This window comes from Mustelus asterias, chromosome 6 (genome assembly GCF_964213995.1).
Source record: "Mustelus asterias chromosome 6, sMusAst1.hap1.1, whole genome shotgun sequence".
Classification (NCBI taxonomy): domain Eukaryota; kingdom Metazoa; phylum Chordata; class Chondrichthyes; order Carcharhiniformes; family Triakidae; genus Mustelus; species Mustelus asterias.
In genome coordinates, this window is record NC_135806.1 from 89431129 (window position 1) to 89503217 (window position 72089).

A 72089-nucleotide genomic window follows, 5' to 3' on the forward strand; every position below is an offset into this window, starting at 1 on the left:
GTTAAGTACAGGTAAAAGAGGTGTGAATAGTCTCAAGCTGGGACAGTTAGTGAGATTTTGCAAGCCCAGGCAAGTCGTGGGGGTTACAGATAGTGTGACATGAACCCAAGATCCCGGTTGAGGCCATCCTCATGTGTGCAGAACTTGTGCTGAATGCCAACGTTGTCTACCTGATACGCTGCAGGATAGGATATCCCAAGGCATGGTACATTGGCGAGACCATACAGACACTATGACAACAGATGAATGGACACCGCTCGACAATCACCAGACAGGAGTGTTCCCTTCCTGTCGGGGAACACTTCAGCAGTCAAGGACATTCAGCCTCTGATCTTCGGGTAAGCGTTCTCCAAGGTGGCCTTCACGACACACGACAACGCAGAGTCGCAGAGCAAAAACTGATAGCCAAGTTCCGCGCACATGAGGACTTGGTCAGAGCAGGAGCCATACCAAGCTGTGATACAACCAGAAAGAATGCTTTCTATGGTGCATCTGTAAAAGTTGGTGAGAGTCGCAGCTGACATGCCAAATTTCCTTCGTCTTCTGAGAAAGTAGAGGCGATGGTGGGCTTTCTTAACTATAGTGTCGGCATGGGGAGACCAGGACAGGTTGTTGGTGATCTGGACACCTAAAAACTTGAAGCTCTCGACCCTTTCTACTTCGTCCCTGTTGATGTAGAGCGGGACATGTTCTCCTTTACGCTTCCTGAAGTCGATGACAATCTCCTTCATTTTGTTGACATTGAGGGAGAGATTATTGTCCGCCCCTTTTAGGATTTCAACACCTCTCTGGAACAGTTCCCTTGTGCAAAGCAGCCTTCAGGACATTCCTTTTCAACCCCGTACCCATGGCAGAGTGTAATCACTGTTGGGAGACGATCGCGGTCAGAAGCAGATTTCACTCCGATCGCTTCAACTGTGATCACCCAATGACCCTATAATTCAGGTCTTAACTATTGGTGTATTTAAATTCTGAAATCCTTTTCAGACTTGCACCTTCTGAGTAATAGTGACCCTCCTATTTTTCCTACCAAAACATATTACCCTATGACTATGCCCTTTAAAAAGATCTATGGGCAGTGAAGTATATTTTACCCTTATGACAACATGCATTTAACCTTTTTTGTGTTTATTTTCAGCTTTCACGATTACTTCAAATTTTCCTTCACTCCAACTAAAAGCAGCATTGTCCTTGCTTGCCCCCAATACCCCCAGACCAGTTGCAGTGCAGTCAGGCATGACAGATTTGTGAAGAATGCTGCCTTTAGACAGTGAGTCAAGTAGTCAATATTGACATTTTAGTCAATCCATCTAAGCACGCAGACTTTAAGTGAGCAGCAAGTTAGCTGTGGGCCTCAGGCCATTAAAGTATGACATTGTTATTTTAGAGTAATCGCATTAGAAACTGGGGGAAAGAACAAAAAGAAGTGCGAAAGGTTGCACCAAATGCATCTGATTTGTCCTAATCCTTGCCAATACTTCCTTTGCCTCAGACAATTGGTGTTCTGATCCCTACAGATCACCACTGTTTAGTCCAGACTTTCTTATATAGAGAGAAATGCCTGGCATTGACCTGTGCTGAGCTAGCTGCCATTAATGGGGGCCATAAAATGATGTGGAGATGCCGGCGTTGGACTGGGGTAAGCACAGTAAGAAGTCTCACAACACCAGGTTAAAGTCCAACAGGTTTATTTGGTAGCAAATACCACGAGCTTTCGGAGCACTGCTCCTTCGTCAGATGGAGTGGATATCTGCTCTCAAACAGTGCACAGACACAGAAATCAAGTTACAGAATACTAATTAGAATGCGAATCTCTACAGCCAGCCAGGTCTTAAAGGTACAGACAATGTGGGTGGAGGGAGCATTCAACACAGGTTAAAGAGATGTGTATTGTCTCCAGACAGAACAGCTAGTGAGATTCTGCAAGATCAGGGGGAAAGCTGTGAGGGTTACTGATAATGTGACATAAATCCAACATCCCGGTTTAGGCCGTCCTCATGTGTGCGGAACTTGGCTATCAGTTTCTGCTCAGCGACTCTGCGCTATCGTGTGTCGTGAAGGCCACCTTGGAGAACGCTTACCTGAAGATCCAAGGCTGAATGCCCGTGACTGCTGAAGTGCTCCCCCACAGGAAGAGAACAGTCTTGCCTGGTGATTGTCGAGCGGTGTTCATTCATCCGTTGTCGTAGCGTCTGCATGGTTTCCCCAATGTACCATGCCTTGGGACATCCTTTCCTGCAGTGTATCAGGTAGACGACACACGACAGCGCAGAGTCGCTGAGCAGAAACTGATAGCCAAGTTCCGCACACATGAGGACGGCCTAAACCGGGATGTTGGATTTATGTCACATTATCAGTAACCCCCACAGCTTTGCTCCTGATCTTGCAGAATCTCACTAGCTGTTCTGTCTGGAGACAATACACATCTCTTTAACCTGTGTTGAATGCTCCCTCCACCCACATTGTCTGTACCTTTAAGACCTGGCTGGCTGTAGAGATTCGCATTCTAATTAGTATTCTGTAACTTGATTTCTGTGTCTGTGCACTGTTTGAGAGCAGATATCCACTCCATCTGACGAAGGAGCAGTGCTCCGAAAGCTTATGGTATTTGCTACCAAATAAACCTGTTGGACTTTAACCCGGCCATAAAATGAACATGCTTCCATGTTCCGTTAACCTCTAAGGTAATTGATTTTTCAGCAAACTGCAACCTGCCCATCGGTGACTCCAGTGATTAACACCTCCGCAGCGATTCAGTAAAGGCTGTGGTTTCACAACGAGCCCTGATGGGCTAAAAATCCAGTGAAAGGGATAAAGCAATACTCGGCTGTCAGCAGCTTCACCCTATTCCCCATCATTATTCCACTCGTCGCCTTGTGATTGAATCCAACACCGGACTCCATTTCCACTGAACAAATCATTTCAGCAGCACACAAAACCACTTCAAAGTGATGCAGAGTCTACTACTGGTTTGACAGCAGAAGACAGCCTGGAATAATGCTACCTCCAATTGCATTCCTGTTACTTGTTCCCTTTGAGAATGAAAGCAGGATGCAGGCAAATTGGACATCCCATGGGGACAAAAAAAAAGACAGCCTGTCAAGAAACCATTTTGAGGGAAAAGTCACAGTGCTGTGTTTCATTGGGGAAAGCAGTATTCACTAAGTTCTTGCAGGTAAATTAGACAAGGAAATCCTGTCAACAGCGTCTGAATCTCATCAAAAGCCGCACCTAAAGCAAGAGCTCAACCATTTCCACTCAGCTACAACACATGGACACCGATGTAAAGTGGGGGGGAAGGACAATGTGGGGCGGCACGGTGGCACAATGGTTAACACTGCTGCCTCACAATGCCAGGGACCCGGGTTCGATTCCTGGCTTGGGTCACTGTCTGTGTGGAGTCTGCACGTTCTCCCTGTATCTGCGTGGGTTTCCTACGGGTGCTCCGGTTTCCTCCCACAGTCCGAAAGACGTGCTGGTTAGATGCATTGACCATGCTAAATTTTCCCTCAGTGTACCCGAACAGGTGCCAGAGTGTGACAACCAGGGGATTTTCACAGTAACTTCATTGCAGTGTTAATGTAAGCCTACTTGTGACACTGCTAAAGAAAGAAATAATCCACCACTTTTCCTTGACATTTGCACTGAAGGAAATGGCTGGACAAGTCAGGAAATCAGCTCAATAGCTATCACCTTTAAATTCTGGGTGGATGACATTACATTTCAAATATATTAAAAACTCAAGGAGATCTGAAGCTGTTTTCACACTGCAAAGTTCACCGGAGTTTTACTAGCATGTTGTCAGTCCTGCTACTGAGACCAACATGGGTACCAAGAACCCCATGAGGGTGAATGGCGCCACCCCAGAAGGGGGCCCAACAGCAGCCAATTGGATGCTGCCCTCCCAATGAGGCAGCTCATCAGCGCCAGCAATAGAGGTGGCCACTGCTAAGATTACAAGGAATAGGAAATGGCCCGTCCATGTTGAAGTTGCCCTCAAGGGGCTGATGGGGATTTTTTTCCCCCATGTGCCAGAGACAAGTAGGCAGAACGTAGCTCAGGGGCAGGGAGTGAACCCTTCCAGCGGTGGCGATAGAGCAGCAGGGGAGGCTGCTGCCAGCTGTCCCCCACCACAGGACATGTAGCTCTCAAAAGGCTACCTCAATGTACTTGGTGGCCTCCCCATAAATCTAGCAAGAGGCCATTCTGATGCCAATAAAATACTATCGGAGGCATAAAATGGCTGTTAATAATTCAGCTAATTGGATTAATTGGCTTCCTGTCTCCAGTCAGTGGGAGGCCGACACATTGCTGTTACCACCTCTTGAATATCCTGTTGCTGGCATCAATGCCTCCCAACACCTCCTGCTGCCATTTTGCCAGTCCTCCCATGTCCCAGATCATCTCCAGAGGTTAATTCCTGGCCATTAACTCTGTGTCCCTCTCCAGAGATGTTGCCCCCTGACCTGCCCAGTGTTTCCAACAATTTCTATATTTACTAGATGTTTTCAGTCCTAATTCTGTCCAGGGGCTTTTTTTAAAGATGTATTTTTAATGGGACGTAGGCATCACTGACATTTATTGCCCATCCCTAATTGCCCCTGAGGGGCAGTTATGAGTCAATCACATTGTTGTGGATCTGAAGTCACATGTAGGTCAGACCAGGTAAGGATGACAGTTTTCTTTCCCTAAAGGACATTAATATATTGGCAGCTTCTCATGCTGGCTTCCAGCTCTAATCAATCCTTCCAAAGTAGAAAAGGTGTGATTCATTTCATTTGTTGCCCTGGTGAGAATAAAATAACAGGGAATTAAAACAAAATGTAAAGGAATAAAAGCACCCAGTCCTGCAAAAAGTAATGAGAGTGGAACCAAAGACGTAACGAGATAGAATTTGGGGGAGTCAATGAGCCATGGCATCACCAAATGGTGTAGAACAACATTGTATACTATGGACTAGATTGTTCTCACTCTGTACATTTTAAACTAGATTATCCTGGGTGGCCAACTATCCCCTATGCCAAGGAATTGCCCCTTTTTTATTGTCTCATGTCCCTGAAGATATCTTTTTGTCCAATATTTCAGGATAGCCTGTGAGAAACTGATCCTGGAAGTCTCCAGTTTGAGTCTGAATGGTTTGGGTGGGGCTGCAAGCCGGTAGGTGATAATGTTGTGTGACTCAACTAGATTAGGTTCTTGTTGATTTTAAACCCATCCCCCTTGCTGTTATGGTCTCAAGACCCATTCCTCTCACCCCGTCCATGGAAGGATCCCTTATTTTGTATTTCATAAGAGTTTCCCTGTCAAACGCTATGTACATGATGGACCAAATTGTCTTCAAACTCTCCAAGGAGCAACGCCGGGGAGGGGGACAGCCACTAATGTAAATACAGAGATAGGGTGGCATGGTAGCACAGTGGTTAGTACTGCTGCCTAACAGCGCCAGGGACCCAGGTTCAATTCCTGGCTTGAGTCACAGTCTGTATAGAGTCTGCACGTTCTCCCCGTGTCTGCGTGGGTTTCCTCCGGATGCTCCAGTTTCCTCCCATGCACCTAACCAGCATGTCCGAAAGACATGCTGGTTAGGTGCATTGGCCATGCTAAATTCTCCCTCGGTGTACCCGAATAGGTGCCCAAGTGTGGCGACTAGGGGATTTTCACAGTAACTTCACTGCAGAGTAAATGTAAGCCAGCTTGTGACACTAGTATATAAACTTAAACTTTAAACTTTAAGAGAATTGTCGGTGATTTGTTCAATGAGAGTCTGTTCAAATGTGCAATCCGGAGGGAGCCCTCTGTGACTGGCAGCAATGTCACTGAGGAAGTTCAGAGTGAGAACTACAACTCCCGGAATGCAACGACTCGTGAGGCCGAGAGACTCTCGGTTGTAAATTATTAAATCTCAGATCTTCGCCTATTTCTGATTTAATGGCAAAAGAATCAAGTTTTTTGGGGGATGGGGGGTGGTGAACATGGTTTGCACATTTCAGACCCGCTGTGTTTGTGAAATGTACAAAGTCCTCCCCGCTCTGTCAGTGTGACTTTTACACTGAGATACTGGTCGCTCCCAGCCTGGCATTTCCTGCTCGTCTTTCGGTGTAAGTTTGCGCTTCTTTCCTGTTTGCAGCGCTGACCTTTTTGTAAAGGGCTCAGTCCCGGGGAAAACGTCCCATTCGTCCAGTGCCCGAACAGCAAATAAACAAACAAAAATAATTTTCAAAGGGAAATGACACTCCTTCCATTTCGGCCAGTCGTTTATTTGTTGTTCAGGAGGGCACGGGAATGGCATCATCTCTCGGGCTGAGAACAGTCCTTTTGCTGATTCGATTTACACTGCAAGAAGTTTATCCATTTTCTCGGGCGGGGAAAGAGGGTAAAGTTTTGGGGAGTTGCAGAGTTGTTTCCAGAACAGAAACATCTGGAAGGCGGAAGCACGGTTTCTCCAGCCACAGATAGAGACAGTGCAGAGAGGATAGAGACATCCGCAGTGTTTTGTCTTTATATAAGTATGGAGATAAACTGGGCACGCAAAATGCATCTACCTGACTCCCACAATACAGGATACGGGCAGTATTTCAATAAAGAGACAGGTTTTATTATGAACAAGGTGTTTGTTTATATATATATGTGTGTGTGTGTGTGTATTACAAACATTTTTTTCCACGATGAATCGGATGGCGAATCGGTTTCTCAGTTTTTCATCCCACTCCATTTCACACATTGATTTTGTTTAGCTTACTAGCAGGCAGCTGCAAAAGGGCAATAAACCCACTCCTCTGATCCCCCACCCTACACATGGGAGTGAATAGAGCAGACTTCGAGACGAGTGATTTACTGAACGCAATATAGTCCAAATGTTGGGGTCTGCAATAAAAACAGAAAAATCTGAGCAGGGCAGACAGCATCTGTGAAGGAATTAAAGCAGGATTAGGATTTCAGATAAGACCTTTCATCAGAACTGGGAGATGTTACAGATGAACAGCTTATAAAGAGGAACAGAGCGAATGAACTGGAAGTGAGGCGAATAAACACATCTATTAAAACACAAAACTGTGAAATAATCAGAACAGGGAATGATTAAATTGCAATCACGATAAGATAAAAGAAGGCACAATGAGAGAATTTACAGATATAAAATATATATAGCAGATCCAGAGGGGGTGAGAAACTTAGGAAATGCAGAAGGTTCCAGTGGCCTAGGGACATAGGGGGAAAAAAGGCATATAAATACCAAAGGGGCACACCATCCTGTTAGCTGTATACTGCAAGGTCATCCCCATACACCAATCCACATCCTCCCAATACACACATCCTACATTACCAGTCCCTACTGGACAAGAAAATATGGAAGCTGGGGTTAAAGTCATAATTTGTTAATTTTAAGGCCAGATATCAGCAAAAAGAATAAGGTTCTCTCTCAAGCTTCATTGCAACAGTGTTGAAATGCAAGTTCAGAGTAATAGTGTCAGATAGTTAAAGTGGCAAGTCACCAGTGGCTCTACTCTTGCAGAAGGAAGAGATATTTAGCAAAGTTGCTTTGGTTTGTTTCCCCGTGTCTGCGTGGGTTTCTTCCGGTTGCTCCAGTTTCCTCCCACAGTCCAAAGATGTGCAGGTTAGTTGGTGGATTGGCCCCTTAGTGTCCCGAGATGTGTAGGCTCGACGGATTAGCCATAGGAAATGTGTGCGGTTACAGGAATAGGGCGCAGGTAGGGCTTGGGTAAGATACTCTGTTAGAGAGTCAGTGAGATTTGATGGGCTGAATGGCCTCTTCTGCACTGTAGGCATTCTATGATTCTATGAATATGGATGAGTCTACATTATGAGCAGTGAAAATAGTGTACTAGGTTGAAAGAAATGCAAGTAAATATCTGTCTCAGAAGAATATTTGAAGTCATTTGCTATTATGACATGAATGGTAAACCATAGGTGATAAAATATTAAGAAAATAGCTCAAAGCTATGACACCAGATAGTTAGGAAATCTCTGTTCTCCCAAACTTTCTGCCTCACAGCACCTGGTTCCTGGGTTCGAATCCCGGCTTGGGTCACTGTCATTAACTTGGGTCAATGTGTGGATCTGCACATTTGTGGGTTTCCTCCAGGTGCTCTGGTTTCCTCCCACAATCCGAAAGACATGCTGGTTAGGTGCATTGGCCATGCTAAATTCTCCCTCAGTGTACCCGAACAGGCACTGACCGGAGTGTGGCGACTTGAGGATTTTCACAGTAACTTCAATGCAGTCTTAATGTAAGCCAACTTGTGACACTAATAAATGAACTTTAAACTTTCTGTTGGGAAGGTAGACTTTTAAAATTATACAAGGCCAAAACTGAGGAGTGGTAATCGCCTCTCCATTGTCACCCCACTCCTTTTTTTGCGCAAAGATGAAGCTCCGCATTTCTGGCCCAGAAGTCCGAACCTGGTCTCTTCAGAAATGCGAAGTGTACCTGTTCTCGGAGTCCTTCTTTAAAGTGCAGGATCATCCCTGTTTCTGTGGGTCTTGCTGCCATATTAGTGAGTGTATGAGTGAGGTAAGTGGGTAGGGTGGTGAGGTAGGGTCGGGGATAGTTGGAGGGTCAGCGGGATAGTCACGTTAGACACTTTTTTTCTGTTTAATATTTCCTGGAAAACTTTTCAGGTAAGTAAGTCAGAACCCTCAAGTCGTTGACTCTAACTAGTGAATTTCCCATTGGAAGTTGAAACTTCCCAAGCAATTTCCACATAGTCCTTGTGCTGGAACATCAGAGAGGTTCCTTAGTGCATTCTCTGGGTGTGTATCTGACGTGGAGATGCCGGCACTGGACTGGGGTAAACACAGTAAGAGTTTTAACAACACCAGGTTAAAGTCCAACAGGTTTATTTGGTAGTACTTGATTTTGTGTCTCTGTGCCCAGTTTGAGAGCAGATTTCCACTCCATCTGACGAAGGAGCAGCGCTCCGAAAGCTAATGGTATTTGCTACCAAATAAACGTGTTGGACTATAACCTGGTGTTGTTAAAACTCTTACTGTATATCTGACCACCCAGAGAGCAGATCAGGGTCTATGCGTTAACTATAAAGAGAACATTCATTTGCAAATTGTTTCTTACTTCCTTTATTGTATAGCTCTGACAAAAGATCTCACTTGAAATGTCCTATATTTCTGTTTCTCATATTTTCAACTTTTAATTCATATTTCTAACATGTGTTTTACTTTTTACAAATAATTATTACTGCTCATCAATGAAAAATAGCAGCCTTTGTTTTTTTACAAATCCCACATGCCTCACATTAATTCCTTAAATGTCGCTGTCTACACTTTCCATATTGAATGTAATTTACTCAATATATATACTTTGCCAGTTTAGGCTAAACAAGGATGGCAGAGGCTGAAAACAATCCTGCGAAAGAAATGGTCAAAAAGTTCCATGAGAATGCAGCTAAAGGAGATGCAGCAAAAATGTCAACGATGTTAAATTATTCCAGCTTTCTTGTGGATGAAGTGGATGAGAAAGGCTGGACTGCTTTGATGTACGCCAGCAGGAATGGACATTTTGAGGTTTCCCAGCTACTGCTTGAAAAGGGGTAAAGGAGCAGTCTTTAATGAATAGTTTCAGTAATCTGTCAGAACTATAGCTGTAGTTAGGCTTGTTGGTTCACATCAGATAACATGAATCAAGTTTTCAGGAACTCTAGAATTCATGATACTCAGATTCATTTGTAGTATAAAAGTGAGCTGGCTGTGGAAGCAAAACCCTTGTTCTGAAAATTGCTGAGTTATATTAACCATATTGCACAGTTCTATAGTTTGCAAACAATTGAGCTCCTTACAATCTTTCTGAGTTTAAACAGTTAAAAAAAATGTATTTTTAGAAAGTTGCTAAGATAATTGAATTATGGCAATCAGCATGTAGTCATTTGTTAGTTTGTAATTCAGATCAGGAACTGATTATAAGGTTTTGCCTGGAATCTTGGCCTCCCAGCCTTTTTCTACAGCCTGGTGCTTTTTTTACTTGCAATTTTCTCTATTTTCTTAGAAGCTTTGACATCATAATAGATATGTTTCCAGCCATGTCAGGTACCATGCAGTAGCTTATCTAGGTTGCAGTTATTCACAAGCGAAGTTTGACAGTAAGTCTTATTCAGCCTTGGGGACACTGCTGCACTGTCTTCAGTTGAGTCCGTGAATGCAAACTTCTACATTATAGAGATTAGAATGTGGGAACGCTGTGCAATTACGCTGCTGCCATGTGCATTGATGCCTCTTTTAATACTCTTGCTGCTCTGGCTCTGACCATGTAACTCAGCCTGGACAGAGGAGGGAAGCTATGGGAATCATTCTTTATAAGACTATATTATTTACCGGGAAATTTGTTCAGTCGTACCCATTATTGCTTACGCTGATTAGTTTATAGAATGCCCTTGCTGTTTTGACCAAATCAGCGTAACATAGTCCAGGTTAAAACATTTTGACAATGGCCAGCAAAGGTCTACTATATCTCCGGTTTTGATGCTGGCAGCATCATTTTAGTTGAAAGCTAGTTTGTAACCTTTTGAAAAAACATAGATGGAAAACTAAGGTCAGAGTCCTGAGTGAATGAAGTCTAATTCAGTACACTGTGTGCTTTTTGCTTTTCTCCAGGTGCAATAGGTCTATTTCAAATAATTCAGGACAAACAGCACTGGATATTGCAAAGTTCTGGGGGCATAAGCTTGTCGCTGATTTGTTGGCAAATCCCAAACCTGGTGCTAGATCAAGAATGTGGTATGAAGGCCCAGAAGAAAATGAAAATTATTTCGGCAGAACTTTGCTCAATAGACTAAGTGAAAAAAGAAGCAACTCTAACTGGCTAAAAGACAAGCAGATTCAACCAACCACTGTCTACATCTTGTTTTCCAATTTAAATCCATTGGTTACTTCAGCGAAATGTGAAAACTCTGGAAAAATTAACATCCACCTCTGCAGATTGCATTATGAGGACATAGAGCAGATCTCGGCCGAATCAGAAGTCACTTCTATTTTCCTCGGAGCGGAGCTGCAGGGAAATAATTCTGGATCTTGTGTTAAATCAGCAGGAGGCAGTGCTTTCACCGAGGATGATGGGCTTGTTGCTTGGTTTGCGATAAATGCAGATTTTGTTGCTACAGAAAAATTGAGGGTTAAATACCCAGACTGTTCCTTTCTCCAACCACTCATCCCACATCTATTGAACTTAAATGAAGAGGAAGCCGGTGAGTATTAAAGCATGTCAGTAATGAATTGCTGCCCGGATCTATGGATGTAAATAGGAAAAATATTCAGCCACTGCAGATTGCTTTGCTTGCGTTTTAACTTCCATTTGGTCTGTAAATTTACAGTAAAAACTTCAGTTAGAAATAGGGAATAAGGAAAGGGCATGAACTCAACCCTTTTCAAGCTCCCAAAAATAGATTCTGCAAAGTTTCTTCCTGATCCCCTCCCCCCCAAAGAAAATTTGAAACTTGAGTTCTGTGTAATATATTCCTTGGAATGATATTTCACTGGGCCCAAAATGTTCCATAACTCAGTTGATTATCTTTTCTCTTTTATTCTTATAGCCTTCAATTTCACTCCAAAACAGATCTTCCTTGAAGGCGTTTATGAAATCAACATTAACTATTGTAACTGGAAGTCTAATCCACCATTTATAGAATCATAAAATGGCTGCTGCACAGAAGGAGACCATTTGACCTCTCCACGTCCATGCTGTTTCTCTGCACAAGCAAGTCAGCACACCCGCTCCCCCCTCTCCTTACTTTTTCCCAGGAGCCCTAAAAACCTTTTACTGTTGGATAATTATCCTATTCCTTTTTGAAAGATACAGTTGAATCTGCCTCCTTCACAATCTCAGGTAGTACATTCCAGATCCTAACCACTACTGCATCAAAACAGTTTTCTCCCTGTTGCCTGTGGGTCTTTTGCCAATTGCTTTAAATTGGTATCCTTTGGTTCGCGACCATTCTAACAATGGAAACAGTTTCTCCCTATCAGCTCAGTTCAGATCTGACATGGTTTTGAACACTTCTCCCTTATACAAAACTTGGGAGGGGACTCGCCTCATCTGGAAACTTTTAAAGATATGTTCGCTTTATTCCCATATCCTCCAGTTCTGCACTCACAGTCCATATGCAATGATTTTTCAATCTGTGTAACCCCTTTCAACATTTGAAAAACCTGGTCCATATTTCCTTTCTACTAATGAAAACCAATTCAGTTCCACGACACTTGATTGTTATGGGATAAAGATGACTTCAGTAAGAGGGATCATGAACACTCATGGAAACATTTTACATTTATAGTTTGAAGTTGTCCATTAACATTGCGGATTTTATAGCCTTATTCAATCCACTGTCCTTGTAAATTATTAATGATATTATACTTAGAACATATAAATTTTGAAGGCCCTCTTTTGAAGATTAGTTTTATGGCTTAAGTTCAGTCTTATCCAATTTTTGATTCGTAACAGTCTCCTTTACTAGGAATCTGCTCAGTGTTCAGTATTTCAGTCCATTACATGTTCTTTAGGTTTGCCAAACTCCCTCTGCTTAAATGTATTTTGGCACCCTTAGATTTTAAATGTGTAGCGCACTGAGGTTGTTAGTGGTAGAATCAATAATTGAAGAGTGTTTTAGAATTAAAAACAAGTACAATTGTTACCGCAGGGGCTACTGCATGCTCTCACAATTTCCCAGCTCTCCCATAGTACTGTGGTAATTATAATTAGCCCCCAAACATGAATAGCATGGAAAAGAATATTAGGCATAGTGCAAAATGGGTGACCAAATCACTGTGAGAGTTTTATTTCTGAATTCCAAATCTTAAGATAAAGGCAAAATATTGCAGATGGTGGAATCTGAAACAAAAACAGAAAATGCTGGAAAAACTCAGCAGGTCTGACAGCATCTGTGAAGAGAGAATAGAGCGAAGGGTCATCCAGACTCGAACATTAGCTCTGTTCTCTCTCCACAGATGCTGCCAGTCCTGCTGAGTTTTTCCAGCACTTTCTGTTTTTGTTGCCTTTGGTCTTTAAATTTAAAAAGTGAGATTGAGTGTTGGTTTAGTGTTTGAGGTCAGGATCGTCTGCACTCACATAAAATGGCTGCTGCACAGAAGCCATTGACAGAATACTGAGAGGCCTAAATATAATGGACATGGAGCGCTTGTTTCCACTCGTGAGAGAGACTAGAACTCGAGGGCACAACCTCAGACTGAAGGGATGCTCCTTTAAAACTGAGATAAGGAGGAATTTCTTCAGCCAGATGGTGGTGAATCTGTGGAACTCGTTGCCGCAGAGGGCTGTGGAGGTCAGGTCATTGAGTGTCTTTAAGACAGAGATAGATAGGTTCTTGATCAATAAGGGGATCAAGGCTTACGGGGAGAAGGCAGGAGAATAGGGATGAGAATCATATCAGCCAAGATTGAATGGTGGAGCAGACTCGATGGGCCGAATGGCTGAGTCTGAGGTTGTGCCCTCGAGTTCTAGTCTCTCTCACGAGTGGAAACATCCGCTCCATGTCCATTATATTTAGGCCTCTCAGTATTCTGTCAATGGCTTCTGTGCAGCAGCCATTTTATGTGAGTGCAGACGATCCTGACCTCAAACACTAAATCAACACTCAATCTCACTTTTTAAATTTAAAGACCAAAGGCAACAAAAACAGAAAGTGCTGGAAAAACTCAGCAGGACTGGCAGCATCTGTGGAGAGAGAACAGAGCTAACGTTCGAGTCTGGATGACACTTCGCTCTATTCTCTCTTCACAGATGCTGTCAGACCTGCTGAGTTTTTCCAGCATTTTCTGTTTTTGTTTCAGATTCCACCATCTGCAATATTTTCTGCACCAACCATGCTGCCGGCCTGAACTAAAACCTCCTATCCTACCGGGACCATATCCCTCTATTCCCATCCTATTCACATATTTGTCAAGGACGCCCGTTAAAAGTATCTGCTTCCACTACCTCCCCCTGCAGCGAGTTCCAGGCACCCACCACCCTCTGTGTAAAAAACATGCCTCGTACATCTCCTTTAAACCTTGCCCCTCACATCTTAAACCTATTAACCCGAGTGCTTGACTATTCCACCCTGGGAAAAAGCTTCTGACTATCCACTCTGTCCATGCCCCTCGTAACCTTATAGACTTTTATCAGGTCTCCCCTCAACCTCCATCATTCCAGTGAGAACAAACTAAGTTTCTCCAACCTCTCCTCATAGCTAATGCCCTCTATTCCAGGCAACATCCTGGTAAATCTTTTCTGTATCCTCTCTAAAGCCTCCACATCCTTCTGGTAGTGTGGCGACCAGAATTCAACACTAAGTGCGGCCTAACTAAGGTTCTATAAAGCTGCAACATGACTTGGCAATTTTTAAACTCAATGCCCTGGCCAATGAAGGCAAGCATGCCGCATGCCTTCTTGACAACCTTCTCTATTGCGTTGCCACTTTCAGTGACCTGTGTACCTGTATACCCAGATCCCTCTGCTTATCAATACTCTTAAGGGTTCTGCCATTTACTGTATATTTCCCATCTGTATTAGACTTCCAAAATTCATTACCTCACATTTGTCTGGATTAAACTCCATCTGCCATCTCTCCACCCAAGTCTCCAACCGATCTATATCCTGCTGTATCCTCTGACGGTCGTTATCGCTATCTGCAATTCCACCAATCTGCGGATAGTGGCTCCAACATTTTCTGTGTTTACTTCAGATTTCCACCTGTAATATTTTGCATTTTTTGCAAACTTAGTGTGTTTCAAACTGTCCATTTCTTGATATAAGTTGTATGTAACTATTTTTTATTTAGGTGTGGTGGCACAGGCCAGGTCTGTCCTTGCCTGGCACAGTAGGTACATGTTCTGTCCTACCTGTGGAAGCAGTACAGAAGTTCAAGATGGCGGTTACAAGAGGACTTGCTTGAAGAAAAACTGTCCGAGCCTCCAGGGTGTTCACAATACTTGCTATCCACGTGTAGGTAGGGGAAATGGAGGGGAAATGTTTTCTTCTAATTATTTAGTTTGCTCAAAGATTGTACAATCTTGATTTGGTTTACTGTCAGTTTATAAAGTTAATTTTTCACTTTAATAAACAATGAAATTGGTCATTCCCATAGCAGCACATTGGGCAAAAAGTGCTAGACAGTGCAGAACACTGGAATAAAGGTTTTGTCCGCTTCTTCTCACTCAACAAAGTTCCCAATCTCAGCAATGCGGTGGGAGGGTCAAAAACAAAGACATGTGGACTTCCTATACCCGGGTCAGAGCAGCAGTGACAGAGACCTGCTAGCAGAACAGCCAGAGTTATTGCTTAGCCAAGACATATTAGGGTTTGACAGGGGAATTAGTGAGGTGACTTCAGAGCAATAACATAAAATAATAATCTTAGTTATTATTCTCATTCATGCTGATCATGAATAACAAGAGTGAGGTATAATTTAATGATTAATGTTTCATTATGTCTTCAATTTGGCAGCAGTACTCAAAATCTTACAGACAGTGGAGCAATCAGTATACTGTTTGCAAGTTATGCTTGTTTGTCCAAGAAGTCATCACCATGTTGGGAATGGGATAGATTGTGGGAATTCTGTGGGCTCCAGTTGTTAGATTGTTACCGACGCAGTTACTCCTTCCTGAATTGGTCTTGGAAGTCACAGCACAACAGAACTGGAACATGATTCAGTGGCTTCACACTACACATGCTGATGCTGTATTTCCAATATTACAAGTACAAAGTCAGCACAATATTCCTATCACACTGAGAGCTTAACATGCATGCAGGAGTACAGTTTTTTCTAATGAAATTAAATTCATGTAAAGGAGAGACAGATGAGGTTATGATCTGAATGGTACACATACAATTGTAAGTTTTATTCAATACATTTTTTTGTGCCAAAGACTTTCTCATTTAAAATGAGCCAGAGATCACCCAAATTGTTTTTTTTAAATAAATAAACATGATTGTACAATTTTACCTCGTCTGCTAAATGTGTAACTAGCTGCGCAGTGTGCAGGATGTTACATTGTGAGGGCCAGTATACCTCTGCGCACTCCTCTCCCACCAGCAACAGGTGTTGCAAAATCACAAATGCACTGTCCATAAACTTCTGTCCATTAAAATGTACGGTTGGAAATTGTGGGCTGTTTGCTGCAATTTATTGACAAGTGCTGGGTCGCAGGTGATATATCTGCCACCATTGAACATTAGTGAAATAGGCCTCATAGAGGCACAATATGAATCTTCCTTTCATTACATTCCAATCTGGTGGATCCACTCAAGTAGTGAGATCACAGGAAGATATAGTTGGGTTCATGGAGTGGACAAATAAGCAGCAGATAAAGTTTAATGTGAAGGACTGTGAACCATATTAAGGATAAAAGAACAGTAAAAGAGTACAATAGTTTTAAATGGTCAGAGCCTTAGCAAAATTTACAGATAGAGATGCCAGGGTGATGCTACATAATTTTTTTAAGATTACAGTGCAAGTAGAAAAGGTCGTTTACAAGAAAAAGCTACTGGAATTGTTGATTTAATATGCAGGAGTGACTTTGAATTTTCTCTAGACATCAGTTATGTTATAGGTCAAATATTTCATACAATTCTGCACATCCCGTTTTACATGGGCATACCTTTGTAAGCCACTGGTACAGAATTTAACAGTAATAATAATAACAGTAATCTCGCCTGACAGCATCGCCTATTTTCGGGAAGACCCACCAAATTAAGTGCCAATCAGGCACTTAACTGGGCAGTGGCGGGCCTTTCCTGGGGTGGAAATCCTGCCGCTGACATCTGATGACCAGTAAGATGTCAACAGCTGTGCATTGTTTGGTAGCGCCAAGGAGAAGCATTGGATGCTGCCAGTAATGCACCCACCCAAGGCCCAGGATCATGGAGGGACCAAGACCATAGGGGAGGGAGTCATGGGGGAGGTTTGGGAGGGTGGGTCAGAAAGGAGGGCAAAAGAGTGGCTTTAGGAGCCTCCCACCCCTTTCCAATGCAAAATTCCTCGATCAGACGTGAGTACCTGATAAAAAGGGACCAACCCCTACCAGCAGCAGTAGCATGAGGCCTGAAGTGGACATCAGTCGCCCATTTAAGGACCTCAATTGGCAGTGGGGCAGGAAGGCCATCCACGAGCCTTCCCACACCCCAGACTTAATCAGGACAGGATGGGAAGATGACTTCCCTCACCTGATTAAATGCTTCCCTTTCACCCAGAGAGGGCATTAAATTCTGGTCTCTCTTTTCCACTTATGTTTGTTGAGTGCACCAAAATATGTGTAAGAGACAATTTCTGGTCTGAGTCTTTATGTGCAAATCAAGGGAAATGTAGCACATCTTCACATCTATCAGTTCTCACACTAACAAGTGGAATCACTATTATTTGAGCAAGCATTGGAGATATTTTGCACACAGCAAGATCCCCAAAATAGCAATGTGATGGGTGGCATTTGAGAGAGGAATGTTGCAACATCCCCACATTACTCCATGGTTGAAGGAAAGTGAGTCTAGAGAATAAAGGCTACATTGTTGCAGACTGGTCTCTGACTCATGCTGTCTGAGTGGGGCTGGGGGGGGGGGGGGGGGACGGGGGTCAATGCTGGAAAGATGGGAATTCTGAATTTACCTCAGGGACAACTCCCTGGCATTCCTCAGATAATGGATCGACAGATTTCAGCAACCACGTGAACAGCTGGAGGCTGATGGCTCTTCCATTTAACTCATCTAAAGGTCATAACCGCTTTGTCCTGCACTAGACTATCAATCTAACTTATGGACACAAATCTTAGAGTACAGCTTGAGTCCTACCTTCTCAAACTGAGGCAAGAGTCCTACCAAAGTACCAAGCTTTATGCAGCTCATCCATCTTATGCTTCACTTAATCCCTTCTGTCACATTTTCAGTCACTTCCATTTATGGAATAAAGGATGGAGTGTACAGCTGACTGTGCAGAGTATTCTCGTGTATCATCTGGGATGTACACGTTTAGAAGGGGCATCTTTTAAAAGCGTTTATCAGGTTAAGGCATATGTGGACTTTATAAAACTATTCTGATATTTTTACGTCCTGCAGATCCAGTTGTAATAATGCTGGTCATTCATCCTGATGGCAATAGTTGCCTTCTGGGAAGACAGAAGCGATACCCTCCAGGAATGTTTTCCTGTCTGGCAGGATTTATTGAACCAGGTGAGAGAAGGTTTCATGTCGTATGAAAAAATCAATTTTACTGTTTTATTTTGAGATGTCTTTATGAAAGCAATATGGTTTAACAAGCTTGGAAAAAGTGATGCATTTGACTGCTTGGTGCAGGTCTGCTGCTTTGTGACAGATTTCTCAGAAAGAGCCAGATCAAGGAAAATAATAGAAAATAGGCCCCTTAACTCAGCACAGACAGTTATAATTCACCCTTTCAATGGTCACGGGTTTTCAATCAATGTTACTATGACATTGGAAGGAATTATTTATTTTTAACAGGTATTAAAGTAATGCAAGTCAGAAAATATACACAGATATACACCAATACTAGCCATGCGCAAGTTAATAAGGCCATAAAAATGCAAACCAAGAATTGAGATATTGGATGAGACTTTCTGGCCGTGTGCTTCCTGATAGTGGGAGGCAGCGCGCTGTTCGTTAGCGGCGGGATTCTCTGGTCCCACCATGGTCAATGGATTTCCCATTGACGTCACCCCATGCTGCTGCAAAACTCACGGGCGGGGGCGCGCTGCTGGTACGACTGGAGAATTCCGCTGGTGAGAACAGCACATGTGTAAGTTTGACAAATTTTGTTTGAGATCAGAGGGGAGGAATCATGGTTTAGAGAAACCATGAAGGAAGAGGTTTATACATGACGAATGCAGGATAACGTGGATAAATGTGAGGTTACCCACTTGGTAGCAATAATAGGAAGACGGGTTATTTGAATGGGTGTAAATTGAGAGAGGTGGATACTCAGTGAGACCTTGGTGTCCTCATGCATCAGTCGCTGAAACTAAGCATGCAGGTACAGCAGGCAGTAAAGAAGGCAAATGGTATGTTAGCCTTCATAGCAAGACAATTTCAGTATAGGAATAGGAATGTTTTACTGCAATTGTGCAGAGCGTTGGTGAGGCCACATCTGGAGTATTGTGTGCAGTTTTGGTGTTCTTATCTGAGGAAGGATGTCCTTGCTATAGAATGAGTGCAGCGAGGGTTTACCAGACTGATTCCTGGGATGGCAGATCTGTCAGATGAGCAGAATCTAAATCGGTTAGGATTATATTCACTGGAGTTTAGAAGAGAGAGAGGGGATCTCATAGAAACTTATAAAATTCTAGCAGGGTTAGAAAGGGTAGATTCAGAAAGAATGTTCCCAATGGTGGGGGAGTCCAGAACTCGGGATCATAGATTGAGGAAAACCATAGATTGAGGGTAAATCTTTTAGAACTGAGGCGAGGAGAAATTTCTTCACTCAGAGGAAGGTGAATGTGTGGAATTCACTACCACAGAAAACAGTTGAGGCCAAAATGTCTGATTTCAAGACGACATTAGATATAGCTCTTGGGGCTAAAGGGATCAGGGATATGGGGAAAAGGGGGGATCAGGATATTGAATTCGATGATCAGCCATGATCAAAATAAATGGCGGAGCAGGCTTGAAGGGCCGAATGGCCTACTCCTGCTTCTAGTTTCTATGTTTCAATGTTTCTAGACCTCAATAATAGTTAGAATAGGATTCAGCTTGTTTTTGCCACTTGAAGTGAAGTAATTGAATAAAAGCTACAGCCGCTCTGTTTCTGGTAAGTGTCCAAAAACTGATGCCCGTAGATTCAACTTTAATTTCCCCAGGACTCTAACCTGATAGCAACAGAACATTTATTTTCTGTAACAAGAGCCTGTGTATGACATTAAACATTTAAAAAAGCATCAATAACAAATCTGGTGTTCACATAAATTTACTTTTCAAAAGATTACATTTCTACTCCTGTCCAAGACAGAACTTTTCAACAGCGTTCATTTTATGGTGGAAAATAGGTGATGAAATAATTCAGTCAATGAGGTCCAAAACTGGGATCCTGGTTAACTGAAAAGAACAGTTAAAAGCCTTTGGTAGAGCAGAGCCAGCTAAATTGATTGGGCAGATAGATCTCAGGGCAAACTGAGGTAGAATAAGGAGGGGAAATACACACTTTCAAAAGAGTAGAAGAGCAGGGGGATTTAGACACTGAGAGCCACTATGTCATTTTTGAAAATGGTGGAAGTCCCAGCCTCAAACAGAGTACTGACCATTTTCACGGGGGTGGGAAAGGGGCAAGGCAGGATTTGCACATGCGCGTTTTACATTCGCAACTGCTATATAAAACAGCCACATCTGATTTTTATTAGCCAGCAAAGGAAACATGGTGTATGCAGATTAGAGCTGGGAGATACGGGTTTAAACTTTGCAGATTCCTTTGGAGAAATGAGGTATTCTTTTGGAGAGATGGGGGTACCCCTTCGGCTGTGGTCCTTTGTAGAAGGTCAGGTGTCCTTTGGGAGACATAAAGTGCCCTATGAGATGGCGAAAGGTGCACATGAATGTGTGCAAAAAGCAAATAAACCGATTGGAACTGTTGAGAGGAATTGTGAAGAGCGACTTTCAGGAGGAACTGTTAAACTGTCAAGGCATTTAAAACACCTGCGCTTTAAATCTTTGGGAAAAAAAATGTTAGATGTTAAAAAAATAATTGTTTGCTATTTCATTCTGTAAGTTGACAGAAGCCTGAGAGTTATGACTGAATTTTTGCTTCTTGTCTGATTTCACAACCTTCCATTGAACTATTAATTTAAATGCTTTTTGAAAAGGGATTAAATATTTGCACAAAATGTTTGTTCTTCTAAGGGATTTTGTAATTATAAGAATGTAAATGTGGTGAATTTCGTTTATAAATGTGAATGTTTCATTTAAAATAAAGTCCGCGATAGATTCTTAGAACTTGGACATTGCCACCTTGCCCCTTGAGCAGTGCCAGGGAGCCAGGTTGGCAATGCCCAGGGGGCACCCCCCTTACCCCCAATCTATTGGGGATCCTCTATGGCCTCCCTTCACTCCAGCAGGGTTGAGCTGGAGCTCTTGTAAACCCCACTGGAGTGAAACGCTCCTGGTGGGAGGGGGAGAGGCTAGCGGGCCCGCTAATGGAAAGCAAATCCCCATTTTAACAGAGACGCACGGAGGCTGTGGCGCCCAGCAGGCGGCCTGCTAAACAGCCTCCGCTGATGTCTCCCAGCCTGCTGTGCTGCTAGAGCAGCACAGCGCACTGGGAGAATCACCTCCAATATCATTGTAAAGATCACTGAAGGTGGCAGGACAAGTAGAGAGAGTTCCAATATCCTGGGCCTTATTAATAGCTGCTTGGGTACAAGAGCAAGGAGATTCTGCTGAAATTATACAAGACACTAGTTAGATCTCAGTGGGAGTATGAATTTGATTTGATTTATTATTAGCATACAGTGAAAAGTACTATTCCTTGCGCACTATACAGACAAAGCATACCATTCATAGAGAAAGAAACGAGAGAGTGCAGAATGTAGTGTTACAGTCATAGCTAGGGTGTAGAGAAAGATTAACTTAATGCAAGGTAAGTCCATTCAAAAGTCTGACAGCAGCAGGGAAGAAGCTGTTCTTGAGTCGGTTGGTACGTGATCTCAGACTTTTGTATCTTTTTCCTGACAGAAGAAGGTGGAAGAGAGAATGTCCAGGGTGCGTGGGGTCCTTAGTTATGCTGGCTGCTTTGCTGAGGCAGCGGGAAGTGTAGACAGAGTCAATGGATGGGAGGCTGGTTCACGTGATGGATTGGGTTATATTCATGACCTTTTGTAGTTCTTAGCGGTTTTGGGCAGGGCAGGAGCCATACCAAGCTGTGTTACAACCAGAAAGAATGCTTTCTATGGTGGATCCGTAAAAGTTGGTGAGAGTCGTAGCTGACATGCCAAATTTCCGAGACATTTCTGAGAAAGTAGAGGCGTTGGTGGGCTTTCTTAACTATAGTGTTGGCATGGGGGGACCAGGACAGGTTGTTGGTGATCTGGACACCTAAAAACTTGAAGCTCTCGACCCTTTCTACTTCATCCCCATTGATGTAGACAGGGGCATGTTCTCCTTTACGCTTCCTGAAGTTGATGACAATCTCCTTAGTTTTGTTGACATTGAGGGAGAGATTATTGTTGCCGCACCAATTCACCAGATTCTCTATCTCATTCCTGTACTTTGTCTCGTCATTGTTTGAGATCTGACCCACTACGGTGGTGTCGTCAGCAAACCTGAAAATTGAATTGGAGGGGAATTTGGCCACACAGTCATAGGTGTATAAGGAGTATAGTTGGGGGCTGAGAACACATAATTGTGGGGCACCGGTGTTGAGGGTGATTGTGGAGGAGGTGTTGTTGCCTATCCTTACTGATTGTGGTCTGTGAATTAGGAAATTCAGGATCCAATCGCAGAGTTTGGAGATGAGTTTCGTGGGAATAATGGTGTCGAAGGCTGAGCTGTAGTCAATAAATAGGAGTCTGACATAGGTGTCCTTGTTATCTAGGTGTTCCAGGGTTGAGTGCAGGGCCAGGGAAATGGCATCTGCTGTGGACCTGTTGTGGTGATAGGCAAACTGTAGTGGATCCAGGTAGTCCGGGAGGCTGGAATTGATTCGTGCCATGACTAACTTTTCGAAGCACTACATAATGATGGATGTTAGAGCCACCGGACAATAGTTATTAAGGCACGCTGCTTGGTTTTTCTTAGGTACTGGGATGATGGTCGTCTTCTTGAAGCAGATAGGGACCTCAGATTGTTGTAAAGAGAGGTTGAAGATGTCTGCGAAAACCCCTGCCAGCTGATCCACGCAGGATCTGAGTGCTTGTCCAGGTACCCCATCTGGGCCAATCGCTTTCCAGAAAGCTCCTCTGACATCTGCATTGGTGACCCCTGATACAGGTTCATCCAGGGCTTCCAGGGTGGAGGGCAAGCTCTCATTGACCTCTTGCTCAAAACGGGTGTAGAATGCATTGAGCTCATCAGGGAGGGGTGCATTGGAGCCGGCGATTTTACATGCCTTCATCTTGTAGCCTGTTATGTCTTGCAGACCTTGCCATAGTCGGCAGGGGTCTGTGTGGCTAGCCTGGGACTCTAGCTTGGTCCGGTACTGTCTTTTGGCATCTTTCATGGATCTCCTTAGATCTCATCTGGCTTTCTTGTATAGGTCAGTGTCGCCTGAGTTGAATGCCTCAGACCTGGACTTCAGCAAGCAGTGGATATCCCTGTTCATCCGTGGTTTCCGGTTGGGGAACAGACGGATTTGCTTCTTTGGCACACAATCTTCTACACACTTACTCATGAAGTCAGTTACTATAGTGGTGTACTCGTTCAGGCTGGTCGCAGAGTTTTTAAATACTGACCAGTCCACTGACTCTAAGCAGCCCCGTAGGAGATCATCCGATTCCTCAGACCAACATTGCACGACTTTCTTTGATGGATTCTCCCGCTTCAGTTTTTGCTTGTAAGCCGGGAGCAGGAGCAAAGCCTTGTGGTCTGATTTGCCAAAGTGTGAGCAGGCGATACAGCGGTAGGCATGTTTGATATTTGTGCAGCAGTGGTCTAGGATGTTTGGGCCTCTGGTCGAACAGGAGACGTGTTGGTGGTATCTTGGAAGGACACTCTTGAGCTTGGCCTGATTGAAGTCCCCAGCCACGATGAACAAGTCTCGGAATGTTTCGTCACAAGGCTATTCGTCGTGGTGTATATTTCGTCCAGCGCGATCTCCACGTCCGCATGGGGTGGGATGTAAACTGTCATCAGGATAACGGAGGTGAACTCCTGCGGAAGGTAGTGGGGCGGCATTTTAGCATCAGCCATTCTCGGTCTGGTGAGCAGAAAGTCGCCAGTGTTGCTCCGTCTCGGCACCACGGGGTGTTGATTAGGAAACAGACCCCACCTCCCCTAGCCTTGCCTGAGGCCGCCGCATGGTCCATTCGATGGATTGAGAAGCCCTCTGGTTGTAGGGCACAGTCCGGTGAAGCAGGAGTGAGCCACATCTCCGTGAAACAGAGCACACAGCAGTCCCTCAGTTCTCTTTGGAAAGTGAGTCTGGCTCTAAGTTCGTCCAGCTTTTTCTCCAGAGATTGGACATTTGCAAGCAGCAAGCTGGGGTGGGGTGGGGGGGGGACCTTGGGACCACATTGTTTCACCCTCACCTGCCGGCCTGCACATTTTCCTCGCTTCCTGGATTGTCTGCTTTTTTTCTAGCCTGGGAGACGGTGAGAGTGGTTTGCAGTGTTAAGGGTATGGTTGTGTCCAATGAGGTTCTTTGCTCGGGTCTGTGTGTGGATGGGGGATTTGTTGCCTTGCTTGCAGTTCCTGCGTCAATCGATGGGTCTGTGCGGTCGGGCGTTCTGGTTCGCTGTCAGGCTGCATTTTGGCTTCCCCGGTCGTTGGATATCCAGACCACGCTCCAGCATGGATGGGTCGAAGGCCGGTAAGTGGATGGTGTCCCTGGGGTCGCAGATGAGTCCGTGTATTGGGGCCCACTGGGTCACTGCCAGGTCGGGGTCTTCCTTCAGAGATCAGAGGATCTCTAGATCTGCAAGTAAATTTAAAAGAGCAGTGTTAGTGATTGTTAGGCTGTGAGAGTTTATTTTTAGGAGTGTGGGGCAATTGTAGAGGGGGGGAGTGGAGGGAGTGCTTGGAGTCTGCAGGACGTCGCAGCTGTCTGGGTCAGAAGGTTTGGGGGCTGGGGGGGAGAGGGCTCCAGCCCCAGGGATGCAGATCTGGTTGTTGGGGACCAGCAGAGTGAAGGTCCTGGCTCCCGCGGTGTTTTCCTGGGCTCTAGGAGTCTTCCAAATGTAGGCCCAGGCCTCTAGGGCATTTTCCTGGTCTCTGGAAGCCGGTGCAGTGAAATCCCCGGCTCTGGGGCTGCAGCGCCGGCTGCTGCTCACACATGGGTGGCTGGTCCGGGTCAATTTCAGGTCAGTCAGGTATCCAGGATCCTCAGGATTGCCAAATCTGCGAGAAATTGAATTAAAGCATTGTTAGAGAGTTTAAAAGAAGTTTTAGAAGCATAGAACGAGAGTAAAAGATAGAATTAGAAGATATGCTGGGCACAGCTTGCAAGAAGTTGCCTCGCTCCAGTGCCATCTTGTTTCTAACTGTTTCTAACGATTGTGTACACTTCTCGGTGCCACATCGGAGGTAAGATGTGAATGCATTTTAGAGAGTGCAGAAGAGATTTACAAGAATGGTTCCAGGGATGCAAAACTTCACTTATGAGGATAAATTGGAGAGATTGGGAATGTTCTCTTGGACGGAAGAAGACTAAGAGGAGATTTGATAGAGATGTTCAAAAACATGAATGAGTTGGACAGAGTAGTTCGAGAGAAACTGTTCCCCCTCAGAAAAGGATGAAGAAAGACAGGACACAGATTTAAAAAGTGATTTGCAAAAGAAGCAAATGTGATGTGAGAGAAAACTTCACACAGCGTGTGGGTCAGGCCTGGAATGCCCTACCTGGAAGTGTGGTGGAGGCCGGTTCAGTCAAGGCATCCAAGCTGATTATTTTGAATAGAAACAATTTTAAAGGACGCTGGGAAAAGGCATGAGAACAGCACTAACATCATAATGCTCATTTGGAGAGCTGGTGCAGACACGATGGGCCAAATGGCCTCCTTCTGCACCGTAAGGATTCTGTGATCTCCTTTCGATTTGTCATCCTGAATATTAACAGGGGAATAATTGGGGAAATGGCAAGCTTTGTGATACCTTTATGAAGCACTTCACTTTTGTTAACAGGGGAGACAATAGAGGATGCTGTTCGCAGAGAGGTCGCAGAAGAAACTTCAGTCAAGGTTGGGCATGTTCAATATGTTTCCAGTCAGCCCTGGCCAATGCCATCCTCTCTCATGATTGGTTGCCAAGCTATTGCAATAACAACAGAAATTATTGTGGACAAAGAGGAAATTATAGATGCCCGCTGGTTCAGTAGGCAGCAGGTAGGGCAAACTATTAAGACTCTTAGACTACAACCAGTTTATCTGATGCTGTTTTTTGTTCCTAGCTGTGTGAAATAATGATCTGAGAAAGTATAAATTAGTCTATCAAACCAACCTCTTCCACAACCTGTGCACACTGACCCTTTCACCCTTAAATATCACGAGGTAAGAGGTTAATCTGAAATGGAACTTCAGTAGAGATAAAGATATCTAACATTTCTTCTCAAGCTCAAGGCAAACCAATTAAATTATAGGTCAATTGGTGCAACTTGACAGTCTTGAATGTGCTGGATTCAGCCCACTCATAGCCACAAATGACTTGTGTTAACTCAATAAATGCCCGTGACCAGTTTACCTATTGAAAGATGGTTGGGTTTCAAGCTTGAGGAGACCTTTTCCTCTTTCAACATTGCAAATTGGAGCAGGTTAATTTTCCATACCTGGGCTTATCAGCTAAACAAAAGTGAGCGGTTGGATTTTACTAACTCTGTCAGCAGTGTAAGGGCTAATTGTTAAACAGAAGGTGCTGGAAATACTCAGCAGGTTGGGCGCTATTGATGGAGAGAGAAAGAAAATTAATTGCCAGTATTCCACAGCCACTCCTGTCCAGTGGAACATTATGGTCCCACCAAAGTAAATAGCAATGTAAATGATCTGCCAAATCTGCCTGGAGGAGAGACACCCCAGTGGGGTTGTAAGTTCCTCGCCAATGTTTCTAATGTTTCAGTTCTGTGACCTTTCTTCAACACTGGAAAGCATTAGAAATGTAATTGGTTTTAAGCAAGTGAAAGGTTGGGGGGGCGTGGGGGGGAGGCGCAGAACTAGCGAGGCTCTGGGACAAGTAAAGAAACAAGTTGTGTTCAGAGGAGGTGTGAACGGCAGACTGAAACAGCTGCTCCAAAAGCAAAAGCAAAATATACTAGACTAAAACCAAAAAGAAATAAGAAACAAATGAAGGAAGAAATTATGATCTGAAATTGTTCAACTCATTGTTGAGTCCTGAAGACTGTAAAGTATTGAATTGAAAGGTGATGTACTGTTCCCCGAACTTACATTGAATCAAAGAATCACAGAATGGTTACAGCACAAAATGAGGCCATTCTGCCTGTCATGATGGTGCTGGCTTTCTGAAGGAGCCATTCACCTAGTGCCGCTCCCCTGCCTTTTCCCCGTAGCCTTGCACATTCTTCCTTTTTAGGTAACCTTGATTGAGGTTCATTGGAACACTGCAAGAGGCCATGGACAGACAGGTCAGTATCAAAGCAAGGCAGAGAATTATAATAATAGGTGCCGGGAAGCTTCGTCGACCGAATGGAGGTGTTCCTGGAATACTGTGAACGGTTTGTTATCCTTATCTAAGGAAAGATATGCTGACATTGGAGGCAGTCCAGAGAAGATTTACTTGGTTAATCCCTGATATGGGGGTTTTCTTAGGAGGAGAGGTTGAGTAGGTTCGATGTGTATTTATTAGAGTTTAGAAGAATGAGAGGTAACCTTATTGAGACATATAGGATTGTCAGAGGGGATGCCGAGTGGTTGTTTCCTCTTGTGGGATAGTCCAGGACCAAGGGGCATAATCTCAGCATAAGGAGTCGCCCAGAGATGAGGAGAAATTTCTTCTCTCAGAGGGTCGTGAATTTGTGGAATCAGAGGGCTGAAGAGGCTAGGTTATTAAGTATATTCAAGACTGAGATAGACAGATTTGTGATTGGTAAGAGAATCAAGGATTATGGGGATAAAATGGGAAAATGGAGTTGAGGATTATCATTAGTTATGATCTTATTGAATGGTGGAGCATACATGATGGGCTGTATGGCCTACTTCTGTTCCTATGTCTTATATTCTGCAAAGCAGTCATTCAATCTGCGTTTGGTCTCCCCATGCAGAGCATTGTGAACAGTGAATAGGTATGCTAAATTGAACTTGTTGCACTCCGTTCTCTCAGGATCAACCCTAGCATTATCATCAAACCTGTTGACTAGCGTGGTGCTGTTGTTCTCTGGTAAACTGACATTTACCAAGCAGAAGCTGATTGCCAACTGTCCAACACTTCCTCTTACACTTTCTGGACCATGACCCAATTACTGAATATCAAGCCGTTGTTTCTTGGTCTGTCACTAACCTCATCTCTATTGGAAATCTCCCCCAAAACCCCACCCCCCCCCCCCCCCCACCACCCCCCTCCCCCCCCCCCCCCCCCCCCCCCCCACCATACCCCACCACCACCCCCACAGCCTTCAATCTCATATTTCCCCACCTCCCCACCACCACCCCACTACTCCAAACAGCTCATGTCTATCTCCTTTCCAAGGTGCACAAACAGGACTGCCCTGGTAGACCTATCATTTCAATCTATTCATGCCCCACTGAACTGATTTCTTCCCCCTGTCCAGTCTCTTCCTACCTACTTCCGTGACTCTTCTGATGCCCTTAAACAGTTTCCAATTTCCTGGCCCAAACCATCCTCTTCACCATGAATTTCCAATCGCTCTACACCTCCATCCCCTACCAGAACAGACCGCTGCATCTCCACTTCTTCATTGAATGGAGGCCCAATCATTTTCTATCCACTATCAGTGTCCTCTGTCTGGCTGAACTTGTTCTCGCATTAACAACTTCTCCTTCACCTCTACTCATCCTCCAAGTAAAAGGTGTTGCTGTAAGTAGCCACCTAGGTCTTATCTATGCCTGTCTTATGGTGGGATATGCAAAACATTTCTTATTCCAGTCCTGATGGGGCCCCCCTCCCTCACAGTCAGCAAGTACCAGAAAAAGAGGTATTGGTGCAGTTTCCTGCAAAATTTCATCAACTTTGCTTCCAGCTTCCACCCTCCTCTCGCCTTTCCATAGTCCATCTCCAACTCTTTCCTTCCCTTCCTTGACTTCCCTGGGAAGAATCCTCTGTTCTTGCTGGTAGTGAGCTTGGAGGTGGGAAGGACATTTACTTTGGCAGGTTGGTGGCATATCTGAACCCCACTCCCACCAGAATTATGTTCTGGGATGAAAGGCCCACAGTCGACCTTCCTGCCGCCAATTGAAGCGACCACTTAAGGGCATCATCCTGCCGCCACTGGGATCATCCCAGTTGTAGGTGGGCCTGTTACCAAATGGCACGCAGGGCAGGTAAACCTGTGCGTGCCACTTGTCACTGGAGTTGGGGGGAGTCCTTTGATCAAAGGCAGTCTGTGGTTAGTTGAGGGACTGAGCATCAGGAAGGGGTGTCCCGTTGAGAGCCACCCCCCTGCCCTTGCTCTGGCACATTCCTCTCCTCCCGTTTCCCTTTCCCTGTAACTCCCACGCTGCAAACCCTGCTACCTGCACCCACATTATTGGCCTGTAGACTGGGTCCTCTGCATCCCTGGCACTTGGGCTGCGTGTTCTTCTGGCTGCAGGCAGGGCTAACACCCTGGGGTGTTGATTCCTGTGGAAGGCCCGCCAGTGGCCTCACCATTGTTGACTGGTGTGTGGTTTGGTGGAACTTCCCAGAAAGAAGCAGCACAGGTCTTTCATTGGCTCTCCATCTGGCAAGGGAGACCCCCCCACACCAGTAACATTCCACCCTCTGTCTCCATTTATGGGGATAGGGTATCGATGAGTATTCACCATATGTCCACTGACTTGCACAGCTATCTCGATTACACCCTGCTACTTATAAGGACACTAGTTCATTCTGCTAGTTTCTCTGCAATGACCATCCAGACAAACAGAAAATTCCAATACCTCTTCCTTTTTCCTCAACTGAGGATTTCACTCCACTGTGGTTAACAGGAATCACAACCACAGCCATACAATCTGCTCTCACCCTTTCCTCTCCATCCCGAAACCATGATAGGGTTGCCCTTATTCTCAAATTCCATTCCACCAGCCTCCATATTCAACGGATCACCTTCATAGAAATCATAGAAACCCTACAGTGCAGAAGGAGGCCATTCGGCCCATCGAGTCTGCACCGACCACAATCCCATCCAGGCCCTACCCCCACATATTTACCCACTAATCCCTCTAACCTACGCATCCCAGGACTCTAAGGGGCAATTTTTAACCTGGCCAATCAACCTAACCCGCACATCTTTGGACCTTCTACCATTTCCGTTATCTATAGTGTGCTGCCGCTACCAAAAACATTTTCCCCTCTCAGCATTCCGAGGGATTTTTCCCTCCATGACACCTGGCCCAATCCTCAATTAGCTCCAGCAGCCCACCCCCTTCTCATGGCACCTCCCCATGCAAGCTCAAGAGATGAAACACTTTCCCTCCCCTCTCTTCACCATCCAAGGCCCCAAAAATGCCTTCAGTAATTTACATTTACCTCTTTCAATTTAGTATACTGTATTCACTGTATTCAGTGCTGTCTGCTGTCGGGGAGACCAAATGTAAACTGTGTGACTGCTTTCCAGAACACGTCAATTCAGCCTGTGTCCAGCCACCTGCCATTTTCATTCTCTATCTTGTTCTCATGCTGACCTTTCTGACCTTGGCCTGCTACATTGTGCCACTGCAGCTCAACTTAAACTTGAGGACCAGCATCTCATATTTCAATCGGCAGTTTACAGCCTCCTGGATTCAACACTGAGTTCAACAATTTCAGACCATAATTTCTGCTCCTATTTTGTTTCCTACTTTGCTTGTGTAAAAACAAATTAGTTTGCTGTTTTCTTGACTTAGTTGCAGAGCAGAGCTTAAACTCTAATTGTGACACAGCCTTACTAATTGGCAAGATGAGAGGTCACACGACACCAAGTTATAGTCCAACCGGTTTTTCTGAAATCGCAAGCTCTCGGAGCGCCGCTCCTTCGTCACGTGATCATAACAAAACACTTCACCTGACGAAACATAGAAACATAGAAAAGCTACAGCACAAACAGGCCCTTCGGACCACAAGTTGCGCCGAACAATTTCCTTACCTTCTAGGCTCATCTGACCTCCATGAACTTATCCAAAAGTCTCTTAAAAGACTCAATCAAATCCGCTTCCACCACCACTACCGGCAGCCGATTCAACACACCCACCACCCTCTGAGTGAAAAACTTACCCCTAACACCTCCTCTATACCTACTCCCCAGCACCCTAAACCTGTGGCCTCTCGTGACAACCATTTCAGCCCTGGGTAAATTCCTCTAAGAATCCACTCTATCAGTACCTCTCAACACCTTATACACCTCTATCAGGTCACCTCTCATCCTTTGCCTCTCCAAGGAGAATAGACCTAGCTCTCTCAACTTATCCTCATAAGGCATACCACTTAATCCCGGCAACATCCTCATAAATCTCCTCTGCATCCGTTCTATGGCTTCCACATCCTTTCTGTAATGAGGCGACCAGAACTGGGCACAGTACTCCAGGTGGGGTCTGAACGAAGGAGCAGCGCTCCGGAAGCTTGTGATTTCAAATAAACCTGTTGGACTCTAACTTGGTGTGATGTGACCTCTCATCTTGTCCATCCCAGTCCAACATCGGCATCTCCACATCATTACTAATTGACTGTTTTCCTTTGAAGTCGACAGAAATCCTTATCTCAAGTAAACTGACTGTGTGATTAAACTGTTGAGATCAGCCTTGCTTGTTGCAAAAGTGGACGAAACCACAGCGGATACAGAATGATGTGGAGATGCCGGTGTTGGACTGGGTGGGCACAGTATGAAGCCTCACAACACCAGGTTAAAGTCCAACAGGTTTATTTGGAATCACGAGCTTTCGGAGCGCTGACTCACCTGAGGAAGAAGCAACGCTCCGAAAGCTCATGATTCCAAATGAAACCTGTTGGACTTTAATCTGGTGTTGTGAGACTTCTTACGGTACAGAATGAAATTGCAAAGCAACTTCAGTTGTTAAAAGTTAAATTAAATTGATGCAGTTATAGCTATTAAATATTCAAGTTGTTATCTGAAAATCAAGTGACTATTTCAGGAGGAAATTAATTCATTTTAAAAACTAAAGTGTTTTCTTTTGTTTGTTGATATCACAGATCACTGGAATCCTGACACAACATGGTGATCATCCAGTCAGCATCCCACCACCACAAACTATTGCACATGGACTAATTAAAAGGTGGCTTAAAAAGAATGCAAATCTCTGAATTCACCACTGTGATGACATTATCTTGTTGACCTGTCATTACAAATCAGCCGATCTGTCAATCCTGGTGAGAAGATCACAGCAAACTTACCGAAAAGAGACCATGATTGAAATGCTTGTCCGAAGAGTAATTCTGAAATGAGCACTCACTAACCTATCAAAATAATTCTCATGAACACTTGCTCATTTGTACATTTAAAATTAGCGTAGGATTTGCTGACAAACTTGCAACATTAATTCAAAGTGACTTTGATTTGGAAATTTATGATTTGCTACTCCTAATGATGTGAGGGCGATTTGCACTGTTCTCAATTAGAGCAGCTTCCCAAAGCCCGCCAGAATTTTTTGACACCTTTCCCAGACATCTGGATGTGTTTCTTTACAGTTGTCAGAGCTTTGCACCTCTTCTATTTTCAAAGCTGTTTTGCTTCAAGTACGAGATCATAACAAAACAGCTTAAAGATGTTGATCTCTTACAAGTTAGAAACAAGTCTTAATTCAACCCTGCAGAGAAATATGCAATAAAAATTTCTATTTGCATCCATGAAAGACGTAAGGGATCATTTTCGCTTTTATCGCCAGGCCAATGGCAGTCAGTAACATCATGGAAAAGAAAATCAGGAGAAGTGTGAAAAGAACAGGGTTGCTGTTACTCATTATTCGCCTAGCAACAATAGGTGAACATTGCATCATATTCCTTATAAGGGATGCTGTGATGCTGTTGAAACAACCAGGCCTGTTGCAAGAACAAATAGCCTCATCATGGTACATGGCCAGAAGTGCCATTTGGATGACCATCCTGGCAAGGAAGAAAAATCATGGGCCTGGTACTTCTCCTGTTTCCAGATCCTTTATTCCACCCCCACCTCCACTTTAACCCTCCCCTCTCGATCATGCATAATATTTTTCCCCTTTTCAGATTCATCAATCAATTCACCAATCACAGAAACTACCCAGTAAAATGCTAACGCCCATTGTTGCCAGCTGGTTACAAATATTGTCCGATATAAATGCAGAGTGGGTCACTAATATTCAGAGCAGCAGCAACACAATACAGTGTTAGATTGTGTGCATCCTATACATGTGAACCCACTATAACTATTAAATAAACCTGTGAGTACAAATTTTACTTTAACAGCATTTTGCAATATTGCTAATTTGACAGGAAAATATCCCATTAATTATTTATAACACTGTGCAGACAATAATATTGATCCATGACTGCCTCAGCCCTCATTGACACGTTCTGCCGATTGCACCATATGGACATGGTGACAATAAATTCACACTTGGGTAAAGATTCAATACTTGCAACCCAGATAAACTGCACAAGACCTTTTCCATTCTGTAGAAGGAGAAGCAGACTTTCTTCTGTCACTCGCATGACACTCCCATCCTCAACCTCCCCATTTTCAACCCCACCCCCCGCCCATAACCTCTCTTCAACACAACCTTCCCTTCCTCCCCCAACACATGCACAGCAACCAATTGATACTAAAATTACAGGGATTTCACTCACTATTTTTAAACCGAGAGCACTCTCGTGACTGTTGCTGCAGTGCTGCTGCTGACCTTCAGGCAGCTTCTTGGTTTTCTGGTAGGTTTTTCAGAAAAATAACTCAGAACCACGAAGCTATCTGAAGGTCGGAAGCAGCAGCACAACAACTCAGTGGCACTGACATTTCTGACTGATTTTTTTAAATTGCAACTGTTTAAAGTTTATTAATTTATTAGTCACAAATAAGGCTTACATTAACACTGCAATGAAGTTACTGTGAAATTCTCTTAGTCGCCACACTTCAGCGCCTGTTTGGGTCAATGCACCTAACCAGCACGTCTTTCGGACAGTGGGAGGAAACCGGAGCACCCAGAGGAAACCCACCCAGACTCAGGGAGAACATACAAACTCCACACAGACAGTGACCCAAGCCGGGAATCAAACCCGGGTCCCTGGCGCTGTGAGGCAGCAGTGCTAACCACTGTGCCACCGTGCAGCCCATGTCAGCCTGACCGTCCTTTTTTTTAAAAAAAACGGTCCTTTAAGTCTGCAGTTCTGGTTGTCCAGTATGGATGACTTGAGAAATCCATTTAAAACACCATTTAAACCCCCTCTAATTCTCAGGCTCCAGTGTTTGGCACCGTTCACAAACCCCTCTCTTGGGCCCTGATCCAACCTCCAAAGTAGCTGTTCCTTGAACAAGCTCCACATTACAATTGTGTCCATCCCCTGCAGTTTCCTTCCCCAACCTATGCCACCTAAATCTCGCCTAATCGCATCATAATTTCCTTTCCCCCAGCTATAACTCTTGCCCTTCGGTATATACCTATCCCTTTCCATTGTTAAGGTAAACATAATCGAATTGTGGTCACTATCACCAAAGTGCTCACCTACCTCCAAATCTAACACCTGGCCTGGTTCATTACCCAGTACCAAATCCAATGTGGCCTCGCCTCTTGTTGGTCTATCTACATACTGCGTCAGGAAACCCTCCTGTACACATTGGACAAAAACTGAAAGAGCAGGACAAATCCAATCCAGCCAATTACAACCCTCTGTCTACTCGTAATCAGCAACCAGGTATTGAAGATGTCATTGGCATTGGTATCAAGCAGAATCTGTTTACCAATAACCTGCTTAATGATACTCAGTAATCAAACTGCATTTCCAAAAAGGTTTCGCAAAAACAGTCCTGTAATTCTTAAATTGAAACTTATTTAAATAAGGTATTTTTCATTGTTGATCTATACTCTGCATACAATATTATATTGACCATAAATATGTGAATGTGCCTATGATCAATTCTTCAATGTTATTTGCCATGTTGTGCTTCATAAAAATTTCAAAATTTATAATTCTGTCTCAAATTTCCATGACTACTTTTAAAAATCTCTTTCAGTGACTTAAAATGAAGTGTGAAAATCTTTGGCACAACCTCAAGGATGTCAATTATAATTGATCAAAATTAATTTCTACTTAAAATGCTCCTTCCATATCTCCCTCCCACATCATTCCCTGGTGAAGAGACTGAAACTTTACTAATCAACAGAATCTTTTATCTGGATCTCAAAGAAATGGAGTTGCTGGTTAAACATCTGGTGACAACATTTCCAATGCTTAGACAAAGGATTGCATTGTGTCTGTAGTAGAAAAGCATTTCAAATATGTTCTGTGTCTACTCTTAGCCGACACGTTTCTGGGGTAAAGTCTCATTCAAGATTTTAGAGATTTACCTCGCCATCCAGTGCTTTGCATTTGCTTTTGTTTTGGAAAAGAACTAGATTGCTTGGAACATTTAAAATCCTTTGAATGATGGGTCCGGATTTCACTAACTATTTATAAGTCTTGAGTTTTTTTACAACATCAGGCACTGAAGATTGAAATACTGTAGTGCCTGTTCTTGTGAGATAACTTGTAATTGTGGAATGCGCAGTCTGGTTTTCATCCCTCACTCAAGCTGTCAATTCCAGAAAAGCAATATCTTCAACTTCTGAAAGATAGCTTCAAAGAATATAAAAGCAAAAAGAACTGTTGGACTTTAAATTCTATCAGTAGTCCATCCTCTCAATGCACCCTATCATTTCAGAATCATAGTCTAAGATTAAAGTGAACTCATTGCAAACAGCTGGATGTAGGAATGTTCTTTTGTGAGGTATTGCTGGTTTCAACTCTGAAAGATCCACTGGTGCCAACTCATTTTTGCAATGATATGTTTTCTGTATTTATTTAGCAGCCATTTAGCATTTGTACATTTGATATTTAATATAATTAAAAAATGTAAATGATGCTGCTGATATATATATCTATGATCTGTGGATGCAAATTGCATGCACATTTACCAGTGTTAGTGGGGGGAATTGATGGAAATCTTGGATGGGATTTTACGTCCTCGCTCATCCCGAAATCGTAAAATCCTGGTTAACGGACCTTTCCATTGTCTGCTCTCACCCGCTCCGATTCCCATGGCAGGCAGGGTGGTAAAATTCTGGCCCTTGTTTCTAGGAATTGCTCCGTGGTCCAAAATCAAACAGGGAATATTGTGCATCTGTGCTTCATATTTGGTGTCATGGACACTCGAGGGGAACATGATAATGCCTGAATTACATGTTTACTATTCCTATCTATCCTGTTAAGGGTAGGAAAGAGATAGGCAAACTCTACCTATTTCACTCTTGCCCCCTGTCATTGAGCAGAAGGTGTCTTGAAGTTTTTAAAAACATGCAGTGGTGTGTTTTTCCCAATCCCTCGGATTTATAATCCAATTTAGTTGTAATCTGCAGCAAATTTAACTCAGAAGGTTAAGTTTACAGTCAACTCTTATCGCTCATAGGACTTCCGTTCCCGCAAAATTTTGCAATGGGTAAAATCACGAACGGTAAACTCGCACTTGCGAGACTGTACGCACAGTGTGCACTTTCTACGTGAGAAAGGTGAGAGTGTAACTGTTTAATGTGAGAGTCTAAATCGCAGTGCCCTGCAATTTGGCTTACATATTCACGTGGATAAACAAATTCACAAACAAGTGGTCACAAATGACAGGTCTTAACTGTATTCAAGGCCTCAGGGTGCAGTGTTTGCAAATTTCCACTCCACGCACACACACATAGTAAAGTAGGGGGGTAGTGTAAAGGAGTTTTACAATGCAAGAACCATAGAAATAAATATTAGGTCTTGTGATTTCCAGAGTCCAAAGTCAGAATCCATTGGGGAATTCTTTTACATAGGCAAACAAGTTAAACTGGAGTTGTAATATTCACTTTTGAGTTGGCCCTGATACTGCAAGATGAAATAGGTACGCAGAGACTAGGCCAGTTTGTACGCGATGGTACAAAAGCTTCCCGTAGAGACAGCACTGGTGAGCAAGATGTTGTTTTGCCTGCAGGGACCTACTTGGTGGCTCACCAGTTGTGTGTTTAAAAAAGCAGACTGACTGTTTTTCAGTTCCCAAAGGCATATAGAGATTTCAAAATAGTCATTTGAGTCATGTAGCCCTCCTCTCCACAATGAGGTGCGAGATTCCAGAAGCTGAGAAAAGGATGCTTTTGTTCTTGAAATTCCTGGGGACAGCTCCCAAAGGGTTATGCGATTTGTAGCAGCCATCCTTTAGTTCAGCAGGAAATCCATTTTTTAAAAATAGCAAAAAGGATAAAGCTGTAAGGGTCAAGGGTCAAGTTTTGAACATACGTGTTGGAATTTCTTCTCACTCATAGGAACCCAGCACACTCTTTTGACGGAGACTTGGAAGCAGGTCACCAAATATGACCCCTTTGTGGGTAAAATATGTGCCATAAAGTCACAATGAGCCAGAAAACTGACTCCCAACATAGAGCAAAGAACACAATTTATTATATTAAAGAATAACAAGCAAGTTACAAACATTGTTAAACTGAAAACAAATGAAAAATATGCAACAGTTTAAACAATGGAAAGCAATATATACGTAATCTTTCAGTACCAAGGAGTTTGAGTGAGCCCCAGAATAAAGTGGAATTATACCCATTAGCCAGAAAATGAACCAGTTCATGAGGAATACTTTTCTAATTTAAAGGTGCTGGTTCGGAGCTTCAGTCCACTGACAACACAAATTGAAAAACCAGATGTACACTGCACTCAAAGAGCAGATGGGGAAGTTGTCTTCTTAAACTACATTATGAAATGGTTCAAATTTTATGTATGTTGATGAACCTCACTGCAATCAGGTGCCCTGCCAACTATTTGAAACTGTCTGCCTAGCTCAGGTATATGCCATACCAGTTTTCTGACTGTGTTGTTGAAAGTATAGAGCTAATTCCTGAATTACTAGTGGAAAAGCTGGCACAGTAGTGCCCAAAGAAAGCTTCACCCACCAGGACGACACAACAGAAATTCAGGCATAAGCTACATGATTTTCCAGCCATTTAAGTTGATGGTTTAAAAAAAATCATGTTACATCTTCTTAAATTTCTGCTATGTTCCCCATTGCAAACAATCTGTGGATTCATTGCATTAAATATTTGATATAGAATTATATTATTTGAAAAATTGTTCCCTTTTGTGCAATATGCTGACAGAGGAACTAATGAGGCCTCTTAATAATGTATATGTTCAATTGAATATCAAGTGCTATTCAGCTCTTGACCTGTTTTAAATTTGATTTGTCCAGAATCTAATCACAGTTGATGAGTCCGTATTTTCAATAATGGATCCATCTGATTGACTTGTTCTGTCTTAATAGACTGTCATGGTGAAGTAGCTGTTACAGGAGAAAATAAAACATTTGGCAACAAGGTCACTGAAATATTTGAATAGTTTTACATTCAACATAATTGCATCACTTAAAAACTAGAAGTTTAATAAGAACAGTAAATGTTTCTGATATTAAGCTCCTCCTTTTTTCAAACTGGAGGCCTGTGACCAGCGGTGTGCCTCAGGGATCAGTGCTGGGTCCACTGTTATTTGTCATTTATATTAATGATTTGGATGAGAATTTAGGAGGTATGGTTAGTAAGTTTGTAGATGACACCAAGATTGGTGGCATAGTGGACCATGAAGAAAGTTATCTCCGATTGCAACAGGATCTTGATCAATTGGGCTAGTGGGCTGATGAATGGCAGATGGAGTTTAATTTAGATAAATGTGAGTTGATGCATTTTGGTCGATTGAACCAGGGCAGGACTTACTCAGTTAATGGTAGGGCGTTGGGGAGAGTTATAGAACAAAGAGATCTAGGAGACCTATGTTCATAGCTCCTTCAACGTGGAGTCACAGGTGGACAGAGTGGTGAAGAAGGCATTCAGCATGCTTGGTTTCATTGGTCAGAACATTGAATACAGGAGTTGGGACGTCTTGTTGAAATCATAGAAATCATGGAAACCCTACAGTACAGAAAGAGGCCATTCGGCCCATCGAGTCTGCACCGACCACAATCCCACCCAGGCCCTACCCCCATATCCCTACATATTTTACCCGCTAATCCCTCTAATCTACGCATCCCAGGACACTAAGGGGCAATTTAGCATGGCCAATCAACCTAACCCACACATCTTTGGACTGTGGGAGGAAACCAGAGCACCCGGAGGAAACCCACGCAGACACGAGGAGAATGTGCAAACTCCACACAGACAGTGACCCAAGCCGAGAATCGAACCCAGGTCCCTGGAGCTGTGAAGCAGCAGTGCTAACCACTGTGCTACCGTGCCGCCCACGGTAACACAGTTGTACAAGTTGAAGTTGTACAAGACATTGGTAAGGCCACAGTTGGAATACTGTGTACAGTTCTGGTCACCCTATTTTAGAAAGGATATTATTAAACTAGAAAGAGTGCAGAAAAGATTTACTAGGATGCTACTGGGATTTGATGGTTTGAGTTATAAGGCGAGGCTGGATAGACTGGGACTTTTTACTCTGGAGCATAGAAGGCTGAGGGGTGATCTTATAGAGGTCTATAAAATTATGAGGGGCACAGATCAGCTAGATAGTCAATATCTTTTCCCAAAGATAGGGGAGTCTAAAACTAGAGGGCATAGGTTTAAGATGAGAGGGAAGAGATACAAAAGGGTCCAGAGGAGCAGGTTTTTAACACAGAGGGTGGTGAGTGTCTGGAACAAGCTGCCAGAGGTAGTAGTAGAGGCAGGTACAATTTTGTCTTTTAAAAAGCATTTAGACAGTTACATGGGTAAGATGGGTATAGAGGGATATGGGCCAAATGCGGGCAATTGGGATTAGCTTAGGGGTTTTAAAAAAAAGGGCGGCATGGACAAGTTGGGCCGAAGGGCCTGTTTCCACTGTGTTGCTCATATATTGGCTGATTGGAAAGACTCTATATAGCATCATTCATGACCTCAGGACATGTCAATGTGCTTTACAGCCAATGAAATATTTATGAAATGAAGTCACTGTTTTATCGTTGGACTAGATCGTCTATGTTAGTGATACTTGTTCAGAAATAAATATTCATAGAAACCCTACAGTGCAGAAGGAGGCCATTCGGCCCATCGAGTCTGCACCGACCACAATCCCACCCAGGCCCTATCCCCACATATTTACTTGCTAATCCCTCTAACCTACGCATCTCAGGACTCTAAGGGGCAATTTTTAACCTGGCCAATCAACCTAACCCGCACATCTTTGGACTGTGGGAGGAAACCGGAGCACCCAGAGGAAACCCACACAGACACGAGGAGAATGTGCAAACTCCACACAGACAGTGACCCGAGCCGGGAATCGAACCCGGGACCCTGGAGCTGTGAAGCAGCAGTGCTAACCACTGCGCTACCGTGCCGCCCCATGCGCTACCATGCCGCCTTGGTCAAGAAGTTAGGGAGAACCACCCCCCCTCCCCCCACCCCACCCACCACTCTTCTCCAACAGTATCAGCTTCAGCACCTAATTGTCAGAAGTATGTAAAACTCAAGGATTTTAATATAATTTGATAGATCAATAAAGAGATTTAGATCTCAAATGAGCATAATCACTAATCATTTTCTATTGCCAAACTGCCTTTAAAAAGCTATTGTGGTGTTATAATGGAGAGCAATAGGATCAAATCTTGGCAATTGATATCTGTTTCTTGGCATTCCTAACCGTCTGAAGTTGCCAGGGTTCTTTACCACCTGCGGGGATTCACTGCTAGCCCTACTTCCTCTGTCAGTCTTTCAGGTGCATGGCTTGCATTTGTTACCATTATAAACATGCACATGTGAAATTTCCACAGGACTTCCCTCTGTAGGAAGTCATTAATTAAAGATAAGCAACTGTTTACACTATTCCTTCAAGGAGTCACAAATCTTTTACTAAAGCAGGAGTTTGGAAGAATGCTGCAGAAATTCTCTTGCACTGTAGCCTGCCTGTTTTTGAATGCATTCACAGGAAAATTAACTTTGTTCTGATTTTCCACAGGAATATTCCCCCTACATCCCTTCAAGATTTCTGTGCTCCTCCACTACCTGCCCCTTTGATCCAACATTGGTGACCAGGGCGTCAGCTGTCATGGCTCAAAGCTCGCTAAACCTCTCCACCTTTCCACATTGAAATGCTTTTTCAAATTCTACCTCCTACTCTAAGCTCTTGGTCGTCTGACCTAATATCTCAAAGCAGTTGGTGAGGTGCCTTGGAGCATTTTACGATGTTATAATAATATGTTGTTTTCTATCTTCTATGGTTGTAGCAACTTGCTCAAAAGCAGGGCATAAGATGCAAGGCCTATCATAATATCACTAATTAAACCACTTGACATGCTTTTACTTCTGTTTTGGAAGATATTGATCATTATGCTCCTGCTGTTACAGACTTTTATTAATTTCTAAAAGGATGAATATTGCCGATATTGTAGCTGAGATGCAGTATCATCTAGAATATTGGCACACTACTGTTAATATTGTTTCAGGCACAGTTTTAATTCTCTACCAACTTACAAACAAAGTAGCATTTACGTAAATGTAACTTTGTGACACTACTAAGCTCCTGTATATCACTAAGGGCAAAGAAATTCACTGTTTGTTATATGGAGGAGAATTGTAAACCCATGAGTGCAGATTTCCTCAATTTGGTATTTCTGCTCAAATTTATATCGGGTAGGCTTACCCTAAAACTGGAAAATCTCGCCCAAGGACAATGGACCTTTGAATGGTCCACCCCCGTGCCCGCTATGATTCCCGTGGCAGGCGGGATGGGAGAATTCCCCCCGGGTTCAAAAAGAAGAGATTTATATTTTAGTTAAAATATCATTCAGACAAACTCTTCAGAAATGAATTTTCACCCTTACAAAATGCAGGCAGCAGATCTTTATTTCTACATGTAACACCAATGGGAGTTATCAATCATCAAAAATAACATAGACAATCTTCAGAAGTCTTTAGAAAAAGTTAGAGTCATTTTTTGTCTCACAGACACTCATCCACCATGTCATGAGTGACAAAAAATGACAAAAGCATGTTGCCTTACGTTGCACTCAGCTTTCTATCACGCCTGTATTGTTAGGACGGTACAGTTAATCAGGCAGTAGACCAGAGAACAGAAGATTCAGAAATATTGTGCAAAAAAATTATAGCATTACCTTGCAAAGTCAGGCATTTTTGATGCAATATGGTGAAATTCTGAAAGGTTTATACGCTCATCACCATTCATATCTATATCCTCCATGATCTGGAAAGGGATAATATATGGGTATGAATGTCATTCATAGAGCATGCAGCTCTTTCAAGTTTATTTCTTGAAAATTATTATTATTTCAAAATTTGTTCTGATGTGGTTAAGGTTCAATGCCACATCGCATTTATGTTCATTCTTGGGTTAGGGTTATGGTTAGGTTTAAGGCTGTCTGTAGAAAATTACAGCTTCTGTCTTGTTGCAGATGCTTGAATTGCAATTCCCAGACAAAGGATTCTGTTCACATCAGTAATCTGAATTTGCTCCAGCAATGAAAAAGGATTAAATCAGGCCGCATCACTTCAAAATGACGCAAGATGTAAATTTAACTTCAGTTCACATCAAAAAGCAATTGGGACGTTTGATGAAAACTGAAAATGTGATGTGCTTTTTTTTGTTGTATGTTTTCCATTAGTTGTTTGAGCACAGGCCTGAATAACCGTTAAGTTGTATATGTCAAACACAAATTCATCAATTCCTCAGCAAAGTAATCCAACAAAACAAACCATGTCTATAATGATCCTCATCTCCGTTTCATTAAGAATTTTGTGAATCTCATTTCCAGTGATTAAGGTCAAGAACTGGACCAGATCTGAACGATCTATTGTGCCATTGTCATTAAAATCTGTTCGAAACAGAAAAAAAAAGCCTTTAATATTCTTTTTCTCTGCTTTTAATTAAAAACATGTGCATTCATTGGGGCTTCCTTTAATCCTTCGGGATAGAGAACACTTTATGGATTGAATCTAATCTTTGCATGTGTGCATTCCAGGGACATTCTGCACACTTCTACTGTAAATCAAAGTGGCATTCTGCAGGATGATCACAAACCAAATCCAAAGATGTGCAGGTTAGGTTGATTGGCCATGATAAATTGCCCCTTAGTGTCTGGGAGATTAAGATGGTAAATATGTGGGGTTACGGGGATGGGAACTGGGTGAGATTGCTGCCTGTGCAGGCTCAGTGGGCCAAATGGCCTCCTTCTGCATTGTAGCTTCTATGAAAGTATGCCAGGACCCAAATAAAAGCTGAATTCCAGCTTTCTACAGCAGCTTGCATGATCCTATGTTTGGGCCTAGCCTCAACCCACCTTCAAGCATGATCATTGGGGTGTACCACTTCCATTCAGAGTTGCAATTCCCTTCTCTATTAATGGTGAGCGGAAGTGGATACTTTACCAAGTTTTGTCACTGATCTACCTGTTATACCTTCTGCTCCTCCTGGCCCACAAGAAAACTATGACTCGGATTTTATGCGGCCCCAGGGAATCGGCAAGGATGCAGGAGAGCACAAAGATTGGGTGGGATGGCAGGGGGTGGCATGCCCTTCACTTTCCAGCTGCTGCTCATATTTGGCAAGCAGCAAGGGAGATGGTGGATGACCCTCCTTCAGATCAACTGAGACCCTTACCAGGCCAATTAAGGTATTTTAGCAGCGGTGGACATTTTGCCACATGGGGAGACCAAATATACCTGGTGACTTCCTGATGGCTCATGACATCTTGATTAGACACCCAGTGAAAAAATGAAGGGCCCCCACTCATGGCAAGGGGCACCCCTTCACAAATAAATCACCCTGACCCTCACCAGGGCCTGCCTGAATGGCCCCAGCAAGCACAACCCACTTATCAGGGTTCAAGGGCCTCCTCCATTGTTACTGCTGCCCTCCCCAGTTGCAATTCTAGCTGTGGCCAGCATTTTTGAGGGCGCTGCTGAGAGTGAAGAGTTGCTGGCAGGCCAATTGGTTGACAGCTCCTGGGGGCAGAACCTTGTCCCTTGAAAAGACAGTAATTCTGACTGCAGGCAGTTAATTCCCTGATGCTCATAAACTGCAGTTATGGCGACCAGAACCAGCGAGGTGGGGTCATCCTGGACTTTCCGACTGATGGACAACTGGGGCCACCACCACCCCATGAAATCCTGGCCTCTGTTTTTTTAAAAATAAATTCACCTTACTAGGCCTCTTCTGAACTTGAATGTTCTTCCCAGCAGATTGAGTCTGGCAGAGAAGCCATCATTGGATCAAATCATCAAGTCGTTGAATCCCTACAGTGCAGAAGGAGACCATTCAGCCCATCGAGTCTGCACCAACTCTCCGACAGAACGTCTTATCCAAGCCCTCTCCCCACTCTATCCCCCGTTGCCCCACACATTTACCATGGCCAATCTGCCTAACCTACACGTCCTGGGACAGTAAGGGGCAATTTAGCAAGGCCGATCCATCTAAATTATACATCTTTGGATTATGGAAGGCATGATGTGGAGATGCCGGCGTTGGACTGGGGTAAACACAGTAAGAAGTTTAACAACACCAGGTTAAAGTCCAACAGGTTTATTTGGTAGCAAAAGCCACAAGCTTTCGGAGCCTTAAGCTCCTTCTTCAGGTGAGTAGGAATTCTGTTCACAAACAGGGCATATAAAGACACAAACTCAATTTACAGAATAATGGTTGGAATGCGAATACTTACAGCTAATCAAGTCTTAAAGGTACAAACAATGTGAGTGGAGAGAGCATTAAGACAGGTTAAAGAGATGTGTATTGTCTCCAGACAGGACAGCCAGTGAAATTCTGCAACTCCAAGCAACTGTGGGGGTTACAGATAGTGTGACATGAACCCAATATCCCGGTTGAGGCCGTCCTCATGTGTGCGGAACTTGTTTGTGAACAGAATTGCCACTCACCTGAAGAAGGAGCTTAAGGCTCCAAAAGCTTGTGGCTTTTGCTACCAAATAAACCTGTTGGACTTTAACCTGGTGTTGTTAAACTTCTTATTATGGAAGGCAACCAGAGCAACCAGAGGAAACCCATGCAGACACAGGGAGAATGTGCAGACTCCACACAGACAGTTACCCAAGGCTGGAATTGAATCCGGTTCCCTGGCACTGTGAGGCAGCAGTGCCACCGTGCCACCCAAACCTTAAATTAAAATAACAGGGTTAACCCCAGTTATGTCACTGGAACCCAGTCTGCACATTCAGAGTGCACCCGTCCAGCTTGAAGTGGGTGTTTGTGGCAACAGCATTTTAAAATTGCAGTTGGCCAGATGGAGGCCAGGGGAGATTCCCCTTTCCATTCTAGATGTTATTCTTGCCTAGTTTTCACCTGGTGAGAAATATTCAAATTAGCCCCAAAGGACCTTGTTTCAAATTAACTTTGCTTCATTTTCAAAATTAAAACACCAGTTGACGAATGAAACCAAGTGATTATCTCAGCTGTGTTTTGTTTTTAAAAAGGCAGCTGTTAATAGTTTGGACAGAGAGACAGAAAACGAAACAGGAAAAGAATGTATTCCTCTTCATAGAATCCCTACAGTACAGAAGGAGGCTATTCTGCCCATTGAGTCTGTACTGACCACAATCCCACCCAGGCCCTATTCCCGTAACCCTCATTTAACCCCTGGCACTAGGGTCAATTTAGCATGGCCAATCAACCTAACCCACATATCTTTGGACTGTAGGAGGAAACCGGAGGACCCAGAGTAAATCCGTGCAGACATGGGGAGTAAGGGCAAACTCCGCCACGTTTTTCTCAAATTTTCATCCAAAATACAGCCATAGTTTGCTTCTTCCCTTCCACACAATGCTACTCATTTAGGCTTTGAATCTCAAAGGAAAGGAGAGAGAAGCAACAAAAAACAGAAAATCGCGGCGGGAGTGGCGGGGGGGGGGGGGGGTGGGGGGTGGGGGGAGCTGGTGCGGCATGGTGAGGAAGGGGAGAATATCAAGGTGACAAAGGCAGGCAAGAGCGAGAGACAATTGGAAGAGAAAATAAATAAAACAGCTACATGAAGACAGTAAAGAATCATACAATCCCTACAGTGGAGGAGGCCATTCGGCCCATCGAGTCTGCATTGACACTCTGACAGAGTATCTTCTACAGTCACTCTCCCCTGCTCAATCCCCATAACCCCACACAGTTATTATGGTTAATCCATCTAACCTACACATCGTGGGACAGACACTAAGAGGCAATTTAACATGACCAATCCATCTAACCTATGCAGCTTTGGAGTGTGGGAGGAAACCGGAGCACCCGGTGGAAACTCACTCAGACACAGGCGAACATGTGACCTCCACACAGGCAGTTACTCAAGGCTGGAATTGAAACAGGGTCCCTGGAGCTGTGTGGCAGCAGTGCTAACCACTGTGCCACCGTGCCGCCCACTAAGATGTGAGAATGACCATATTCTCTAATTTATCATGTGCAATGCTATGTATTTACACATACACGTATATACATGTTTCCCACCATATATAAGTGTCCATTATTAAAATAGGGCTTATATCAGCAGAGACACAATGGATCGAATGGCCTCCCCCTCCTCTTGTGCTGTAATCATTCTACGGGTGGTATCTTCTATTCTGGAGTATAGGTTGGGTGACAGGAGCAGAAATGAGAGTGACTTCTGCTGGCCATGTATGACCTTGTGCTGTTCAGCTCATTGCATAAGCATGCGCGAGGAACACAGCGAACCTTGTGATGGGCTGCGCAGGAAATTGCCAACTCACAGTTACCTCATGGGGTTGAAGGTCCTGGCGCACGTTTAATGGGCAGCCGGACAGCTATTCACTCACTACAAGACAAGAGCATTAACCCAACAGTCATTCCAAGACCTACTGCAGAAACAGAATGTCACAGGGCAGACAACATGTGGCCCCAAAGTTCAGCGAAGCCGCCCTGGCAGGTTCTCCTCCAGGCCAATTAAGAAAGGCACTTTCAAATCCACTAAATCTCTTGCTTCTCCATTCCTGGCACTGGCAAGAAAGTGGGAAGGCAAAGAAGAGTGACCACCCACAGCTCCAGCTCCAAATCCAGCTTTGAGGGGAATGCCTCAGAGGATGCGCCTTCACGATGTTCAACTGCATCCTCCATCAGGGCAAGTACGCAATGGCTACACATTCTGGTGTAGACCTCCCGCAGGTCAGGCCAAGGAGGGTGTTCCTGAACCTGCGCAAGAGACCCTTAGCAGGCTGTTCTCGATTTTTATTTCATTTTTAAATAACTCAGTGGTCCCCAGTAAGTTTGAGGCATCCCGCTTGCCCTTCCAGCTCCTTGATCTTCAGCTTCAGACTTACATTTTTCCAAGCTTTCCTCTCTTTCCTTTCTCCGCCTGCAGAAGCGTTTAGTCCTTGTCCTTCATATCAGCTTCACTGTTCTTCAGGTGTGTCTCCAGTGAAGTCTCATGTGTTCCAGTTCTGTAATTGTGTGCCCGTGGCTTCATTATCCACTTTCAGCTTGAAATGTTCTACAGCCTTCCTTTCAATCATAGTCAGCTAGCTTAGCACTGCCACCTGTTGTTGCAGTTCAGGAAATGTCAACATTTACGAAAATATTGATTTTGAAAATTTGGTTGGTACCCTGCCTGTCTGCTGCCTTGTGCAGTTTGCTCTGAATTGTCTTTTCCCTTTCTTAGCTTTACTGGGGGTTTTGCTCCCATTTTTTAAGCTCTTGTGTGTTCCACAGCTTTAAGATTTAAATCCAACAGCAAAGACAGCTCACCATTGCTCACCAGAGGGATCTTCCAGTCCTGCCAATGTCCATGGCGTTTTGTGCGGAATGCCTGTCCCGCAGCCATGGTGGAGGGTGGGGAGGGGGGGCAATTTCAGATGGGCCATAAGAACCCGCCTGTGGGGAGGGCCAGAAAATCCCATCCAAAGGCTTTGAATGTCTCGTCAAAATTGGCTCAATGTTCATCAGTACCTTCCATTAGGATTAGTTCATCGGCAAGTTCACCAAATTAATATAAAAACATGGGCTTCCTCTAATTTTCTATTTAATTCTGATGTAATCCAGAAACTTAAACATTTTCCTCTTCAAGACATCCAATTTTGTATCAAACTTGGTCCTTGAATCAGTCTGAATTGCTCTGGTAATGTTGATTAGTTGATGCTTTAAAGTTCAGGTGAGTATGGTTTTAAATGCTGTGCAGCTTTTAAATATGGCACCACACTAAACATTTTTTCAAATCACCTTCCCATACTTGTCACGTTTTGGTGGACTCTGCACCAATAGCAGACCCAACCTCTTTCTGATTTCATTTTGAAATCAGTGATTTGGGGCCTACCCTGCGATATTGGAGGATTTTCAAGCATTTTTCAATTGGTTCCTGGCTTTGGCTGAGGCTTTTGAACCTTCCTTACAATAAGTTTAGCCACCACATGGTATGGCGCCTTCTCTGAATGCGGGCTCTCTGCGGTGATTTCAGAAATGGGCTACTGTAAAAAAGGTCACAATTTTAAAACTGGATCTGGCTTAGGACTGAATCTTTGCTTACCCCTGCTAGGTCCTTTAACTCAGCAAATGATGGATCATCACAATGGACCTCCGCGGGATCTTGTGGAGTCCATGGACAGGATTTTTCACCTCCTCCCCACGGTGTGTTTTGCGGCAGCAAAAGCAGCCCGCCATTGGCCGGCAGTGGGATCTTCCGGTCCCACCATCATCAATGGGTTTTCCTGGTGTTTACATCCTCCGCCATCGGGGTACCTGCAGTGGGGGTTCACGGTCAGCATGAACAGCCCTTATCTGTCGAGTGGAGATTTTCCTTTTGCCGTCCTTCTTGCAATATTCCAAAGGAGCTTCTTTCAAGCAATCCCCAGATGTGTCTTCACTTCAGGTGCTTTTAGTCAAGTTAGAGTGCTGCTCCCTTAGTTTTCCAACTTTTGAATTTCTGCTCTGGCTTCTCTGACCACAAACAGCTGCAGGTAACTTCAAAAGCAGCTAAGTACTTTTCAGTTCCTCTTTTGTGTAAATATTGTGATCAGCAAAATGGGGAGTAATTCAGATGCAGTCAACCGTGAAGGGAAAGATAAACAAACAAAGCTAACTACATGCTGTTTAAAAACCATTCAGCTGTCAATCAAAGGAGAGTTAAAAGAAATAGACTGAAATTTAATGGAAACAATGCTTTTCAAAGGGTTTGAAGGGATTTCAAGGGCTTTGAGCTTTCTACAAAGGCTCAGAGACTTGAAATAAATGCTGTATTAAAAGAATGGGGCTGGCTGAGCAGTTGTGTTGAAGGGAATCCCCCCGAGTGAAAGTGACTGACTTCAAGTCAGAGGACTTGCAAGGGGTCTTCTCACACCTGCAGATTCTGAAAGAAAGGGGAATCACTTCTGCTGAATGGAGTGCTGCTGGGTGTCCAGGAGCATGAAGATCAAATTGACCAAGTCACTTCTAAGTTTTCACAGTTCACAGACACAAATGAAGATTTTGATCAGAGAGCTGCCTCAAATAACCATGTCAAGAGTGATCTTCAGGTTTCCCAGGCCCAGAAGAGACAGTCAAGCCACTAGACCCCCATCCTGGGGAGAGTGCCGAGGTCAACCCTTTGCCCCTAGCCTGAGCCAGCCCAACCCTCAGGGCCTTTGGGGGACTCACCCTCTGCAGCCTGGCAGCAGCAGAGAGGCACGTGGGCACTGACCTTACCTCCTTGACCCCCCCTTCAGGGTCCAACACAATAGACCAGTGCGTCACTTGCCAGGGTGTCAGTGCCAGGGTGCTGAGGGCAGTGTACTGTTGGCACTGAGGAGAGGGGTCACCTGAGGGCAGGGACTGGGGGGGGGGGGGGGGGGGCGGTGGCAACAGTTGCTGAGGGAGGCCTGAGGGGGAAGACACCTGGGGTGGGTCAAGTGACTCTTCTGCCTGTGGTATGGCGGGGGGGTGGGGGGGTGACCCATTATTTTAGTGGTGGGGTAGTATGGCCCTCTTTCCTGAGGGGTTGGTGGTGCTCCCATTGACAGGGGGGCGGGGGGGGGGGGGGGGGGGGGGCGGGGGGGGGGGGCGTGGGGGGGGGGGGTCACCATTTCCACGGTGGGGGATGGGGCTCTCTCTGAATGTGGAGATAGGGGTGCCTTTTAAAACGAATGCCCCAATCTCAGTGAAGGTGAGCTGGCAGCGTGCCTCCCGCTATGCATAATTTTACTTGCTAAAGGTAGGTTAATCCCACCTGGGAGGCACTGCTATTGCCAGTGGGAAGCACTGTTGCCAGCACTTGGTTTTCAATTGGGCATTGAAAGCATTATCCCTTTGCAATAACGTCAATTATAAAATTGGTTGGCAAAGCACTGAAATGCTCCACTTATTTTGGACAGGAAAAAGAGTTTTCTCACTAATTTATGTAATTACATAGAAGTATAAATTAACTTCCAAGCCTTTTCCAGGATGGCTGCATATTAAAGCCAGAAAGATGTTTCTCTTTCCATAGATGCTGTCAGAACTGCTGAGTATTTGCAGTATTTCCTGCTTCTATTTCAGATTTATAAAATGCAGGATTTTGCTTCAGGTTCTGGTGTCTCTTCAGTGCAATAAAACAAGCCTAAAGTTGCATTTTAAGACACAAAACAATGAATCTCTAGAGTGCAGAAGAAGGTCATTCGGCTCATTGAGTCTGCACTGACTCTCCGAAAGAGCATCTCAGCCTGGCCCATCCCCCTGCCCCATCCCCATAAGATCAGACAGAAGCTTTTTTCAATGCTGCGATAAAGTAGACAGTTTGTTGTGTTTTCCAACATGAGGAAGTATCATCTGAGAGTAGAGTTCTAACGATGGTCTGTTAAATGTGTATTGCACTCTGGGGCAAGACCAAGGGCTGCAGTATTACTGAGAGAATGCTTTGAGAAGATGCTGAGTTCTGCAAAGAAGCTAAATTAGTATCAGAAAATATTCATCCATTAAGCTATATACTTCAGCAGACTTACAGTTTAAGATGAGAGTTTAATGGACAATGTTTCCTTGCATGTTGGCTCAATTTTTGCTGTGTGTAGTGAAAGAATGGTTTTCGTCATTCACCTCATATATAGTTAGCCAATGACCTTTTGTGAACTTTCCAGCATAAACGTCCAATAATCAGGTATCTGTTTCAGTGTAGCATCCTCTACAGAGGATCTGTGGCATCTGTTAGCATGTCTAGTAGCAGGGAGGCTCTTTGACCAATCAGATCAAAGAATTCTCACTGTGGCAGCATTTGGTGGACCTCCAGAAGAGGCTAATACTCCTCCAGTGGCAGGTGGAGCCACACCATGTGGACAAACCATCAAGCAAACATTGGCAAGAATGCTTGTCCTTTGAGGTGGATTTCCTTCCTACTTGGGAAACCCATGTGCAATGGAGAGGCCTCTAGCAGCAGGTCTGCCCACTTGGAAAGACCCCTGCCTACCCTTTAAGCTTATGGGCCCTCCAGTGCCTCCAAGACTGACTCCAGAGATCCTGCTTCATCTATCTTTCCTCCAGGACTCTAGATGCTAGGCCCCATTACTGTACACATAGCTGGTGACGCTGCCAGTGCTGGAGACCTGCTGACCTCTGCAGGGCAGAAACTCCCCCTGAAAATGCTGAGGACCCCGTCGCCAAGTGTCTGATTAGAAGTATATTGGGTTGGGGGCACAGAATGGCTGTAGCAGGGTTGCCAATGACAGGGTCAAAAACCATTAAATTTCACTCATATGCACTGCAAAGCAGGAAGTCAAAACTCATTTAAAAATGACATTTAAATCATTCTATAAGAGGCAAAAGAAAGTTTGGGACATACACAAGGTATTAGAAATGAGATAAAAAGAGAAAAATAGAGAAACTAAAAAGATATATTTTTTTTAAATTGGCAATATTGATTTCTTTGAGGGAATGAGTCACCACACTTTTAAAATTGGGCCAGAGAGGCTGTTCATCTGAATTTATCATTTATTAAGTTGTAATTATTCCTGAGTGCATTAGCACTAACTTTAGTATGAATAGTCGTAATTAAACTAAGTTCATGCCGTAATATTAATTTGTTGCAGATTCCTTCACTGAAGACTGTAATCACACAATCTGTGGAGGAGAAGATTATCAATGACAGCAACTTCTGGAGTCCTGTGTTTAATTGCATGTGTGGGTGTCCAGAGTTGCTGTCAGTTTAGCATGTAAGAACATTGAATGCTCACAGTCTCGCCATCATTAGTGCAGCAAAGATTAGACCATTGCAAACATTTGAAAAAAAACATTTATTTATCTCATACGGCTGCCATTGGAACCACCGTTAATTTTTAACATTATTAACATTTCTGCTCGACCAGCCTTTGTGTGGTGGGAACAGTAATGTTTATTTGTGTCGAGTAAGAGAGAGAGAGAGAGACAGGCAGATAGACAGACAGGATTGAAGACAATCAGGCTGTCAAAAAGAAAGTAAAAAAGGTTGTCAAGTTGAAGCCTTGTGGAAATGAAGTTAGAGAAAATGCTTGTCCTTTTTCAACTTTCAATCAGTAGACACAGTGGGCCCGATTTTACCATCAAGTTGAGTCTGTTTTCGGCGCGACAACTTAGTAAAGTCGGGCGTGAGGTGAGTAGCGTGATCTGTGCCCACCTCCGTGCCAGTTTCCCCTTTACCAAGGTCCGAAATTGGCCGCGATCAGGACCGTGCCCGAAACGGGTGCGACGGCCATTTAAATGCATTTGCATGCATTTAAATTGACTTAATGGGCTACATGCCCAACCTTACAAGCAGTTCCCCCTTTACCACCACATTCGCTCATCCAGAACCGGCACAAAACAGACATGCTCCACAAAAGTCCGGTTCGGGTGCTCCAGTTAGTGAGGAGGTAAGTGTCGAGCGTTCGATCGCTCTCTGCCTGAGATCTGTGGGGGATGGGGGGGTGGGGTGCAGCATGGGGCTGGTGCCACTCTGCCTGAGTTCAGTGAGGGGGAAGGGGAAGCCTGCTGCTGCTCTGCCTGAGATCAGTGAGGGGGAAGAGGGTTCCGTTGCCACTCTGCCTGAGATCAGTGGGGAGAATAGGGGGTCAGTGATGCGCGATTGGTCTGGGTGGCGGAGGAGGTGGGGAATATGGGGGTCAGTAATGTTGTGGGGGGTGGGGCAATGTCTGTGGAGGCCAGGGGGAGGCATTACCCAGCCCCAGGAGTGATGTGGCAGGGGAGCCGCATTCTCTCATTTTTTTCTGCGCATGCGCAGTTGGAGGAGCCAATCGGGCTGTAGGATTTCAGGTGTGTAAAGCCCCGCCCACAGGCTTGTGCAGCACGATTTGGAATCGCTGATATTTTTTCAGGCAGAGTGCGTTTGGGGGCGCCAGAGAACGGGTCTAAAAGTCGGATCTGAAACACTCCCAGTTTCAAGTCCGCCCAGCACTTAGAATCAAAATGGTAAAATCGGGCCCAGCATGGGAGATCAACTAGTAACTGTTAAGGTTGAATTGCATTTCATTACCTTCACAAACTGTGGTGAACCATCGTTGGTTCACCACTGGGGTTGTTATTGTTGTTGTTATGGGGGTTGTACTATGTTGTTGGGATAGGGTGTTTACCTGTCCCAAGTGTTATCATGGCACACTCCAGTGGGGTCCCGCCTCCGGTGGCAGGGTATAAGACCCCCTGCTCCGGCAGGACCCCTTCAGTCTGAACGGGTGAATTTGTGTTAGTAGTTTCATTGTTAATGTATTAAAGCCTTCAGTTCTAAAGCCTTGTTTCCGGGTGCTCATTGAGGTGCATCAACTTAATACATTAACTGAGAATATGGAACAGATCCTAAAACCGGATCGTCTGACACTGGACCCACGTGCGGTCGGTGCAGCTAACACGTTCGAACATTGGTGGAAGTGCTTCGAGGACTACCTGGCAGCCTCGGTAGCTATCACTACAGACACTGATAGACTCCAGGTCCTCCACGCAAGGGTAAGCGACACAATTTACCTAGCCATTCGTGCAGCTTCCACTTACCAGGGTGCCGTCGAGCTCCTAAAGAATAGGTACATTACGCCACCCAACGAGATTCACGCTCGTTATCTCCTCGCTACACGACGTCGGCAGTCGGGCGAGACCATAGAAGACTACGCCAATGAACTCCTGCAGCTTGCCAGGGGTTGTGACTGTAAGGATGTCTCCGCCGAGCAGTACATGCAAGACCTCGCCCGAGACGCGTTCGTAGCAGGGGTAGGGTCCTCGTACATCAGACTTAAATTATTAGAAAAGGGGAAACTCAACTTGACCCAGGCAATGGGGATGGCCGTGAGGTTGGAGGCGGCGTCGAAGAGCTTGGCGCTGTACCCCGAGGACCACGTGCAGTCAACGTGGTTGGAGCAAGCTCTGCTCCCTCCTCGCCCCGCGAACCCGCGCTCCCAGATCGATTCGACGACGGCGGCAGCTCCAGGGGGCCAGCGATGCTATTTTTGCGGTGGGGCTAAGCATCCACAGCAGCAGTGTCCGGCAAGAACGGCAATCTGCAGCCAGTGCGGTAAAAAAGGCCACTACAGCAAAGTCTGCAGGTCCAAACGTAAAAACGGCAGTGCAGCTTGTAACCCTCCAGAACGGAGACAATCTCCTTCGGCGTCGCAGTACCCATGAGGTCCGACCACGTGCGATCTCAGGACGGCGCCATCGTGGCAGACAGAGGAGGAGGAAGACCACCAGGAGTCGCTGCGCTTGGAGCCCTCGGCCACATGCGATTCATGGGGGCGGCCATCATGGTCCACGACGACTAGGAGCGACCAGCAGGGGTCCTCAGCATCCACATCGGCAGCATGCAGCAGCGACCAGCAGGGGTCCTCAGCATCCACATCGGCAGCATGCAGTGACGCCCAGGGGCCAACGGTGGCGTCGATCTCTCTGGATCAGACCAGGCATTTCAGACTGGAACATTCCATGATGGAGGTAAAGGTTAGTGGCAGAACTGTAAATTGTCTGTTTGACAGTGGGAGCACCGAAAGTTTCATACACCCTGAAACTGCTAAAAGGTGTGGACTCCGGGTTCTCCCTGCCAAGCAGACCATTTCCATGGCATCACAGTCCCGGTCTGTACCGATCCAAGGACAATGTATGGTAACTCTTGAGGTACAGGGCACAGTTTACGAGCAATACAGGCTCCTTGTGCTACCTCACCTTTGCGCGCCAATTCTCCTCTGACTAAATTTTATGGTCCACATGAAGAGTGTGATCCTACAGTACGGTGGGCCACTCCCTTCACTGGCCGTAGGGAGCCAGCCGCAGCCTCCAAATTGCCCAAAACGCCCCGCGTGCAATCTATCCACCCTGAAGATCACGACACCATCCCTTTTTAAAAATCTGGTACCTGGCTGCAAGCCCATCGCTACTAAAAGTAGGCGTTACAGCGCTGAGGACCGGATCTTTATTAGATCTGAGGTTCAGCGGCTCCTCAAGGAAGGGATCATACAGGCCAGTGCTAGTCCGTGGAGAGCGCAGGTCGTGGTAGTCAAAAGCGGGAACAAACCTCGGATGGTCATCGACTATAGTCAGACCATTAATAGATACACGCAGCTGGATGCGTATCCTCTCCCGCGCATTTCTGATATGGTCAATCAGATTGCGCAGTACCGAGTGTTTTCTACCATAGACCTTAAGTCCGCCTACCATCAACTCCCCATCCGCCCAGAGGACCGACAATATACGGCTTTTGAGGCGGATGGTCGTCTATACCAATTCCTCAGGGTTCCATTTGGTGTCACCAATGGGGTCTCGGTCTTCCAGCGTGCTATGGACCGAATGGTGGACCAGAACGGGTTGCGGGCTACCTTCCCGTACCTGGATAACGTCACCATCTGCGGCCATGACCAGCAGGACCACGACACGAATCTCCAACACTTTCTACGCACTGCATCTCGCCTGAATCTGACCTATAACAGGGAGAAGTGCGTATTCCGTACGCGTAGGTTAGCCATCCTCGGATACGTGGTGGAAAACGGGGTCATTGGCCCTGATCCAGACCGTATGCGCCCACTGAACTTCCCTTGCCCGCTAGCACGAAAGCACTGAGGAGATGCCTCGGGTTCTTTTCGTATTATGCACAGTGGGTCCCCAACTACGCGGACAAAGCTCGTCCGCTCATTAAGTCCACGACCTTCCCACTTACGCCGGAGGCCCAATTGGCCTTCAAGGTTTTCAAAAGCGACATCTCGAAAGCCACGATGCACGCGGTGGATGAATCCATCCCTTTCCAGGTGGAGAGTGATGCATCGGACTTCGCCCTAGCCGCCACACTAAACCAGGCAGGCAGGCCCGTCGCGTTTTTTTCCCGCACCCTTCAAGGCCCAGAGATTCGGCACTCAGCGGTGGAAAAGGAGGCTCAGGCCATTGTGGAGGCAGTCAGACACTGGCGCCATTACCTGGCAGGTAAGCGGTTCACCCTGATCACGGATCAACGATCCGTGGCGTTTATGTTCAGTAACACGCAGAGGGGCAAGATCAAGAACGATAAGATCTTGCGGTGGAGAATTGAGCTCTCCACCTATAATTACGATATTATGTATCGTCCAGGGAAGCTCAATGAGCCCTCGGATGCCCTCTCGCGCGGAACATGCGCCATCATGCAGGAGGACCGCTTGAAGGCTCTCCACAATGATCTGTGTCATCCTGGAGTCACCAGACTCTACCACTTCATAAAAGCCCGCAACCTACCCTACTCGGTGGAGGAGGTCAGGTCAGTTACTAGAAGTTGTCGGATTTGCGCAGAATGCAAACCACACTTTTATCGACCAGACCGGGCACATTTGGTCAAGGCCACTCGCCCTTTTGAGAGGCTGAGTGTAGATTTTAAGGGCCCCCTTCCCTCAACGGATCGGAATGTCTATTTTCTTAACATAATAGACGAATTTTCCCGGTTTCCGTTTGTTTTCCCCTGTGCGGACACGTCGACTGCCACCGTCATCAAGGCATTCAGTGAGCTTTTTACCCTGTTCGGGTACCCCTGCTATATTCATAGCGACAGGGGCTCGTCGTTCATGAGCAACGACTTGAGGCAATTCCTGCTCTCATTCGGGATTGCCTCTAGTAGAACCACGAGCTACAACCCTAGGGGTAACGGACAGGTGGAAAGGGAGAATGCTACAGTCTGGAAGGCTGTCCTACTGGCACTGAAATCCAAGGGCCTTCCAGTCTCCCGGTGGCAGGAGGTCCTTCCAACTGCGCTCCATTCTATCCGCTCCCTCCTGTGTACGGCAACCAATGCTACTCCCCACGAGAGGATGTTCTCATTCCCTCGGAAGTCGTCCTCGGGGACCTCATTGCCAGCCTGGTTGACGTACCCAGGACCCGTCCTTCTGCGGCGCCATGTGAGGGCTCGCAAGTCCGACCCCTTGGTCGAACCGGTCCAACTCCTCCACGCCAACCCTCAGTATGCCTATGTGGCATATCCTGACGGGCGAGAGGACACTGTCTCCATTAGAGACCTGGCGCCCGCAGGGGACGTAGCAACTCCTGTCGCTCCTATTCCCCCAGTCACAGATCCACTACTCCTCATTACTTCCCCAGACGTGGCGCGGTCAGCACCGGGACCAGTGCATAACACTTTTACTCCCATGTACAGCTTGCCTGAGACTCGGAGATCGGCGCCACCATCATCACCACCACCACCACCACCAAACGTTCCAGGATCCCCTACACCATCGCCTCATCAGGGCCGGCCGGCCCGGGAGTCTTTGAGGGGACAGCCAGATGTTGCTTTGAGAGAGCCACCGCAAGCACCTGCTCCGGTTTCGCAACCGGTGTTGAGAAGATCGCAGCGTCGGTGTGGTCCTCCAGACCGTCTGGACTTGTGAATCCTGTTATTTTTTTTTGTCATTGTCTGTTTTCATCCACCCCGCCACCTTTGGTTCCTAAAGGAGGGGTGAATGTGGTGAACCATCGTTGGTTCACCACTGGGGTTGTTATTGTTGTTGTTATGGGGGTTGTACTATGTTGTTGGGATAGGGTGTTTACCTGTCCCAAGTGTTATCATGGCACACTCCAGTGGGGTCCCGCCTCCGGTGGCAGGGTATAAGACCCCCTGCTCCGGCAGGACCCCTTCAGTCTGAACGGGTGAATTTGTGTTAGTAGTTTCATTGTTAATGTATTAAAGCCTTCAGTTCTAAAGCCTTGTTTCCGGGTGCTCATTGAGGTGCATCACAAACCCAAAAATGCTCATCAATAGATAACTCATATCCATTCTTACCCAAAATTCTGAATGCATATTCAGCTTTCACATTGGCCGGAGATGCCTCACTAAACGCAGAAAACATATCAAGGAAATCTTCAAAAGAAATGCTGCCATTATTCAATTTGGATGTTGAGAATATTTTACAGATCCTTCTCTTAAATGGATTTGCCTGAAATTAGAAATGTTTCATGTATGTAAAATATTTTAGATGCAGAACAAAAATAGGAGACGCATCAAATCAAGTAGATTCGATACTTGGAAATCAGCAAGATGCTCACAGAGGAAGCATGAATAGAAAAAAGTAGAACATGTAAAGAACATGTTAAGAACCATTTTAAGTGTGTTCAGGAGTAAGTTAAGGGGACAGAGGGCACTATTTCCTAACAGCAGTGGGGAAAGAGTGTCTGAGGACAGGGAAATGATAAAATAATCACATTTTTCTTAATCATAGAATCCTTACAGTGCAGAAGGAGGCCATTTGGCCCATCAAGCCTGCATCGACAACAATCCCATCCAAGCCCTATCCCCGTAACCACACCTATTTACCCTAATAATTCCCCTGACACTAAGGAGCAATTTAGCATGGCCAATCAACGTACCCTGCACATCTTTGGACTGTGGGAGGAAACCGGAGCACCCGGAGGAAACCACGCAGACATGGGGAGAATGTGCAAACTCCACACAGACAGTTACCCATGGCCGAAATTGAACCCAGGTCCCTGGCGCTGTGCGGCAGCAGTGCTAACCACTGTGCCACTGTGCCGCCCTTTTTAACATTAAAAAGGGATGGATGTTTAAAAAAGGAAAAGGGTACAAGAGAGCAGGCTAGAAACCCTTAGAAATCTGCATTAACATAAACAAAAAGCATGGCTTCAACAATTTCGATGCAAGCTTGAGAATGGAGTAACTGTGAAGTTTTCAAAGCCTCTGGATGATATTCTGCAAGTAACGTTGAAATCAGTTAACATTCCAACAAATTAGAAAGTAATTAAAAATGGTGTAAGGGATGAACTCTCCAATTACAGGCTTTGTATTGTGTCTTGTGGTTTCTAGACATTCAAAATAATCACATTTTTAAATTCAGATGTTGAAGCTTCATCAAATGTATTTCTCAGAACACACCATGTGCTGTGCACATTATCGAGTCAATACACAGACCCTGGTGAGGTAGTGAGTAACGTACCACTCTGAATACTTATGTATATTTACGTATAAACATACAGCTCCCATGTAATACTGAATTAATATAATAATATAATATCTTGATAGCTGTTTATGAGTAGTATAAGGGATCATTTAAAAGAATAGGAACTGATTAGAAAACAAATTGGGTTCAAAAGGATCAATATCTGTTTGATCAATTTTCTGAACTTCTTTGATAAGGTTCTAGATCTGCAACAGACTTCTAACTCAGAAAGACATTCATTACTTCACTCATCAAAGATACGAAGAAATTTAGGAAACCTTTTTTGAAGATCTTATGGCTGGTTATATCTCCTTTCTTATTCACTCAGACTCAGATACAGGAACAGGGGGAGATGGTGGTGTAGTGGGAATGTCACTGTACTAACAGTCCTGAGGTCCAAGCTAATGCTCTGGGTTCAATGGTAGCTGGTGGAGTTTAAATTCAATTAATAAATCTGGAATTGAAAGCTGGTCTCAGTAATGGTGACTATAACACCACTACTATTTATCATTAATATAAAAAAACACCTGGTTCACTAATGCCTTTTACAAAAGGAAGTTTGTTATCCTTACCTAGTCTGGCCTGTGACTCCTGATTCCAACCACAGCAATGTGGTTGTCTCTTAACAGCCCTCTGAAATGGCTGAGCATGGCACTCAATTCAAGGGCAACAAATGCTGACCTTGCGAGAAACACTCGCATCCGTGAAAGAATAAAAAAGGTATTGAACATAACACTTCAGCATTGAGGATCAATGCTAGACTATCTTACGTGAGATATTTTTCAAGGAGTATCTCAGTGTCTAGGCAGTACCAGGGGGCAATGCCCAGGCAGTGGTGGGGAAGTACCCTGGCAGTGCTAGCAGCAGTATTCAGGCAGTGCCTGGGAAGTGCCATCAGGCAGTACCAGGGTAGTGTTGGGTTGGGGAGAATGTGTAGGGGGGTTTGGTTTACTGGAAAACATTTGTGTTCTGGGCGACCTTTAAAAATTGGTGCCCTGATATCTGAAGGTCTAATTTTCTGGTGGGGTTGAGCCTGCCCAATCAGCATTATGTCATGGGACCTGCCCCTTTATGTTTTTCTGATCAAATCCTGAACAATACGGTGGAGAAAGCTACCATTGCTACTGGCAATTTCAACATTGTTTTTCCCACTTATTATCTGCCTTTGCCAATACCCGGAAATATTTCACCCAGAGATTGTCCATCAACAGAATGACATGCAATTTGTAAAGACCATCAAATCTAGCCTTATGTTGTACATCTAGAGGATCCATATATGTTTGGCTTTCTGTTTGGGCACTCAAACACTTTAACCTACCACCCCTCCCTCTTTATAACTTACTTCTGTGATGTAACTCTCCTGGATGCAAGTGTGAGTTAGATCAGGTGCTAAGTACAATAAATAGTATTTTGTTTTCTTTTAAACTTACAAAAAAACCATCTGTGCGTATCTTTACAGGCACAGTTGTGGAATTAGGTTACAATAATTGTGAAAATTAAAGTTTCATAATTGTCAAAAAAAACTCTGTCCAGTAATGGAAAATGCTTATCAGCATACGAGGCCTTCAGTGAAGCGAGTGCTTGTGTATTCAGGATAAGTGACTAATCTTCACCTTGTGTAAGTTCTGTAAACATTTCATTCCCAGCCTTCACCAGAGGATGGAAAGTAAGACAATTCCATAACAAAATACCAAAGAGCAAGACATGGGGACACATTATGCTAATGAGGATTACCAGGAGACAGTTTTCTATTGGATAAGAAAGGGCAAAAAGCTATGCTATGTGGATATGTATGCATATGTATGCAAATGAAGGATTAGAAAGTTGCTCGTTTCTCATTCGCTGTAATTAACTATAACTGAACTATTTCTATGTACCAACAGAACACCTTGCAATGCATTGCGCTGCACCATGTTCTCACTTGTGCACAAGTTATTAAAGCTTGGAAATTGAGTACTCTGGGTTTACGTGTTGTTTGTACCCAAAGCCGACGACACAGCATTTAAACAATTAAACACCAATTGAGTTGGTAAGTAAACTCTTTTAAAAACTCCTGTTGTGGTCCACTGAGGGGTAGAAAGATCATTCCACCACTCCTCACCTGACTGTAGTACAATAAAGAATGTACAAAAAAATCACTAAATAATCCATTCTAATCAGCGCTCTGTCAGTTAGATCCTTACCTTTAACTCATTGATTTGCACCATTTGCTGCATGGGAGATCTCACAGTGCGGCGTGTAAAATCTGTAATATGTTCTGGAACCAGTTCTTTAAATCTCTCACAGGCTCTGAAAGATCAAATATAAATGCAATAGTTATCCCTTGATAAACATTTTTGTGTGAAACCTCGATACTTTTGAATATTCATGCTATCAGTAAATTGGTTTTCCCTTTCAGTCACATTGGTATGCTTGTAAATGATGCGAATGAGGAGAGTTTTACACAGGCCTTCATTTATGCAACACTTCTGTCTGAATCTTTGTTATGCAGGAAAACTCACAAAGCAGCCATTTACTCACTATAAGATTCCACAAACAGAGAATGAGGTAACTGACCAGTTAATTTGTTTCATTTGAGGGATGAGCATTTACCAAGATACCAGGAAAGGTCCCTGCTTTTCTTCGAATAGTGCTATGACATCTTTTACATCTACTTGAAGAAATTGTTAAGACCTTGGGTTAATATTTCATTAATTTCCTTCACCTTGAAGAATGAAGTGGACGCTCAATGATGCATTGAAGTTATCCTAAGTGATATGATCAATTAGTAATGTGGAGATTGAACCCATGACTTTCACACTCAAAGCCAGGAACACTGCCAACTGAGTCGCTCTATAACATGGAGATGCCTGCCAATTAAAGTACTTTTCACAGCAGAACATGTGCAACCAGGGACCAGAAGAGGAAAGTTTATGGAACTTGCCAGTTCATTTTATGCAAAGTGCAGAATATCTGATCTTGCTGTCTGCAGCTGTTCTTTTCTAACATGCAGAGTGTGTGACAACTTCATTACATAGACGTGTGACATTTAGAAAGGGCACAAAGAGGCTACTCATGTTTCTTGGTTTCAATCCCATCTAACTATTATCTGCCTCATTTTAAAATAGCCATTAAAAGCCTCTCTTATCTGTTGGGAAGCTACATTCTTTTTGTGACCATTCAAATTGGTTAAAAGTTATCAGTGCTCTCCTCTTCCTAGATTTGATTGAAAAGAACAAAATACTAGAAAGCGATGTCTTATGGCACCGAAAGCAAACTACTTACAAATACCATTATATCGTCAACTGAATGATAGAACCAGCAACCTGCGCGCAACGGAGGATAATTGCCTTTACAGTTCAATAAGCAGGCAACTTCAGAGCAGTGCCAACTACCCCAAGTTAATGCACAGCTAACATCCACCATAGGGATGGTACGACTACTGGCAGTCAAGGTGACAGCGTGCCTCAAATTTTAGTTCCCTCGCCCCTTTCATGTTAGGCTGGGAACACCTGTTGGATCAGCTAATTTGCTGTTCGCACATATATTAGGTTGAGGTATAGATCAGCATTTCCATTGCATTTACTAGTGTTACAATCCTATTCAGCACCATAAAAGTTTAAAGAAGAAATTTGAACACCCAGCAATTAACTGACAGAATTATGCCACAAGTTATCCCATTTTCAAATGAAAAAAAACTTTTTGTATATCAAAAAGAATTAAACAAAGTAAGCACTGTCACGGACAATTTTAAGGTGTTCCTTTTTTTGCCATTACCTAGTTATTGACACTACAAACTCTGAGGGTAAGAAAATACATACATCCACAGACAAATAGATTAACCACAGGCAATAAAAGGCAACACCTTAAAATTGTCTCTGACAGTACTTACTTTGTTTGTCATTTATATATACACACACACACACATATATAATATACGCAAAAGAATCAGATACAGCTGAAGGTAAAACAGTAATTATAAAAATGGCTAATTCCAAAGAACAGTCAAATTGGACTTAAAATATGAACTCTGTCTCTGACTTCATAGATGCTGCTGAGTTTTACCAGCATTTCCTGTTTTTATTATAAAAATGAAATTCAACTCAGTTTCTATTTCAGTGCATGTCTGATGTTGTAGGCAAATTGTTCCTTTAGCTGAAGCGAATGCTTTGAAAATGTAGAGATTTCTGAGTCATTGTGATAGTTCCTAGAGTAGATCTCCCTTGAGATTATTTTCACAGGTAAGTTTGAAGGTGGAATAGATTGGAGGATAGAGAGCGACTTTGCTACTTAACAGGCTATGCCTGTAGGATACTCTCTCTCTGATGGAATTCTGTCTGGATGTCTGAAGATGTTTCTGAAAAGTAGCGTGAATTTTCTGCTTTTTCTTTAGCAGGAAGCCAAGGTGGCCGCTGTATCACGTAACCTCGCATCAATGTCAGTAATGGTCCCAAATAAGGGAATGGGGCAATTTAAATGATAAACTGCAGTCTTCTCTCACATGTGTTTCTTTTAGGTGGCCAAAATCTTTAGATTTGACAAGGAAATTTTACATTATTACGATGAAGGTTCCAATAGAGTTTCATTTATCCCCTGGCTGAAACCAGGGTGAGATAGTATCATCTAAAATATCTTTGTCCTCTTTGTCCTCTTGAGAGATGAAATGGTTTAATCCACAAAACAGTCTGGGAGCTCAGAGGATCCATCTTAAGTTCCAGATTTATTTATTTCAAAATGTAATCTTTAAAAATATGTTTTTATACAGGTACTGTGTCATGACAGCACTATTAACTTAACACTATAGCTTATAAAGACTTGTGCTATAAACAGTTCAACTTTTTACTCCCCCCAAGAGTTTCTTTATCTTACTTTCTCTGGAACCAACACCAAAGTTATGCCACAGCAATCTGGAATTTACTTTAATTCTCACTAGTATTCTAGCTATTCCTCAAGGTACGCATTTTATGGCCAAGCAACACCCCCCACCTTTTTTTTTACAAACCTCAAGACTGTGACCTCTTCTGCACCATGTCCTGGCTTTGGAGATATATGAACTTTTTTTTCCCCAGACTGCTCCCATAGCTTCTGAAGAGCATTCTCCATGCTAACTATTCAATTTGATTGCTTTCTTCCCAAAGGCTCTGTGAGGACCACTGTAGTTTTCTTCCACTAGCTGCAAGCTAGAGCAACTCTTCCAGCTGCTTTTCCCTCACAAAACCCAAACTGAGATAGAGCTCTACTCACATTCCACGCATTAATGGTGAAGTTAGTATTTTCTCTGCTTGAAATATGGGCTTAACTGACTTTCGTCTCTCGTTAGCTCTCTCAGTCCAGTGAGATATCAACTTCACCAAAGCAAAGCTGTAACTACGTCTGTCTGTTCCCAAACGGAATGTGCTGCTTTGGTGAGCAACACAGACATAGATAAATCAAACAAAAAAACCTTTTAACCATGGCTTCACACTAAATCACTATCTCTATGGCAACATAACATGTTTTGGGATGATTCAACCAGAAATGCAAATTAATTATTTTATCTTCAACATACCTCTTTGATTCTGCAACCCATATAAATAATTTCTATCTCGAATGGAGTTTTACTATCCTCTTTCCCAGAATTGCTTACTTTTAGTTTCTTTCATGAAAATAATAATAAATACCTTCTATTATTCAATTTTTACATTTCTAAGTCTGACCTTGAAGATAAACAGAGATTAGCGTTTAACTATAATTAACTCTAAGTTTATTTGAATTGGTTGCTTATCAGTTTCTCAATCCGACACCCCATTGGTCAGATTTCCGGTCCTGCTGACGCATTTCCCTGCCATAGGTTTCTCAGCAACGGTTGCATTCAACGGGAAACCCTGTTGATAATGGTGGCACCAGAAGATGCCACCTGCAATGCCATGAAACATGGGGCGAGTTGCACGGAAAATTCCAGCCATGAATTATGAACTTGATATTTGCAAAACATTACTTCTGTGAACAGCAACAGCAATAAGTCAAGGCTGTTCACTTTCACTATAAGGCTGTATTTTCTAAATTATGGGGGCGGAGGTTCCATTGGTAATATCCAAGTGGCACCCAGGTCTCTTAGAGAGAAAACTATGGCCTCCATGAATACAAAGGAATTCCACTGCATCATTGCCAATTGGGCAGAAGGGCCAGCATCGATCAGGAACGCAACTCACCAACAGGACTTCCCTTCAATTATACAGGCAGCACACAATTAAGTGGCTGCTGCCAGGTCTTTCATCAGGATGGCAGCACACCCCCCAAGGCCTGCCAGCAGAAGCAGAGGGCTAGCAGTTCCAGGGCCTCAGCAGTACCACCAGAAACAGTGGTCACATCTAAGACATAGAAACATTGATAATTAATGGAGGGGGAACATCTCTAAGGAAATCGTTGGGACCACTTGGGCTGCCAGAAACCCTCTTGAGGCTTTCAAAAAGAATCCAACTTCTCCCTTCCTGTTCTGAGGTGCTGCTGGGAGGCTGTCTCTGTTCCAACGGTGACCTCTCCACATGGTGAAGGGGTTAAGATCTGTTGTCAGCAAAATGCCGATGGCTTGGTAACATGACTCTTAATAGGGCCTTTGCATATTTAAATTGGCTGCCAAACCCCATGTCTCATTGCTATTAAGATTTTACTGGCCTTCTGCCTCCGTTCCTACCACCCGGAGACAGTAAAATTCTGCCCTTGTGTATCTGATCAGTGACCAGGAATATTGATGCATGCAGATCAATGCCATCAGTCCAGCCAAACGTCACAAATGCTTTCCTTTTAAGACCATCATTTGAACCAAGTTTATTTGAAAGCCTTGATTAATTACACTATTAAGCCAACTAAGAACAGAAGCAAAGTGCAGATGTAACCAGATCCATTCAGTTATCCAGATTATAGGTCATACAATTGCTAATTGAAACAAGGCCGCGGATGTCTCCGCAAATCACACTGAATTTACACTAAAGCTACACCACGATTTCCAAGAACATCATTATCTGCTGCATGCTGAATAACTTTGCTGACTGCTGCACTATCTCTACTGCCTTCTCAACACCCTTATTCTACATCATCAAAAAATAATCTTCCGATAGAACCTCCAGACACTAGGGATGAATAGATAATTCTCTATCGAGAATCATGATTTTACATCATGGTTGCCAATGATGCTTAAAGATGTACATATATTTCCCTGAAGCTGTCAAAAGATCATTGCAATGAAAAATTCCGTCAGGCATGCAGAGGATAACTTAATTAAGAAAGATGTACACATGAAAGATGTTCTGAAGACTGTGGAGGAACAGAGAGATCTTGGGGTCCATATCCACAGATCTCTGAAGGTTGCCACTCAAGTGGATAGAGCTGTGAAGAAGACCTATAATGTGTTAGCTTTTATTAACAGGGGGTTGGAGTTTAAGAGCCGTGGGGTTATGCTGCAACTGTACAGGACCTTGGTGAGACCACATTTGGAATATTGTGTGCAGTTCTGGTCACCTCACTATAAGAAGGATGTGGAAGCACTGGAAAGAGTGCAAACGAGATTTACCAGGATGCTGCCTGGTTTGGAGGGTAGGTCTTATGAGGAAAGGTTGAGGGAGCTAGGGCTGTTCTCTCTGGAGCGGAGGAGGTTGAGGGGAGACTTAATAGAGGTTTATAAAATGATGAAGGGGATAGATAGGGTGAACGTTCAAAGACTATTTCCTCAGGTGGATGGAGCTATTACAAGGGGGCATAACTATAGGGTTCATGGTGGGAGATATAGGAAGGATGTCCGAGGTACGTTCTTTACTCAGAGAGTGGTTGGGGTGTGGAATGGACTGCCTGCAGTGATAGTGGAGTCAGACACTTTAGGAACATTTAAGCGGTTATTGGATAGGCACATGGAGCACACCAGGATGATAGGGAGTGGGATAGCTTGATCTTGGTTTCAGATAAAGCTCGGCACAACATTGTGGGCCGAAGGGCCTGTTCTGTGCTGTACTGTTCTATGTTCTATAGGTATAAAAGACTGAGGGGCCTTACTGAGATGTCCAAGATACTTAAAGGAATTTACATGTTGAATCTTGAACTGTTTTGCTATGAATCTGAGGAGAGGGTATGAGATGAAGATTAGATCTGACTGATCCATGATGATAAACATTTGAAATTAATTTTCCATAGAGTTAGTAAAGGGCGATAACATTAGTCATTTTAAGAGAGAATTATCCAGGTGATGAAACTAAATTGAATGATATAGGTATTGGTCTGTGAGTTCTCATTTCCAATTCTGGGATGGCCCAATGGACCGGTTTTTATGGTCCTATGTTCCTGCATTCCTATCTGCAGATACTCATTTGAAGATTCTATGATATTCATTATTCACATCACATTACATACATTAACGTATATGTTATGCAAATCATAATATTTGAAAATGTTTGTACATGGTAACATTCATCTACCTATTGTTGTAATTCCAAAGACTAGTGTATCAAATGGAACAAAGTTTTCTCAAATAGCCACTAGATGGAGGCCATGGGCTGATATTGAAAATTAGAAACTAGTATGCAAAGAACACAACTGGGTCGATGACGTTATGCAAGCATCTCTTAATGGAATGCTGTCACCCCATCAGCCGAACAAGCAAGCCTTGAATATCTTATTACTGAGCTTCTGATGTTTTATATATCTGATCAGAGCTAAGTTCCAAAACTGGACCTTTTTTGCTTCAGTTTTGAAGCTATCCTTTGTTACAGTAGTTATATTTCTCTTATTTTCACCTAATTATAGGAGATACATTGAGTTCTAAGTGTTGTGTTTTGACAGCAATCATAGACGCGATTTTTCAGCCACATTGTGCCCAGCACAGATTGTGTTAGAACGGAGCGAGGTTGGAGAATCACGGGTGAGGGGTTTAGCATGTCCAGTGCCAGTGCGAAACCATGTTGCAAACCTCCCAGCCACTACTCCGGGAAATAACCAAGAGTGTGATTCAGATTAGCATATTTAAATAAGTATTTAAATACACTGAGTTCGTTTAAGACCGGATTCTCTCTGCTCCCAGGATTTTCCGACCATTGGGTGCAGCGAGAACCTGCTGAGAATCACTAATGGTTATGGCCATGCCGGGGGACGGATGGGGGTGGGTGCATAGCAGAGGGCCGGGGTAGTACTAAGAAGGTGGAGCCTGAGTGGGGTGGGGCTTGAAGAGGTGCAGCCAGAGGGGAGTGGGGTCTTTGGGGTTGGGTCAAGGGGGGAGGTCCTGAGTGGGAGTGGGCCTGTGGGGTGGGGCATGAAGGGGTGTCATGAAGATGGATCCATTGGGGGTGCTCCAATGCCCCAATGCTGGTGATTTTTGTTGGGGAGGTGGGTGGGAAACATCCCTTCAATGGGGGTGGGGGGTCCCCGACGTTCATGGAGGGAGGGGAGGAGGTTCTTCAATTTCATTTTGAAATTGGGACCCTTTAAAATTGGTGCCGATCTCTGTGAAGCCAGGCTTGCCAGCTTGTTTAGGGCTTGCCTCTCTCAGAACCGGTGCAAAGCCCACCCCTCTTCCAAAAAAGTGTGGGAAAATTCCGCCCATGTCTCTGAATTAAATGGCTTTATGTTCAAGTCCCACTCCTGGAATTTAACCATAATAAAGTTAATGTCACTTCAGGGAGGGAGTGCTGCATTCCCAGATATTCATAATCAACTGAAGCTAATCCGACATTTTGTGCAGCGAAAAGCAGGGCCATTAAGTAAGATATTCACAGTTGGCACGACAACTTGGATAACCATAAGACCATAAGACATAGGAGCAGAATTAGGCCACTCGGCCCATTGAGTCTGCCCCCCATTCAATCATGGCTGATATTTTTCTCACCCCCATTCTCCTGCCTTTTCCCAATAACCCCTGACCTCCTTATTAATCAAGAACCTATCCATCTCTGTCTTAAAGACACTCAATGACCTGGTCTCCGCAGCCTTCTGTGGCAAAGAGTTCTACAGATTCACCACTCTCTGGCTGAAGAAATTCCTCCTCATCTCTGTTTTAAAGGATCTTCCCTTTAATCTGAGACTGTACCTTCTGGATCTAGTTTTTCCTACTAGTGGAAACATCCTCTCCACATCCATTCTATCCAGGTCTCGCAGTACCCTGTAAGTTTCAATAAGATCCCCCCTCATCCTTCTAAACTTCAACGACTACAGACCCAGACGACAAGCTCTTCATTCCAGGGATCATTCTTGTGAACCTTCTCTGGACCTTTTCCAAGGCCAGCACATTCTTCCTTAGATATGGGGCCCAAAACTGCTCACAATACTCCAAATGGGGTCTGACCAGAGCCTTATACAGCCTCAGAGGTACATCAGTAACAAATGAACAATTCACAGTCCTTCAAGATAATCTGTCATTTTGTGAAGTTGATTGAGGGATAAATATTGGCCAGACCACATTGAGAATGACTCACCTGGTCTTTTTCAAAATAGTACCCATGTGATCTTTTACAGCCCCCTGAAAGGGCAGATAGAACTTTGCTTTAACATCTCGTCTGAAAGGTGGCACCTCTGGCAGTGCAGCACTCCCTCATTACTATACTAGATTGTCAGTCTTGATTTTGTGCTGACGTTTTAGAGTGGAATTGGAGTGCACTATCTGACATTGCAGCAAAAGTAAGTAAAGGAAAATACGAGTGGATACATTTGCACCATTGCCCCATCCACCTTGTATTGTGGGCTGAGAAAGGCTGGGCATCACCGAACATGTCAATAGTAATGGAATGGCAGAGCTTGGGTTCTCATGCAAGCTCAGGGGGTGTCAGAATAGTGTGATGATATAGTTTGGAGCAGCAAAGATCCCTTGAGACAAATTTTGCAGCAAGAGTGTGCAAGACTCATGTCACATCTTGCCCACAGTGTTCTTCGTCCCGTGGCTTCTCTTCTCGGGAATAATGCACAATGGTTCTCCCAAGGCAGGATTGTCATTCACACACTGACAACTGCCTGAGGATCCTCAGTCCTTTGGAAACTGTGAGGCTTCAATCGATATAAATGCATTGCAGGATGTTGGCTCCATTTAACTGAAGCCTTCCATGTGCAGATGTCAATATAGTTCATATAGTACAGAGGATAATACTCCAGACTGTAAAGGTACATCAGAGTAAACATAGGTCTACTGTCTGAAATATACACATTATACATTCATGTTGGTAGCCATGATGATGTAATAGGATAATTAGACCTCATTGAACATTGGGAAAAAAATCCCAGGGGTTAGGGAGTTGCCACTCAGCTCTCTAAAGTGAGACTTTGTCCACAGATGGGGGTGAATGCAACACCTGTAGCTAATTCACTGAGCTTTAATTGGCTGCAGGACAGCCAGTATCAGCAGAAATGCATTCTGTGTTGACTCTTGAGAGGCAGGTTGGGAGACTCCATCCACAAAATCCTGTCCCTGGTAATTAAATCAGACATAACTGCCCCATGTTAAAGACCACTGTGCAAAATATTACCTACTATACCAAAGATTGAGCGATAGCAAATTGTTTTACACTCAACCAAATTCCCTTTTCCATTTAAGTCAATGGACAAGAAAATAGGTCTGTGTGTAAATGAGGAATCCAATTATTTCCACACAGTTGCCAAATGTTGATTTTCACCGTGATGCATTTTCTGCTGCTGCACTATAGCTTGGTATAATCTGACATGTACTATCACAGCCCCAGGGTTTTAATTCAGTAATATTCTGAAACTAATTCAGAGTTCGGATTTACTCTGCGAAAGATTTTGAAGTCTGAGTTTAATCAGGGGATTTTTTTTTAAAGCTTTGTTAATTGTAAATGATTGATGAAAGTACAACAAAACCCTACTTTATAATCTGTAGAGTATATATATAAAATCTGTAGAGTATATATAAAAATAATTTGGATGAAATAATTATAAAGCAAACAGTCTAAAAGAAACAAAAGCACAAAACGCTGGAAAATCTCAGCAGATCTAACAGCATCTGTGGGGAGAGAATAGAGCCAATGTTTTGAGTCTAGATGATCCTTTGTCAGAACTGCCAAATGATTATCCAGAATTGAAACGTTGGCCCTATTCTCTCCCCACAGATTCTGTCAGATCTGCTGAGATTTTCCAGCATTGTCTGTTTTTGTTTCAGATTCCAGCATCCACAGTAATTTGCTTTTATTTCAGTCTAAAAGAAAAGTTAATCATAAACTTCTTGTAATTTATAGTGTTATATCATCCCATCAATTAAGTTACTTGTTTGCTACAAATCACATTCTCTGTGTCATATTACTAGGTTATACCATTTCTCGGTGCAACACAATGTAAATATTCCTAGAAAAAAAATCAGTGAAACTCAACATCATTATATGGTAGAATATGCCAAGTGGTAGACTAATTCGCCACATCAAATTATGCGATTTAATTATGGGATCCTTCTGTCTAATATAAGAGAAAACAAAAATTGTACTGAAAAGAAACATAAATTATCTCCCAATATTAGAATTATACAAGTTGGATTGTGTTACAAGGATGTAATCCTTCTTGGTATTAATATCATTGGAAAATGAGAAATTCATAAGATCATCAGAGACTCTTGGTAGGCGATGGCTACACTACGCAGGTATGTTATTCCGCATCCATTTTACCAATAAAATGTTACCATTTGTGATATAAATGCACCCTTATATTCTCCAATACGTTAGTAATTGGAAAGGTAGTCATTATTGGATTGCAACTCTGCTCCTATTTTGCTACCTTACACTCCACATTCCTCGCACTGACTTCTGACCTGGGCCTGCTAAGAAATGTAAAGCAGAGCTGCTCCTGGAGTCCTTCAGTGTAGTGCGGGAGCATGTGGG

The 72089-nt window shown here is 44.0% G+C and overlaps 1 protein-coding gene across 2 annotated transcripts; it reads left to right on the top strand.

The window, feature by feature from the left end:
• The first annotated feature begins 6046 nt into the window (after nucleotides 1-6046).
• On the top strand, nucleotides 6047-34743 carry nudt12 (nudix (nucleoside diphosphate linked moiety X)-type motif 12). 2 transcript variants are annotated; one of them, XM_078215411.1, is made up of 7 exons: nucleotides 6047-6098; nucleotides 9342-9563; nucleotides 10621-11210; nucleotides 14799-14966; nucleotides 18065-18178; nucleotides 25784-25983; nucleotides 31949-34743. In XM_078215411.1, the coding sequence occupies exons 2-7, from the start codon at nucleotides 9358-9360 to the stop codon at nucleotides 32057-32059; spliced, it is 1389 nt and encodes a 462-aa protein (XP_078071537.1). In that variant the 5' UTR covers nucleotides 6047-6098; nucleotides 9342-9357; the 3' UTR covers nucleotides 32060-34743. The 2 variants fall into 2 exon arrangements, with proteins under 2 accessions (XP_078071537.1, XP_078071539.1); XM_078215413.1 differs by having other exon boundaries at nucleotides 6058-6098; nucleotides 9347-9563.
• The last annotated feature ends 37346 nt before the right edge of the window (nucleotides 34744-72089 follow it).

Bases quoted from the DNA above. Each gene is read 5' to 3' on its own strand.
- nudt12 (XM_078215411.1), top strand. From the start codon at position 9,358: ATGGCAGAGGCTGAAAACAATCCTGCGAAAGAAATGGTCAAAAAGTTC. The intron at 9,564-10,620 runs GTAAAGGAGCAG...GCTTTTCTCCAG, and splicing joins CAGCTACTGCTTGAAAAGGG to GTGCAATAGGTCTATTTCAA. The intron at 11,211-14,798 runs GTGAGTATTAAA...TTTTTTATTTAG, and splicing joins CTTAAATGAAGAGGAAGCCG to GTGTGGTGGCACAGGCCAGG.